We start from the raw sequence: 72089 nt of genomic DNA, 5'->3' as shown, positions 1-72089 counted from the left end.
TATAGACCAGGCCCAATACATCTCATCCATTTGTTGCTTAAGTTTAAGCATCTCTTCTTTCATTCTACCGACGTCCATCTCCTCTATCTCAATACATGTGTCGACATCCGGGATAGACATGCTTTCGGGTATCGGTCCTTTTGATCTGGTGTGATAATGATAATATGCCAGTATACTCTTAGAAAAACTAACTGCTTGAATTCTGGAAATGAATAAACTTGTTAGTTTTGAGAGTTTAATACATATATAATTACACGTTGAGATACAATGTTCCTAGATAAATAACCCTTTTCTATTATGCATTTGCTCGGTTGCTTGTGTCATCCCAGCTTTTCTTGACCTTTTTTTTATTGTCATTCACTCTTTATTTTATTCCTTTTTTATGATTGTGGTCGAATCTTATAGAGATTGCCTACGTATCAAGTCCCCGCATGAATCAGACCGTGCGTAGTTCGGGCGTAAAGCAGTTGTCAACACTTTTATTTATTTTTGAAATAATACAAAGATGGAACAAACATTACATTTGGAAAACATTATAAAAATGGTTTAAAACTCGACACAAATCCAAATCAAACAAAAGACATAACTCTCAATAGTTGTGGACATGCTCCACTCCCCACTTTTGTTTTCAATCATTGGATCATCTGCTCATGGTGGGGCTTGACCCGACTGACCTCCCAGCGTACGATATATTCTTTCTAACTCCATTGCCAGATGACGGGCAAAAATAGGTGCATGCTCTATAAACCTTTCATAATCCATCCCTTGGCAGTTTACATAACTTTGAGAGGTGTAAACTGCTAAATCATGGATTTGGACCCTGAAATCTTGGAGACGTTGGTCTTGGTTTTGCAGCTGCTGTTGGCGAGTGGTGGCTATATCTCTGATACGGTCTTCACGATCTAAAGCTGACTCTAATTGAGCTCAGAGTCTGGCCTGATCGAGTCATGCCTGTGCTCTTTCTCTATCGATGTCTACGTGCTGATGTTCTCTATTGTATCTTCTCGCTTCTTCCAATTGTGCATGGAGTTGAGTTTCTGAATGCATCCAACGGTCTTTCTCTTTCTTGAATTGTTCCCTATCTTCTTCGGATTGCCTTATTTGACGTTCCTTATTAGATCTGGCCTCCTCGTTTAATTGTTGGATTTTTTCTTTAGCTTTGCACAACGCCTTTTCGGTTTTTGCCAAAATGGAATCATAATCTTGCATTTTTTCCAAAAGGCTGGCGATGATTTTTTGATCTTTCCAACTTCTCATTGGTGTTTCAGAAGCTTTCTTCATTTTTTGAAATTGAGCGTGAAGATTTTTATTTTCACAAGCCAGACTCTTCTTTTCACCTTCTGCTTCTTGTGCTTGTAAGTCTTTCTCCAAATTGAGGTTCCTCAGATTTTCCTTTAAGACATGGATAGTCGCTTTGTATCCCTTTTCCTTTTCTCCCCAAATCAATCGCTCTTGGATTTTATCGTTAAAGGTTTGAACATGGGGTCTTTTTATTGGCCTTCTTAGATCGGGTTCTGGTGCATCATCCACGCGGGATCGTTTCTCAAACCATCTTGCATATCCTGGATTTATCTCGCCTTTTGTTGTGTCTGGAACTTGAGTATCATCTTTCAAGTATTGACATCCATTCCACATCTGATGAATTAAAGCCTCGGGAAGAGTGGCTTCGGGATGTAACTCGATTACTTGCATACTCAAATCCTCATCATCAGGCAGCACTTGGTATCTCCCTAGTTGTCTTAGAACTCGCTGTGGTGCATATGGCTGGACGCTTCTCGATCCCAATAGCAGCAAATAACTATTCAAGGTTGACATGTGTATCACTTCCCTTACCGGGAGCCATCCCAAAGTCCACTCAATTTGATTTGCCGATAAAGATCTTAGATGAGATACCCAGGCTTCCACCCCTTCTGGAGACTTATAATCTTTTATTCTTTCTTCATAACTCTCGATGTAATATCATTGCTTGGACCATACTGCATGAACTTGGGGTGATGTTGGAGATGTTCAATCATCCACATTTGTAATAAAATTTTGCACCCTTCGAAGACATTTGCCCCTGATTTACATAAGGTCAACGCCCGATAAATGTCTGAGAGAATGATCGGGGCAAGGGTGTGATTTTCCTTAGTAGTGAGGACATGTACGACTTTCGCTGTGCAAATATCAATTGTTCGTTCTTTGTTTGGGAAGACCATGATTCCCAGAAAAGCCACCATGAAAGTGAAGCGACGGTGAATCTGCCAGGTGTCTTTGTTCTGTTTGTTAGTAAGGCCCTTCTCATGGATTTCAAATCCGTCCGGCTTTCCGAACCTTGAATATAGGAAGTTGAAAGAACAACACCCGTTGACAACATTGCTTTTTCTGATTTGATTACTGATGTTCAGAAGACCAAAGAATCGATGTACTGAGGGAGCCTCTGGGAATATCAGATTTTGATTTCTTAGATCTCCGTCAAAACCAGCATATCCAGCTATCTCTTCTAATGTAGGAGTAAGCTCGAAATCGGAGAAACGAAAGACATTGTGAACAGGGTCCCAAAAAGTTACTAACGCCGCAATCAAATCATCACGTGGTTTAACTTTCATAATATCTGTAAGAGTTCCCAAATGCTTAACGACCCATTTCTGACCATCTTCTCCTAACTCATGCCACCACACCTGAAGCCGAAATAGAAACTCATCTACATCTGCGAATGGTGGGTTTTGGGTGGTGCTCATTTTGTATCTGCGATTAATTTTAACCAAATCAAGACTCATTTTGAAAACAGACACTCATAAAAAAAATCATTTTTTTTATTTAACACTTTTTCTTTTTCAAAATTTGAAACTATTTTGGGAATTTTCTAAAACGACCCATTTTATTTCTCAACTCTCACAATGATTTTTTTTTCAATTACGCTGGTCAACAAGCAAATCCGAGGCAAATGAATGCACAGGTAGCAAGTAGGATGCATCAGGATGGTCTTTTCATTTTGGGTTCACCTGTCCTAGACAGACCCAACCCTTGTGTTGAGTCTCCAAGGTCAAATGTATATGATGCAAATAGACTTTCCTACTAGGGATCCGGTACGAGGCTGAGTTGTTCTAAGTGAAAAACCTGAGGCAGATTGTTCTAGACCTGGCTTACCCAAATGGATAGTTTGAGCCGAAGTGGGGGCAACGGACCGGGAGCACGAAAGTCTACCCGGCCTAGTTACTTGTCCCAACTTCGTCTTATTTGGTATGACTTTTAACAGAAAGATGGGCCACGCGCACGTGTGTACCATAAATTCAGAAGACTCAGAAAGAAGGAGGGTTTCGTAGCAGTTTTATATACACAATTCAGATAATATTAAAGCGGTAAAAGCATCATTTAGCACATTAGGCGTATATCATGTAATAATCAGATAATAAATAAAGCCAACTATAACAGTTATTTTAAGCTCGAATTCTTAAACCATGAACCAGAGATTCTGGGTTCCTCCCCAACAGAGTCGCCAGAGCTGTCACACCTCCTTCTTCCGCCCCCGCGAGGGTGCAAGGAGTTTTCTCCAATTAAAGGACAGTCGAAACGGGATTTGTTTATTTATTTCAGAGTCGCCACCTGGGAATTTTATGGCGTCCCAAGTCACTAGTTTTAATCCCGAATCGAGGAGAATATGACCCTGTTTGTCATTCTGCGAACCAGAAATCCGAGTAAGGAATTCTATTAATTCGGGAGAAGGTGTTAGGCATTCTCGAATTCCGTGGTTCTAGCACGGTCGCTTAACCATTTTTATACTTGGCTTGATTATCTCGACTTACTAAATAAATTTTTTTTTCTTATTGCATGATTTTGTTACCGCTTTTGTTTAGATTATTTATAATTATAGATCTTTCTTGAAACGAATCACGCGTACGTATATTCGTATTATATATTTTTTATAAATGTAAAGAATCGTGTCACGCATACGTGTACACAATAAGATTGATAATATTTTTATATTTTTTATTATAAAAATTTGATGTTCGAAATTGTGCTTAAAATAAAATTAAGAACATTCGTCACTCTTGTATGATTAAATAGTGAACTGCACATCTCGGGTTATACGAAATTAATTTAATATTCTCCGACGAATCTCCTTTTATTAAAAATTTGGCTCAAAGTTGCGCGAACGCATAATCCGAACTGCCTTTAGAAAATGTAATTAGGTCATGCGAACGTATCCCTAATTTCACAAAATATTCTTGATGGTAATATAAAATTTCTACAAATGTTTATTATATCCCTCTATTTTTAAATATGAAATTCATGGGAAATCACTGATTTGGACGCCTCCAAATTTCTTGAAAAGAATTCAAAATTTATTAGGTTGTGACCGCAAGTTATATTTTACACGTATGAATTATATACCTCAAAACTACTCAAATTTAAAGAATTAATGATATGAAAAAAAACAAACAACGTATAACTAAAACTACCATTTTTATCGTGAATACAATATTTGTATACCCAAGAAGCGAATTGCGTGCAAACCTAGGAAAAGAATTAATTTGATAAACAAACTAACAGTTTTCGAAGAATTTTCATTGTTATATTTAGAGCGAACTCTATTTTTGTATATCTTTGACTTAAATGTTGCATTTTAGTATTTATAAATCCGACCTTTTACACAACTAGTTTTTAGTCCAAAGGTCAAATTATTTGGTTAATTTGCTTACAATGATTGAATTTGGGATAGATAAAATTAAACCCGTTTTCTTTATCTCGTCTTATACAAGCTATTTACTAATACTAAATCTACATTTAAATTTTTGACATTATTTTATATACTATTTTTAAGAAATGAATTGATCGCATACCTAAAGTAAATGGGCCATTTGTTATTAAAAAAAACTAATCTACAAATCGATTTAATAAAATGACATTATATGTAATGTAGTTGTACATCTGAACCATTCGTAATATTCCAACATCGTAAACGTAACGGATTATATCAATTCACCTTTCACCTATGGTTATACACATAACCGTTATTACGCCATATACGAACAAAATGCAACTAACATCATCTAGCTTTAAACAAAAATCGGATATTTGACAAGATAGGCTAGTAATGTAGTTTCTTGATATTTCCATACTATTCTATACTTAGCCAACAATATCACAAGATTTAATTAATGGCCAGCTTTCTGCCATGTTCCCTATCTCGACAATTCAAACAATAAATGTCATCACTAAACTTCAAAATAAATAAGTTTATCGTAGAATTTACTACTTCAAAAGGTCAATTGGCTAATAGTTTATCATGTCAAGTATAATACTATATTAACCAACTAAAACAAAACTGAAACTTAAACTAATAGATTTAAGTGAGTAGAAGACATAATTGTAATTTCAAACTTCATTTACTTGCAATGTTGAAGCTTTTCATGATATGAGTCTACAGATATGTACCTGGAAATGAGGGTAAAAGAGGTAAAGTTCAGCAGTAGTAGCAGCAACAAAACCAGCAGAATATACCAATGATTCAACAGATTTGAGCAACAAACAGCAAGACCTGTGAAGACCAGACGCACAGTAGCAGGAATCTTAGGAAATTTCAGACTTAAGCCAAACAATATCAACAAACAAACCCGGACAGATTCAAGGAAAACTATGTTTCTGATTTTCTTTCTTTCTTCTCTATCTGTTTCAGATTTTGTGTGTGTGTGTGTGCTCTCTTTTTCTATTTTTTTTCTGTTTCTTTTCTCTGTCTATCTTTTCTTGTTTTCTCTACTGATTTTTCAGTTCTCTCTCTCTCTATCTGTTCTTTTTCATATCTCTTCCCTTCCCTCTTTTTTTTTTCTGTTCTTTCAGCTCTCTATCTGTTCTCTATATGTTCTGCCCTCTCTACTAATTTCAGCTCTTTTTAGATCCTTATTATATGTATATCTCTCTCTCTATCTCTCTCTGTGTATATCTCTCCCTTAAAATCAGTCCCAACACCCCCTCTTTATACAAGTTTCCCTCTTCTAATGCTGCCCGGACCCCCTTTGTTATCTAAGGAACATTTTTCCCTTAAAATCTGCCACTAAAACTGCTTTTTCCAGTTAATCATCACTTTCCTTTAATTTCAGCCCCTCCACTTCATTTGGTTTCCCATTATTGCATTAATTAATACCCTATTTAACAAAGCACTAACACTAAAGTATTATCCCAACTGTTTCATTCCCAAATTGCCCCTGAAAAACCCTTAAACTGCAGCTATAACCAATTCTCTTAAGTTCTGGACTGAATTTTAACTAAAATGCAACCTTCTAACCCAATAATATCAATTAACACTTGTAAAACTGAATTTAAACCAGTGCCATATCCACATCAGGCCCTAGTATTCAATAAGAAACATTATGATTCAAACCATTAATCCTATCAGATAACTCTGACCTTACATTGGATCAAGCAACATTACAATATAGATGAAGAATTCAGGGAACAGACTGACTAAAGCAAAATAAAGGAACAATTTCAATACACTGAACGAAACCAAACTGAATTTAAACCAAAACATCACATTAACACCACACAGAACTTGACAAAATAGTGAAGCTAAAGTTGAACCAACAATCACATTAATACTGCACATCAAACTTCAATGACAGTGCGTACTCACATCCTAAACCATATCGAACAGTCATTGAAACCAAGATAAATGGCTGAAGTGAGATAGTACACGGGGAACTAGCTTGAAATAAAAAGCTAACTACACAGGGAACGCCTTAAACTTCAATAAATTCAAAATGAAAGAGGTGTGACATTGAATTTGCATATGTAAAACTAACACATAATGTAGAGCAACCTTGATATATAAAAAAATGATCATTTTGAACAAAATAAAAGACAATAACAAAGGAAAGCAATAATCGAAACAACACTGAATACGCAAACTTAAATAGACAAAAAATAATAAAACAAAACTCACCGGATGAACGAAAACTCAAAACCTGGTGTCCTTAACTTGTATTAAAACTCCCATTTTGGCTTTTAAGATCGAAATGAACCTTAATAGAATGTTCTCGGCTGAGAAATTTCGACTAAGGTCGATTACGACCTTAATTTCTTCTAATTTTTCCTTAACCCCCGAATTAGGGTTTCTTAGTCGATTTTTCTGATCGAAAGTCCAACCCCTTTGGTACTGATTCGAGGCAAACTGTTAGGATATTGGGAATGGGGTGGTTCGGGTGGTCAAATGGTGTTAGTTTGGAACTGATTGGAATGGCGCCGCCACCAGGGAATCTCATGGCGGCGCTAGGGTTCTTGGCTTTGATTATATATTCGAGGGGTTCCAGGTCGATTCGAAGGAAACCCATGAGGCTCTAGTGGTGAGAGAGGTCCATAGGTTAAAAGGTGTGAGTTTGGTGGTCGTCAGATGAACTAGGGTTTCGGATTGCATCTTCGATCGAAGATTCGAAGACGTTGGCTGATATTTGGAGGATAAGGTTCAGGGATTTAGGATCGGGAAGTTGAAGTGAGTTTAAGTTATGAAAATGGAGAGGTATGGCCACCGTTCGCCGCCGTGAGGGCGGTGGCTTGAGGTCTGGTCTCTGAAAACTCGGGGAAGAATAGAGGAGAGGGGGGGTCTGGCCTGGGGGTGTGGGGTGAAACTTTTAGGCTTATATACTGGGGTAACCAATGGATCCTGGCCGTTAGATCAAATGAGATTTACGGCTGGGATCACTTACTTAAGTGAAACGACATCGTTTCATTTTCTTTAAGACCGGAACGGTCTATGACGGGAACGGGTCGGGTAAAAGGTAATGTTTTTGGTCCGTTGATCAATTCGAAATCAACGGCCCTTATCAAAGTTTCCCAAAACAACATCGTTTGGGGGATCTTTGAGACGGACCGGACCTGGGGTCTTTTGGATTGGGCTGTGAGGGGGTTAATTTGGTTTGGGCCTGGATTTCGGTCCAGGTCTGATTTAGGACTCATTTCCTATTTTTCTTTTTTAAAAAAATAATAAAATAAAGTAAAATTAAACACATATTATTTAACACCCATAATAATTAATGCTCAAATTAAAAAAATTAAATAAAATTAACACAATGGCAAGAAACACATATGCATATTTTTTGTGATTTTTTCTTCTTTTAAAACCAACTATGGTTTATTTAATTCCTAAATATATTATTTTTTATTTTATTTTATCCTTTTATAAAAACCTAGGATTAATTAATTATAAAAATGCAACATTAATTCCTAAATGCACATGTACCTATATTACTATTTTTCTATATTTTCCCTATTAAAAATAAAATAATCATGCACAAATAAAATGCCATGAAAAATTCAAAATTGCATACAAAGAAAAATTATTTGTGATTTCTTTTGGAGTAATTCTTGTGAGGCAAAAATCACGTGCTCACAGTTATCGTTTAGGCATCGTAACTATTATGTATCAACCACAACCTATTTTACGAGAAAACGGACAACACATACCGTATTTATATGAATTCTCACAATTCAAAAAAATCCCCAAAAAGCCCAAACAACATCAACAATAATCATATTGAGCCTCCCAAAATAGTCCACCAACCAACAACACTACTACCAAACCATTCAATATATATTTCACCAGTTCTAGCTTCAACGACTTAGCCGCAACTTGGATAATCTTAAATACATGTATAGTAAGAGGTTACTTACCTCTAAATAGAAAGAATAACTGCAATTTGACCTTAATTTTCCATGAAATATCCCTCCAATGCTGGCACAAGAACAAGGAAGCGAAACTAGCAATCAATTAGAGGTTTCGAAATCACCTAGGGTTGATACTAACAACTTGATGGAGTATTTACAGAACATAAAACACTTAAAACAACCTCTCACACGAGCTGGAACAACACAAAAATCAGCAACAACTAGAAGAACAAGAAACTTACTAGCGCCACGGGATTCCTGACATTTGATTTGGGTTGTTTGCCCTTTGTTTGGGTCATGGATCATGAGAGAACCTTGAGAGACTGTTTTTAGGGTTCTAAGGTCTGAATATACTGAAAAACAATGACTTAAAACGGGGTTGAGGTATCATATATATATATCCATATGTCTTAAACCGCCTATGTGGGCCCCATAGAGAGCTGCTTGGCGCTGTCTCACGAAAACGTGAATATTTCTCTACTTTGAGATCATATGGAGGAATAGTTTAATAAATTGGAAACTAGACTCACAGACCTTCAATTTGGTGGGTACATCACCCTGTAATTCCTAGCAAATTGAGAGAAAAGCTTAGTAACATTTGACCAAAAGTTTAAGTAAAATTATGAACGTAAGTTGCGACAACTTTTGTCGACTTTTTGTTTCATAACTCATTTGACTTCAACACTTATGATATAGATATCAAATGATTCAAATACCTTAAAACATGATCTTTTCAGTATATTAAGTACCTCTAGGTTTACCCGAAAATATAGGTTACAACATCCTTGATTCGTTTAACTTCTAATATTTGTTAAATCCCTTATACACCCTTGTATCATTTAATACCAATAGGATTAACTTCTTATCATCTCAAAGATAATTGCTTCTCGGATTTACGTTGACTAACTTAAGGTATGAACTAACGTACGTGAATATGGGTTGTAACAGATAGTCACTATTCTAGATAAGTTATCTGAAGATACAAATCATTGGCCCTGAGAGATTGCTGAAAGAAGAAGATCAACTGGTGTTCACCAAGTTGATACTAACACATTTGTGCAGGTACAACTTGATGTGGAAGAGGACACCCTACTCATGAGTGTCAAGCTATCATGGAGGAAGTGAATGATGTGGGTAATTATAATTTCAATATAATAGGTCAGAAGCACCCCAATTTTTTATGGAATTTACCTGGGGGTACTGCAAATTCATGGCAACAAAGCAACCCCAGAGTTTAGGGATAGGGATCTCAAAAAATCCAAATTCAACAGAGACCACAATTTTAGCCTCAACAACTAATTCAGTCTGGGTTAGAAGATATGATAAAATCATTCATTGTCAAGACATATGAGAGATTAGATGCTCATGGTGCATCTTTCAAAGAACTTGGGACAGTTCTACGTAATTTGAAGAGACAAGTGGGACAAATTGTAAATATATTATCTGAGAGAATCTCAGGTACTCTACCAGCTGATACTGAAAAGAATCCCAAAGAAATAGTAAATGTTGTGACCTTGAGAAGCAGACAATTATTGAAATATCCCACTCCAAGTCAAAAACAAGTTTCGCCTGAAAAGGAAAGTGGGAATGAGCTGAAAATTGAAGATGATAAAAAGATTGAGAAGAAGAAAGGCAAGAAGGGAGCTAAGATAAATAAGTAGGAGGAAGCTCCAAGAAGGGAGGAATCTGATGATGTGACCAAGAACATGCATGCTCTACCTTTTCCCCAAAAGCTCTATAGAGAAAAACTAGACAAGTAGTTCGAGAGATTTTTAGGCATGTTGAGACAGGTCAATGTAAATTTGACATTCACTGAAATTCTCTCACAAATGCCAGCTTATGAAAAGTTCATGAAGGAGATCCTCACAAAGAAGAAAAATATAGAAGAGACCTCAGTGGTCAAACTCACAGAGCATTGCAGTGCAATATTGCAAAATAAACTCCCCAAAAAGTGTGGAGATCCAGGGAGTTTTACTATACCTTGCTCTTTAGGCATTCTTAATTTTGATAAATCTTTATGTGATTTTAGTGCCTCAGTTAATCTAATGCCATTGTCTATTTACAGGAAATTGGAGAAGGAGATTGGAGAGATAAGGCCGGTGCCTATATCTTTGCAGCTGGCAAATCAAACAACTATAACACCCGAGGGGATAGTAGAAGATGTGTTGGTGCGAGTGGATAAGTTTGTTTTTTCTTGTAGATTTCATAGAGGTGAATATGTAGGAGAACAAGGAGGCCCCCCTCATCCTAGGAAGACTATTTTTTAGCAATAGGTAGAGCTATATTAGACATACATTATAGAAAACTCATGCTTAGAGTGGGTGAGGAGACGGTGACTTTTGAGATGAAGGTAGCAACTGTAGTGCAAAAAGGAGAAGCCAGCTGCAAGTGTTGAGTGGAAGGTGAAGGGCGTAAAAGAGAAGGATGCTATTATTGAGAGAGATAAGTATACCCCAAGAACGTTGAGAAGAAGTTGTCTACATGGATGTGTGCACTAGTGCGGGCGCCTGCAATGGAGCCCGACATTGATTCAGACCCTGACTAGAGATTCAGGAAAGTTTCCTCTACCTTATGATTTTTAATTGTGTGTCATGGGGACATGCCACAACTTAAAGTGTGGGGGAGGTGTATATTTGTATGGTGTATGTAGATTAGTCTTAGTTTTTGCTTTAAGTAGCTTGATTATTTTTACTTTTGTTAATTTGAGTAGTAGAAAAAAAAAACATAAAAGTTTTAAAACTTTAGATTTTTCCCGATGATGGATACCATTCTACAGGATTCTTGAGGGATTAAAGTCGAAGGAAAAAAGACAAAAAAAGATCTTCTTTTGTAGGTAGTGTATCAATTCCTCCTTGGTTTTTCTTTGTGCCGCGGTTCTTTTCCAAGGGTTTTATTTTAACCGGGTGTAGTTAGTTTTTATTTTTGATAGGAGTAGGCAACCTTGTTCTATGATTTGAATGGGAAGAAATATCTCTTGACTTTGTTATGCCTTGAGAATAGTAAGTGCTTTGGTTGTGATGCTTAGACTTAGTTTTTGACTCTTGGATAAGTGCCTTAATTTGTATGATTTTAACTTTGCTTAATTGCTTTAACTAGAGTGTCTTGAAGAGGCCAATCCTGAGTGAGTCATGTGCCATGAGTGCGTGAGATTTTTGGTTATTTTGTGCATTGCATTTGATTTTTAGAACTTACCCCTTGTGTTTGCAAAGCGAAATAGTAGTTTTGTTCAGTCTTGGAAGTGATATAGACATTTTTTTGTTGAGCCAGATATATATTTTACCCACCTAATTATTATGTATCTTAGTTAACCCATTTTTTGAGCATGTAATTCTGTTCCTTTGGCAATCACATTATAAGCCTTACCCATTTATTTGAATTGACCATCTATTTGAACATTGTACATCTCTTGAGAGCTTGAATTTATTATGAACTGTGTAAAAGTTGAAGTGTGAGGTGGTTGGTTTGGCTTTTGAGTGGAACTATTGAAATAAGGATAAAGGTACATTGTCTTAAAAAAGTAAGAGCCGCTTGAATTGAAAAAGAAAAAAAATAATAGTTATATTGATGTGAAAAATATTCTTTGATAGTGGTGACTCTTGTTGTACTTGTGCTTAAAGAAGAAGGGAGTTAATTGTATATTGATGTGGAGGTGGAGTTATGGTTTGCCACAAGTGTGGGATTTTGAATGTTAAAGTGTATCTATTAAAGTTCTTAGCGAGGTGTAGTTACTCTTATATATAAATGTATCCTACATGTCCTGCAGCCTACGTTACAACCAATTAACGTCCTGCTTGATCCATGACTGAATGAGCTCAATTAGTAGAGTAGTACACAACGGGCAAGCCTATGGTGCATCTTTTGTGGCACATGAATGTCGTTTTTGAGAGTGAGTGAATTCTTTCTATCTTGAGTTCCTAATTGTTCTTGAATTTTATTGTTTGTGGAACTACTTTCTTTTATTGTGTGAGTGCACTTGATTCTTGAAGGAAAGATAATTCTTAATCTCTATGTTAGAGTAAGTGAGTAATTTGTGAATAATGCATGGTGCTTGTGAGTCAATTCTTGAGGTGAAGATGCTACACTATTGTGTTTAGTCTATTTTAAATATTCTTAGTGTGATAAGTTAGGAGAGTTGCTTAGTAAGGTTGTGTCTATATAAAGTGTGGTTTGATTGCTCGAGGACTAGCAATTGTTTTAGTGAGTGGTGTTGATGGTAGGCTATAATCACATGTTTTAGTCTATTATTACATTTTAATTTACTGCACTTTAGTTGAGTTTGAGCTTTAATCGTTAGTGTTTTGCACTAATTGTATGTTTTATGCCTTGTAGGAGTGATTCCGAGCTATGTAGATGTTATGGAACGAATTCAAGTAAATTGGAGCTTTGAATTATGAGTAAAAGCCCAAGTAATTAAGTCGGATCGCGTTTGGGGATCAACAGATGATAGTTAAGAATGAACGAAGAATCGAGCAGGCATACTGCGTAGTATCCAGTAAAATGCACACATATTTTTGCTCAGAACTCCTTTTGGGCTCCACAATATGTTGTTGGAAATAAAATTCAAAGGTCTACAACTTTAATATTTTACGTTTATTCAACTTCCCAACACAACAAGGTGAAAAGTGTGCGGCAAGTGCACGGCCACGCATATGGCGGCAGAATAGTGTGAAAAGTGTGCGGCCGCGCACGTCCTATCCTGGAAAAGTGTCCTTTTTATGTAAGAGAAGGTGTATGTGTTTGGGGCCGATCCTACTTGGTATATATACATGGAAAAACGGTATTTTCAGGACTTTTGACATATCTATGACCAAATGAGGCTAAGGAGATGTTGGAAAAGCAAGAGCACAAGGAATCCATCATTCAATCCCAACTCAAGACAAGGGTTTGGATTGTTTTATGTTTTTTATTAACTTTAAACTTAATTGTGATGAATTTCTCCATATCCATGGAGTAACTCTTCTTTAGGGATTGATGGATTTGGTGTTTGAGAATTGTTTGCGGATATTAACTCTAGTGTTTGTGTATTGAATTGGTTTGGGTATTGCATACATATTCACATGTTTATGTAATCAAAAGAGACATAACTTGTGATGTTTTGCATTATCTAGTTTGTTGAATTCATTGATTCTTATTAGTAATCGGAAGAGGCTGGTTGAATTAATGCTTAGACCTAGTTAGGAGGATAATCGAATGAGGTTCTCCTAAAGATTAAACCTCTACGAATACTTGCATATCTTCACTGAGCTTAACTTTGTTTATATTCTGAGATTGAGACTTAATCGAGAGATGAGTTTCTACTGAACGTTCGAACTAATAATAGAGTGAATTCGAGAGACTCACTTGAACCATAGAGTGAAGTAACTAGAGTTAATTCCCCTATCCAATCAACCCTTATTTCCTCCAATTGATATCTTCTTGCTTACACTTGTTGAAATTGTCATTAGCCAATAGTTAGACTATTAGTTAATTTTAGTTTTAGTTCACACAACTCCAAATTGTTGATCAACTTTAATAGCAATCTAGCTACAAACTACGATAATATTATTTAACTCCAATCCCTGTTGTAAGGCCCCGTGAAAACTTGTACTCAAAACCGGGTAACTCGTGGTGCCAAGTCCCGAATATATATTAGGAATGTGTAAAATTAAGCGAGCCGCAGTTCAGACCCTTTTGGTACTGATCTATGTTATAAAAAGTCAAGAAATACTGTTTTCTAGGAAATGCAATTCTGCGGTCTAGAATGCGGTCGCATAATAGATATGCGAACCGCATAATCGCCGCAAAGTGAGTCAGTGTGTTGGTTGAATTGGAGGTTAAATATGCGATCGCATAACAGATATGCGGACCGCATAGTCGTCACATATTTCCCTTGGAATTTTTTGAGGGGCAGTTCTGCGGTGCACTATGCGACCACATAATGGGTATGCAGACCGTATTTCTTCCACATACCCAGGCAGTGAGTTCAGATTTTGGGAGCACTTTTGCGGTCCATTTTTCGGACCGCATTTCCACTCTATGATCGCAAAGTGCGATCGCATACCTAACTCGGGCTCCTATTTTTCTAAATTTTAAACCTGACCCGTTCTTCAATAAAACACCCCAACCCCTTATTTTAACATATTTTCTGAACAAAACTAGAGAGAGGGAAGAGAGAATTCTTGAGAGATAAAGTCCTACCTTCATCAATTTGATTCTTCAAAGTCACTCGGGCCGGGGAATTTCAAGTAATTGTCTTCATCTCCGTTCTTGCAGGTAAAATCCCCAACCCTTTTTCATTGTTTTCAGATTTAAACAAAAAGGGGGATTCTCATGCGTTAATTCTTGAAAATGGAAACAACTGTGGTAATATCATACATGACTTGTCGCGGGCAATTATCGTTGTGACTTAAGTTGTATACGGGCTGTTGCATATGATGGAAATGGTATTGACATTTATGAAAATTCTTTGTAAATTGTTGTTGTTGTCGTGTGAAATGTGATTGTCCGGTGGGATCGGGTTGCGCGCCGCAACATGAAGTTATAAGGTGTGGGTTGTGGTGATAAGGGTGGCCGAGGTAATAAGGGTGGAAAAGTGATCGAAATCACAATTGAAATGAAAATATGTGAAAGTTGTGAAATCATTGATGTGATGAAATAATGTTGAAAGGGGAAAAGGAGAGATTGTGGAACTTGTTTGACTTTGGTTGTTCCTTTAATGTGCATTTGATTGTTGATTCTATTACTGTTTGTTATCTGTGTGTTCCTTGATTTTACTTGAGGCAAAGTTTGTTCATACATACCAGTACAATTCAAATGTACTGACATCCCTTTTACCGGGGGCGCTACATTCATGTTATGATTGGAGGTGGTTCTATAGCAGGTACTCCAGCCCACCAACAGTAGCACTCCGCCACTTCCCATCAGCTGAATTGTTGAGCCCCTTTCCTCTCGGGGCCCTGCGTGGCTCATGCCGCTTATCCTTCCGAAAATTTTATTTTGGTATTTGCGTAAGGTATAGCCGGAGTCTTGTTACCGGCAAGTATTGTAACACTCTTCTGTATCTCTAGAGGCTCCGTAGACGGGAAATGTGGGTTATGTACTTATTTATTTTGGGCAGCATAACTTGTAAACCACGCTAAGTAACTATGTATGTTATGTAAATCTCGTAAGAATGTGTTTAAATTTATAAATGGCTATTTCACTTGGTTAATGGGTAATGGAAACACAGGGTATCATGTGGAATAGGAAAGGCACCCAAGTCCGCTTAGCTGGGGGCTACCCGGTCAAGCGCCGGTCGCGCCCCTTGGTTTTTGGGGCATGACAAACTTGGTATCAGAGCCTAAGGTTTTAAAGTGTCCTAGGATGTCTCGGAGCCGTGTCTAGTAGGGTCCTCCTTATCGGTGTGTTGTCGACCACATCTATAAGTTGGAGGCTACATGGGCATTTAGGAAATTACCTTCTTCTTTATTACTTTATATCGTGCAGTGAAGTGAAAAGTGGAAGTATATACATCTAACTCATGCTCTGTTCCAAATTTTCATTAATGGCACCTAAGAAGAGAGCTAGACTCGGCCTCGGGGCCAATTCCACCCCAAGTGTGGCTGTGAATCATGTACCTGATTCCTTGGGTGAGAGTGACTCCCCGGTCTTGAATTTGCCTGGCCCATCTATTCCAGATCCAAGTATTCCTGTTCCAGCTGCGGCAGAGGGTGCTACCATCCCTCCCGCTGATATTTCTGATCATGATGCAATTCCAGCTTCCGGTCCCGGGGTTTCTGATGGGGACCTAGAGGAGCCATCCATATGTTGACCCAGTTAGTGGCCGCTCAGGCCCAGAGATCTCATGATGCCCCTGCAACCCCCAGTGGACAGGGAGATTCCGCTAGCTCCAGAGTCAACCAGTTTCTGCGGTTGGCCCCTCCAAATTTCACGGGCACAGACCCAGAGGCTGATCCGCAGGATTTCCTTGATGAAATGTATAAGACCCTTCGAGTGATGAAGGCTACAAAGACGGAAGGGGTTGAGTTGTCTTCATACAGGTTGAGGGGAGCAGCGTATTCGTGGTTCGAGATGTGGGAGGATTCCCGTGGGGAGGGAAGACCTCCGTCTAGATGGGATGAGTTTGTAGATGCATTCGTGGACCACTTCTTGCCTGCCGAGACAATGGCGGCCCATTCCACAGAATTTGAGGTCCTCAAGCAGGGCAGTATGAGTGTTTGGGAGTACCACAAAGAGTTTGTGAGGTTGCCCAAGTATGCTCCTCAGTTAGTGTCGACCATGGATTCTCGAGTTTGGCGATTCGTTCAGGGTCTTAGTCCTTTGGTGGTGAATGAGGCTGCTACAGCGGCCTTACACTCAGATATAAATTATGGGAAGATTGTGGGGTTCGCTCAGGCCACAGAGGCTTGGAAGTTGAAAATACATGTAGAAAGGGAGAGTAGCAGCAGGGCCTGATCAATGGGTCACTAAGGGAGACCAGTTTCGGGGAGAGGGCCATCAGGGCCATCCCAGTCATATGCCCAGTCCTCATCAAGCGCACCACCATCTATGCACAGTTATCAGCAGAGCAATCACTTGAGATCCGGTTCAGACAGTAGGAGACCCCATCAATCCGGTCGTCTAGGAGGGAGATCACAGCGGCAAGGGAGGGCTTCATGCCCTAAGTGTGGGAGGTTCCATTCTGATACTTGTTATTTGGATATTCCGGTGTGTTATAGATGCGGGGTGAGAGGTCATATCCAGCGGGACTGTCGTGCACCCAGTCAGGGTATGGGTAGGGTATTTGCTCAGTCATTCGGTTCTTCAGCTGCCACATCATCTGTGCATCCTCCAGCCCCAGCAGGGCGCAATGTAAGGGGTGGAGCTCGTGGTAGAGGTGTACCCAGCCAGTTTTATGCCTTGAGTGGTCGCAAGAGTGTAGAGGCCTCCCCAGATGTTGTTACAGGTATCTTGTCTATTCAGGACATTGATTGTTATGCTCTGATTGATCCGGGGTCCTCTTTGTCTTATGTCACCCCATTCATTGCTTCAAGGTTTGGGGTAGAACCCGAACAGCTTCATGAACTCCGGTTGGTGATTCTATTGCAGCCACGTGAGTTTATAGGAATTGTGTTGTCATGGTATGTGGTCGTGCTACCACGGCTGATCTTATTGAGCTTGAAATGGTGGATTTTGATGTGATTAGGGGAATGGACTGGCATTATTCGTGCTTTGCTAAACTTGACTACCGAACGAGAGTCATGAGGCTTGAGTTCCCTAATGAGCTGGTTATTGAGTGGAAGGGAAATGGTGTGGTACCGAAAGGTAGGTTTATTTCCTACCTCAAGGCTTCGAAGATGATTAGGAAGGGGTGTATCTACCATTTGGTTCGGGTGGTGGACACCACTTCAGAAGTGTTTGTCCCCGAGTCCGTGCCAGTCATGAATGAGTTTCTTAAAGTGTTTCCGGACGAGCTTCCAGGGATCCTGCCAGATAGGGAGATTATTTCGGGATTGATGTATTGCCAGATACGCGGACGATATCTATTCCACTATACAGAATGGCGCCAGCGGAGTTAAGGGAGTTAAAGGAACAACTGAAGGATTTATTAGAAAAGGGGTTCATACGGCCAAGTGTGTCACCGTGGGGTGCCCCGGTTCTTTTTGTCAGAAAGAAGGATGGGTTGCTCCAGATGTGTATTGATTATCGGCAGCTTAACAAGGTCACCATCAAGAATAAATATCCTTTGCCTCAGATAGATGATTTGTTCGACCAATTGCAAGGTGCGAGGTTCTTTTCAAAAATTGATCTACGGTCCGGGTATCACCAATTGAAGATCAGAGAACAGGATATTCCTAAGACCGCTTTCAGAACTCGCTATGGTCACTTTGAATTCTTTGTAATGTGTTTTGGGCTAACCAACGCCCCGACAGCTTTCATGGATCTTATGAATTGGGTCTTCAAGCCATTTCTAGACTCCTTTGTGATTGTTTTCATTGATGACATCCTTGTTTATTCGCGGAGCCGGGAGGATCATGTCGATCACCTCAGGGCAGTTCTGCAGACCCTTTATCAGCACCAGTTGTATGCTAAATTTTCAAAGTGTGAATTTTTGTTGGAGTCCGTTACCTTTCTAGGCCATGTTGTTTCCAGTGAAGAGATTCAAGTGGATCCCCAGAAGATTGCAGTAGTAAAAGATTGGCCTAGACCCACGACCCCGACGGAGATCCGTAGCTTCTTGGGTTTAGCGGGGTATTATCGGAGGTTTGTGGAGGGATTCTCTACCCTCGCCTCCCGTTTGACTAAGTTGACACAGAAAGCAGTTAAGTTCCAATGGTCCGACGCTTGTGAGAAAAGTTTTCAGGAATTGAAGTCGAGATTGACCTCGACGCCGATATTGACCTTGCCGGAAGGCACAGAAGGATTTGTGGTTTATTGCAATTCCTCTGGGGTCGGTTTGGGGTGTGTGTTGATGCAACATGGGAATGTTATAGCATATGCTTCAAGACAATCAAGAATCACGAGAAGAATTATCTGACGCATGATTTGGAGCTTGCGGCAATTGTATTTGCCTTGAAAATATGGCGGCATTATCTTTATGGGGTCTATGTGGATGTGTTCTCGAACAACAAGAGTCTCCAATATTTGTTCAAGCAGAAGGAGTTGAATTTAAGGCAGTGGAGGTGGTTAGAATTGATCAAGGATTATGATATGGATATTTTATACCATCTAGGGAAGGCGAATGTGGTGGCCGACGCTCTCAGTCGGAAGTCCATGGGTAGTTTGGCTCATTTGGGAGCGGATCAGAGGCCTTTGGCTCGGGAGGTTTATCAATTGGCCAGTATGGGGGTTCATATTTTGACCTCAGACGAGGGGAAGGTTATGGTGCATAATGGAGCAGAATCGTCACTGGTAGCAGAAGTCAAGGAAAAACAGCTCATTGATCCAGCATTAACACAGATGAAGGAGGCAATTTTTAATAACAAGACTTCGACATTTTCACTCGGTGGTGAGGATGGTGTATTACGATATCAAGGTAGGCTATGTGATCCAGATGTGGATAATCTTCGGGGGAGGGTAATGGCGGAGGCTCATAATTCCAGGTATTCTGTGCACCCAGGTTCTACGAAAATGTACCGTGATCTCAAGGAAATTTATTGGTGGAACGGTATGAAGAGGGGTGTGGCGGAGTTTGTATCTAAATGTCCGAATTGTCAGCAAGTAAAATTTAAGCACCAGTGGCCCGGTGGGTTAACTTAGCTTATGGAAATACCAATGTGGAAATGGGAGATGATCAACATGGATTTCGTGGTAGGGTTACCTCGTACTCAATGCAAGTTCGACTTAATTTGGGTAATAGTGGATCAACTCACCAAATCAGCTCACTTCTTGCCAGTCAAGTCCACGAATACTGCGGAACAATATGCTCAATTGTATATCAAGGAAATAGTAAAGCTTCATGGCACTCCACTTTATATTATCTTAGATCGAGGGTCCCAGTTCACAGCTAATGTTTGGAAGAAATTTTAGCAAGGTTTGGGTACTCAGGTGAATTTCAACATGACTTTCCATCCGCAGACTGATGGTCAAGCGGAGCGGACTATTTAGACGCTTGAAGATATGTTACAGGTTTGTGTCTTGGATTTCAAAGGTAATTGGGATGATCAATTGCCACTTATAGAATTTGCTTACAATAATAGCTTTCATGTTAGCATTCAGATGGCCCCATTTGAGGCATTGTATGGGAGGAGATGTAGGTCTCCGATTGGATGGTTCGAAGTGGGTGAAGCAGAATTGTTAGGACCAGATCTCGTGCACCAGGCTATGGAAAAAGTTAAAATCATTCAGGAAAGGCTGAAAGCTACTCAGAGTCGCCAGAAATCTTAATGCAGACATTCATCGAAGAAAATTGGAATTCCAAGTAGATGATTGGGTGTTCTTGAGGGTATATCCTATGAAGGGAGTCATGCTATTTGGGAAGAAAGGGAAGTTGAGTCCCAGATATGTCGGGCCGTATCGGGTCACTCAAAGGATAGGACAGGTGGCCTATAGACTGGAATTGCCCCCTGAAATGTCATTAGTGCACCCGGTGTTCCATGTGCCTATGTTAAAGAAAGTGGTTGGAGACCAATCCACCATCGTGCCAATCGAGGTCAGTGAAGAGTTGTCATATGAAGAAATTTCGATCGCTATTCTTGATAGGCAAGTCCGCAAATTGAGAAACAAGGAAGTTGCTTCAGTTAAAGTGCTATGGCAAAGTCAACAAGTCGAGGAAGCCATGTGGGAAGCGGAAAGTGAAATGAAAGAAAAATATCCTTATCTGTTTGAACAGGTCTAGTAGTGATCGTGTGAACTCTTGTCTCTAAGTAAACTGATGTTGTGTCCAATCTGGTGCAAAGACACCCCATATTTTCCCCTAAATGCTTTACTATTGTAACCCCTCAAGTTGTGCAAGAATTGTATGTATTATGATTAATTGAGTCATGCGCAAGCCCCTTTTTGGTAAATGAATGTTTTGTAAGAACTCATGTGATAAGTGAATGATTAAAGGTAGTGTAGATTGGTAATGATTAATTGGAATACGTATAGTGTATTGGAGTGGTTGAACTGTATGGAACTCATTTAAGTGGCCAAATTATGTGCAGGTGTTGAGGTAATGAATTGTATATCAGTTGTAGGGATAATAGGGATAGCGTAATGGTGTTTGGAAATAATGTTTTGGGGGCTCTCTGATAGGTAGATAAGTCTAATTACAAATGGAACTCTGGCAAAAAAAATTTCAAAAAATTGGGAGTTTGCATGTCATGTTTTCAAAACCAACTGATTTCCAAAATCCTTATTCGAGGACGAATGATTTTAAATGGGGGAGGATGTAAGGCCCCGTGAAATCTTGTACTCAAAACCGGGTAGCTCATGGTGCCAAGTCCTGAATATATGTTAGGAATGTGTAAAATTAAGCGAGCCGCGGTTCGGACCCTTTTGATACTGATCTATGTTATAAAAAGTCAAGAAATACTGTTTTCCAGGAAATGCAATTCTGCGGTCTAGAGTGTGGTCACATAATAGATATGTAGACCGCATAATCGCCGCAAAGTGAGTCAGTGTGTTGGTCGAATTGGAGGTTAAATATGCGGTCCAATATGCGATTGCATAACGGATATGTGGATCGCATAGTCGTTGCATATTTCCCTTGGGATTTTGTGAGGGGCAGTTTTGCGGTGCACTATGCGACCACATAATGTGTATGCAGACCGCATTTCTGCCACATACCCAGGCAGTGTGTTCAGATTTTTGGAGCACTTTTGCGGTCCATTCTGCGGACCGCATTTCCACTCTGTGATCGCAAAGTGCGATCGCATACCTAACTCGGGCTCCTATTTTTCTAAATTTTAAACTCGACCCCTTCTTCAATAAAACACCCCAACCCCTTATTTTAACATATTTTCTGAACAAAACTAGAGAGAGGGAAGAGAGAATTCTTGAGAAATAAAGTCCTACCTTCATCAATTTGATTCTTCAAAGTCACTCGGACCAGGGAATTTCAAGTAATTGTCTTCATCTCCGTTCTTGCAGGTAAAATCCCCCAAGCCTTTTTCATTATTTTCAAATTTAATCAAAAAAGGGGGATTCTCATGCGTTAATTCTTGAAAATGGAAGTTGAGATACACATGCATGTCCTTTAAAACCTAGAATCTAGTAAGAGGAATTGGGTAGAACTAAAGATTTGCAAAAGAGGGGTTGATAACCTAAGTAAGTTCGGGCTGAGTTTGTGAACTTCAATTCTAAGTTATGTGTGTTAACTTGTGAACTAGATTGACGGTACTAGGTTGTTGGTGAAATGGAAATAGAAGAAAAAGAAAAAGAGAAAAAGGGGGAATTCGACTCCAGGTATATAAGGCTAACTTTAACCTTTGTAAAGTCACCTTGTTTGGTGTACGAGTAATTGGTATGTGTTACTTATGTGGACTATTTGTGAATTCTTGCGATTAATATGCCTTGAATGTTGTTGGTTAAGTCTCCCAATATAATGGTGTAAGTAAATGGCAACAAGCCAAGTGGGTGTGTGAATGTGTTTATGTGGTAAGAGCTGTGTAACAAATGATGGAAAGAAAACGTAATTGATGCAATTGAAACAACTGTGGTAATATCATACGTGACTTGTCGCGGGCAATTATCGTTGTGACTTAAGTTGTATATGGGCTATTGCATATGATGGAAATGGTATTGACGTTTATGAAAATTCTTTGTGAATTGTTGTTGTTGTCGTGTGAAATGTGATTGTCCGGTGGGATCGGGTTGCATGCCACAACACGAAGTTATAAGGTGTGGGTTGTGGTAATAAGGGTGGCCGAGGTAATAAGGGTGGAAAAGTGATCGAAATCACTATTGAAATGAAAATATGTGAAAGTTGTGAAATCATTGATGTGATGAAATAATGTTGAAAGGGGAAAATGAGAGATTGTGGAACTTGTTTGGCTTTGGTTGTTTCTTTCATGTGCATTTGATTGTTGATTCTATTAATATTTGTTATCTGTGTCTTCCTTGATTTTACTTGGGGTAAAGTTTGTTCATACATACCAGTACAATTCAAATGTACTGACGTCCTTTTTGTCGGGGGCGCTACATTCGTGTTATGATTGTAGGTGGTTCTACAACAGGTACTCCAGCCCACCGACAGTAGCACTCCTCAACTTCCCGTCAGCTGAATTGGTGAGCCCCTTTCCTCTCGGGGCCCTGCATGGCTCATGCCGCTTATCCTCCCGAAAATTTTATTTTGGTATTTGCGCAAGGTATAGCCAGAGCCTTGTTACCGACAAGTATTGTAACACTCTTCTATATCTCTAAAGGCTCCGTAGACAGGAAATGTGGGTTATATACTTATGTATTTTAGGAAGCATAACTTGTAAACCACGCTAAGTAACTATGTATGTTATGTAAATCTCGTAAGAATATGTTTAAATTTATAAATGGCTATTTCACTTGGTTAATGGGTAATGGAAACACAGAGTATCACGTGGAATAGGAAAGGCACCCAGGTCCGCTTGGCTGGGGCTACCCGGTCGAGCGCCGGTCGCGCCCCTCGGTTTTTGGGGTGTGACACCTATGGATACAATAGAATAATTTACTATATTCTACTAGCGAGCATATCTAAGTATGTGTTTTGAGCTCGTCAGTAGCCTTTAAGTTATAGAGATTCGCCGCTTGATCTTGAATGTTTCACCCATGTCTTTCATCAAATCGCTGTTGAGAGTGGCTGCACTATCAGTAATGATTGACTCTGGTACCCCAAATCTACAAACAATGTTATCCCGAACAAAATCTACTACAACCTTCTTAGTTACAGCTTTTTATGATGCGGCATCAACCCATTTTGTGAAGTAGTCTATGGCCACCAGAATGAACCTATGTCTATTTGAAGTAGTGGGTGCGATTGGTCCGATGACATCCATACCCGAAGCGGAGAAGGGACAGGGCAAACTTGTTGCATTAAGTTCGTTGGGTGGTACCCGTATTATGTCAGCATGTATCTGGCATCGATGACACTTTTATCATACTTGATGCATTCCGTTTCCATTGTCATCCAAAAATACCCTACTCTTAATATCTTCTTGGACAAAATGAAACCATTCATGTAGGGTCTGCAGGTTCCAGCATGTATTTCCTTGAGCAATTTGGATGCCTCCTTGGCATCGACACACCGTAGTAATCCCAGGTTAGGAATCCTTTTATACAGAATTTCTCCACTTCGAAAGAACTAGTTAGCTAATCTATGAAGCGTATGCTTCTGAGTGTGGGTAGCGCTCTCTGGGTATTCTCCCTTTTCCGAGAACTTCTTGATGTTCTAGAACCACGGATTTCCGTCAATCTCTTCTTCAACATGAGCACAATAAGCTAGCTGCTATGAATTCCTATTGGGATAGAATCGCTGAAATTCTTATCTGGGTGTTGTTTTATGGAAGACAAAGTGGCTAATGCATCTGCAAACACATTCTGAATCTTGGAACATTTTTGAATTCTATCGTTGTGAACCTCTTGATCAGCTCTTGTACATAGGGCAAATATGGAAATATTTTGGTGTTCTTCGTAGCCCATTCCCCTAGAACCTGGTGCACCAAAAGATCTGAATCTCCAATTACTAGTAGCTTCTGAATGTTCATGTCAATGGGTAATTTGAGTCCCAGGATGTAAGCCTCATATTCTGCCATATTATTGGTGCATGGAAACCTAAGTTTTGCGGATACAGGATAGTGTTAACCGGTTTCTAATACTAAGACAGCTATGATGCCTACTCCTTTGAATTTTGCTGCTCCATCAAAGAACATCCTCCAACCATCGTATGCCTCGGTAATATCTTCTCTTACAAATGATACCTCCTCATCGGGAAAATATGTTTTAAATGGTTCGTATTGTCCATCTACATGATTTTCTGCCAAGTGATCTGCCAATTCTTGCCCTTTAATTGCATTTTGAGTTACATAGACGATGTCAAACTCACTCAGTAGTATTTTCCACTTCAATAACTTACCCATAGGCATGGGTTCTTGAAAGATGTATTTTAGCGTATCCATCATCGATATAAGATATGTAGTGTATGCACAAAAATAATGTCTGAAATTCTGAGCTATCCATGTCAAAGCACAATAGGTGCATTCTAACAAAGAGTACCGGGCTTCATAAGGCGTAAACTTCTTGCTCAGATAATATATCACCTAATCCTTTCTTCTAGTTTTATCATGTTGTCCCAGAACGCAACCTAAAGCCCCATCTAACACGGACAAATAAAACAGAAGAGGTATTCCTAGTTCTGGTGGGACCAACACAGGCAGTTTAGATAAATACTCATTAATTTTATCGAATCCCTTCTGGCATTCTTCAGTCCAGCTTGTGGCAACTTCTTTCCTCAGCATTCTGAAGACTGGCTCACATATCATGTTTGATTGTGCTATAAAGCGGCTGATGTAATTGAGGCACCCTAAAAAACTCATCACATCTTTTTATTATTTGGATGCGGAAAGTCCTGGATAACTTTGACTTTTGATGGGTCTAACTCAATACCTTGGCGACTGATGATGAATCCTAACAACTTTTCAGCAAGGACTTCGAAGGCACATTTTGCAGGATTGTACTACAAATTATATTTTCGAAGTCGATCGAAGAATATCTTCAGGTCTGCTATGTGATCAAAACTTCTTTTATATTTGATGATAATGTTATCCACGTATACCTCTATTTCCTTGTGTATCATGTCGTGGAAGATGGTTGTCATGGCTCTCATGTAGGTGGCTCCAGCATTCTTCAAAGCAAACGACATCATTTTGTAACAGTATATTCCTCATGGTGTGATAAAGGTTGTCTTTTCGTCATCCTCTTCATCCATCCAGATCTGATGGTATCCTGCAAAACAATCCACAAAGGATCGAAGTTCATGCTTGGCGCAATTCTCAATTAGTATGTGTATGTTGGGCAGCAGGAAATCATCCTTAGGACTTGCTCTGTTCAGATCTCAATAATCAACACATACTCTAACTTTCCCATCTTTCTTTGGAACTGGCACAATGTTGGCCAACCAAGTTGGGCATTTGACTACTTGGAGAACCTTGACTTTGATTTGCTTGGTGACCTCCTCTTTTATCTTCAAACTCATATCTGGCTTGAACTTTCTGAGCTTCTGCTTACTGGTGGACACATAGGATTGGTGGGTAGTTTGTGAGCTTCTTTCCATGTGTATTCATATCCTAGTCAAAAGGTCGTGCCATGGTACAACGGTTGTACGGGTTTGGTGATCCCCTAAAGCTTTTTGCCGATACCCTTGCCGGGTTCATACCCCATCCACAACAGTATGTTTTCTATCTTGTTACTCCACCATCGGTCCTTTTCAATTGTGTTGAATCATTCAATGTGATGGTATGTTTCTCCACCCAACTTTTTTCTATTTTTTATGACCAAAACGGTCAGGTTGGTGTAGATGGGGTTGCATCCATCTCCATGAATGATCACCTCCTGATGATTCCACTCAAACTTCACAGCCTGGTGCAGAGTTGAAGCCACTGCCCCGGCTCCATGTATCCATGGTTGTCCAAATAATAGATTGTAAGTAGTATATATATCTAGCACTTAGAACCCGACATCAAACTAGGTCGTACCCATCTGTAGATTGAGGTTGATTTCTCCGATGGTGGTTCTCTGAGATCCATCGAACGCCTTCACATTCATGCTTCCCATTCGTATCTCATGTTGGCCTTTACCTAATCTCGTTATAGTGGTCAATGGACATATGTTGAGACTTGAACCTCCATCTATCAATACCCTGGTAATGAACTTATTTTCAAATTGCACAGTGATGCGCAATGCCTTGTTGTGACTCAGTCCTTCTAGTGGTAATTCATCTTCGTGAAAAGAGATTTTGTGGCTCTCTAATACCTGTCCAACCGAGTTAGCCATATTTCCACTAGTGATGCCGGTGGGTACAAAAGCTTCACTTAATACCTTCATCAAAGCATTCCTGTGCGCGTCTGAGTTTTGCAACAGTGATAAGATAGATATATGAGCAGGAGTTTTGTTCAAGTGGTCAACAATAGAGTACTCCTTTGCTTGTATCTTCCTCCAAAGATCGTCAGTGCCATTCTCAACAATATGCAGCTTAGGTGCAGCTTCCTCGCTTGTTCATCCTAGATCCTCATGTGTGTAAACTCGGCTAGTTCTATTCATACCTTGCGCGGCACCTGTTTCCTCCATTTTTTCTTTTCACTTTCTTCTTACCTCCGTAACATAATCCCACAGGACGGCATCAGACTTAATAGATGGTGTGGGAGCTACCATCACAGTGAATGGTGTAGTTACCTCAACTTCAAATGGCACCTGTGTTTGTGCCACAACTGGCGTGAGGGTGACCGAAGATGTTTTAGGAGCGTCTCCCTCTTGAATGAGTCCAATGGACCCTTCTTGATCCCATTCTTCATCAGTTTCTATCACATTCACTCACTTACCTCTGTGATATGGGAGAGGGTTGTTACGAATATTTGGTGCAGCTTCCTTTGCCTGTATGACCTTAGTGTTGATTAGCGTCTGAATCTTGTCTTTCAACGTACGACACTCCTCAATAGTAGTACCTTCATGTCTGAATGATAAGCACATATTTTGTTGGGTTTGATCCATTGGGAAGGATTTTCCACAACAACAGTAGGAATATGAGTGACATAACTAGCAGCCTTCAGTCTCTCATACAGTTGGTCTATGGGTTCAACAATTGGGGTGTATTGTCTAGGAGGTCTGCGGTCAAAATTTGGACTTGACTACGGGTAGTTTTTGGCAGGCGGGTGGAGGTGAATTGTAATATCCAGGTTGAGTATTATATGTATAGTAGGTGGCAGCAGAGTGTTGGTATCTTGGGGGTGATGGTTGATATCTGGGTGGATGTGCTTGGTATGTGAGGGGTGACTTATGGCCCTGGGCTACCATAACGGTACCCACTTATTTCTTCTTTGAAATGCCTCCTGCTTACAATGTATTATTCATGGCCTGTAGTGCCTCAAAACTGGTCACCATCCCATTCTTAATTCCATCTTCTATTCTTTCTTCTATGTTGATGATGTCGGAGAACTCGTGATTTTCAATGACCATTAACCTTTCATAATACTGTGGATCTTGAGCTCTAACAAAGAACTTGTTCATTTGTTCTTCTCCAAGTGCTGGCCTTATCTTTGCGGTTTTTGATCTCCAACGAGTAGCATACTCACAGAAGGTTTCTGTCGGCTTCTTCTTGAGGTTTTGAATGTACAAAATCTCTGGTGTATTTTCTGTGTTGAACCCGAGTCTATCCATGAAATCTGATGCCATACTCACCTAACTAACCCACTTCTTTGGGTTTTGACTGATATACCAAGACAAGGCATCGCCTGTAAGGCTTCTCATGAATAGTTTCATGCGGATTTGTTCATTCTTCCCTACTCTTTCAAGCTTGTCACAATATTTTCTCAGATGCACCTTCGGATCACCAGTACCATCAAACATTTAAAACTTGGGTGGTTTGTAACCCTCCGGCAGTTCCACATCTATCAAAATACATAGGTCCTCATAGTTTAGACGTTCAACGCCTTTACCACCTTCAACACTCTAGAGTCTACCAATGAGCTTATTGAGTTCCTCTGCCATGTTTTTAATGAGCAAGTCCTTCTCAGTCAATTCAGGTATTTATAGGGTTTGATGAGGGGTATGAGGTAAGGTTTCCACATATATCGGATTGCTTTGATGGGTTCCTAGAACTTGGGTATACGGGTGGTTGTTGGTTGATTTTTTGGAATTGGAAGTAGGTTGTGGTGCATTTTGGGGAGTGTGATAATGGTTTGCGGGTATGGAGTTGGATGATGGTGGTGTTGTTAAGGGGTTGATACTGGTGTCGGGTTAAGGTTCTGGAGAGGTGCAGGATACTAGTATGGTACAGTCGGATTTGGTGGTAGGTTCTGGTTTTGTGTGTTTTGTGGTGGTGTTTGGTTTTGGGTAGTTGAGTTTTTCTGGTTGAGGTCGGGAACATTGAGAGTAATGGAGAGGTTTGCCAAATTCCGGACTGGCTCCAGCTCGCCCTGTAGTTTCAGGATTTTCTGCTCCAAGCGTAAAACCAACTCATTCTGTCCCGGAGTACTTCGGACTTCTAAAGTTTCAATGTTTTCCCCCATAGTAGCGTTGTCTTTCCTGATACCAGTTAAATCATCCATTTTCCTTTTTCCTTTTCCTTTGCCTTTGGGATCTCTTGGTGGAGGAGGACCTCTGGATCTGGTGTGGTATTTTGATGATGCTAGTATGCGCGAACCAACATTTGGTAATGGGAATAATCAAAAAGAATAGAAAAGGCAAAAGCTAATCAAGTTAGTAAGGTGAAATAAAAGAGTGTTTGCAATATTTAAACATGTTTCACAAAGTCATTCAATAATTCGTGTCCTAATTTGTGGACCTCATTGTGCCTGAGGTAGGCCTAGGCGACACATAGACTTGGAGAAAATTGATGTTAGCATTTGCTTTATTTCACTAATGCGAAAAATGAGTCAAACCTTTACTAAATTGACAATAATAATAAATTTACTAATAGCATTTATCCTTATTACAATCGAAGTCTAAAGCTAAGCTAGAAAGAAGTAAAGAACACCATTTCCTAGTCTACTTGGTCCCTGAAGGACCCTCTCCATACTTGGCTCTCTTGCCCCAATCAATCAGGTTCCCCAGATTGCGCATATCCAATAGTAAGTAAGCTTTTGTCATATGTCTGCCTTTACCGTCATCCATGCCTTAGCAATCTGAGAGTCTCTTTCTCATCTTCCCCTCTAGCTCCATCAATCCTTGTACCAAGTATTCCAATCTTTCTGTTGACTTTGTGGCAATCTCCTTCTATTCCTTTATCGCCTCCATATTCACTTTGTGTTGTTCTATATGTTTAGCTTCAAACTCGAATACCTTTTGTGTAGCCTTCAATACTTAACCTGTGCCTCAGCTACTTCATCTATGATCCTATCCTTCAGATTGACTCCTGACTTTATGTCTCCTTCTACATCGTCTTCCAGCCATGATAGATAGTAGTACATATGACCGGCGTGATACCTGTCTGGCTCAATGGTTTCTCTTTCCACAATTCTCTTTTGGTTCCACATATGTTGCACTCCGAATTTAAATGGAATGACATCTCCTTTGAAATCTACCTTATACTGAACCATGTTGGAAACCCGAGGTATGACCTATTTTCTTCCCGCTTGCCCCATTACCCTTATGATATCATAAGGATATATGCCTCACAACCCGATCAATACCAAATGAGTAGCCCCCCTTGACCTGATGATAAACTCACTAATAGGAATCATTCAAACATTCAATGTACCTACTCATCTGTCGGATTGCTAAAGAAATGCGCCCAACTTATAGCATTTCCAGACTGTGCAAACCTGTCTAGGATAAATGTCGTTTTATTTGGGTGATGATTGGCTATGTAGTCATTCAATGGCCTCCGCAGAAGATCTTGACCATACTCTCCCCTCTGAAAGTGTTCCAGCAGCCAAACTTGCAGTAACAAATTACAGCGCTCAAAGTGTCCAAATCCCTACTTACACCGATATAGAGCACGATACATCTCATCTAAGATAATAGGGATGATGGTATAAGTTTTTCCCTCGATTCCCTCCATCAAGGTTCTGGCGACCATGGCCAAGCGAGTATGGATCCTCCCCCCTTTCATTGGAAATATCAACAACCCCAAGAAGCAGGCCACGAACACATAAACCCGGGCGGTACACCCATCCCATGGAAGTAAGGGTGAGTTCATTATGGTGAAGACGATATGACTTGTTATGCCCATAATGCTCGTAAAGAAATTCAAAATGGATGTATGATTTCTTTAGACAGAGTAGCTCATCATTCTTCTTAAAACCCATCATTTTCAAATAATCATGGGGAGTGCGATTCTCTGATACCAGTAATCCCGGACTATCCCATGGAAACTTGGCAAAGACTCCGACTTCTTCTAGGAGAGGAGTCATTTCTATATTGCCAAATCAGAAAATAGCTCTTTTCTCATCCCAGAACATGGTAGCGGCCTCAATCGATTCCCTACTTGGTCGAATGTTTAGCAAGGATGGCAAGTCACCAACTACTCTTCTCACATGATTTTTGTCGCAAGGTGGAAGGTGTTTCCACTAATCAAGTAGCAAAGGTGGGATGTTTTGGACCATGCCAAACCTGGGGATTTCATGCTTCGTTTTCTATAAACAAACAACGGTTAGCCTTCCCCCCTCCAGATTTGACTACTTATGCAATAATGATTAACATGTTGGCACATTTTCTCCAAATAATGCACGTAATATGACAGTGTCCATTGGGATTGTGGAAATCCCGTCAGACTTTGGACAAGGCTTATCTTAGCGGGTTGTTACGTTAATAATTCTCCAACTCGTACTAGGTTCAGCATAATGCATGTACATTTCAAGTTGGAGTAGGGTTTCTAGAATGGTTTAGACTGGTACTCCCAAGTGGACAACTTGAGAGGGAAAGGCACAGAACTGTCGATTGCACCGCTGATCGACTAGTCTACCGCAAATAAACCATTCCGATTTAAAAGGGGTAATTTTTAGAAAAGCTCAGACACTCATGTTGATAATTTTTGATAATTAGCACGAGTGGATTATGATGTGGAGCAAGCTTTCAGTAGAAATAATAACACATTTCCAAGATTTGCATGTAAGAAGCATTAAATAAAATATCAAAAGTGAACATGAAAAGAAAAGAAAAGAAAAACAAAAGAAAAAAGTCAGTTTGGCTCATGAAAATGTGCGAGAACGTAATGAAGCAGGTAAGGAAATTGGTATAATATAGCGGTCAAGATGAAAAGAAATAGAGAGCAGTCATACATGTCATAGCAAACAAAGGAGAATAGGAAAGGATATGCATGTCATAGCAAATTTAAACAAATAAAGGTGAATATGGGAAGGGATGTGCATGTCATATCAAATTTAAACAAATAAAGGTTAATAAGGGATGTGCATCTAACAAAGAAAGTAATCCACATAAGTCAAGTTTGTTATGTTAAGAGCCTAAGTGTAAATCCCCAGCAGAGTCGCCATGCTGTCGCGCCCCTTTTTCTCTCAAAAGCGGGTTTCGACGTGTGGCAACTCTTTTAAATGGATATTAAAAGAAAAGAGCCACCACCTAATGATTTTTAAGGTGCGTTAGGGCACCTATTTGCAAATAACTCTATTTGACTCGTCAGCTCTACCAAAGATTGGGTAAGGGCTCAGATTACATCAAAAAGAAGGTGTTAGGCACTCTTTGAGGTCCACAACTATGGTTCTCGATCAAATTTTATACTATGCGGACTATATGATTAAACTAGGTGAGCGTATATAGAAAGATATGAAAGTTGAAAGTCCAATTATAACATAAACCAGTAAGGAAAATATCATTAAACTATATGAATAATTTATACAAGTTTTAAGAATTATAAGGATTACAACTGTGTCGGTCTATGTTTAATGGCTAAATCCTTTAGCAAGCATAAAGGTAAAGGGGGTGGGTCCTAAGTTTTTTAGCCTAAAGGATCAACCTGTGCAACATACATAATACTTCACAACTTCCTTTAGCTAAGAGTTGCTCATATTATTCAGCGGGCATAGACTATCATCTTCTGCTACCCGATTACTATGTTGAAGTTGTTTACTTAAAAGCGTTCTAATTCAATTCTAAGTCATGCCCTATGCGTGCGCTACCCATCCCATGCCTAGGGTCTAGGAGGCTTGCCTACTATTTGGTAGTTCTAGACTCAACTCAGTTGTTCAAAATGATAAAACTAGGTGACAATCAAAACAGATAGGACTGCACATAATTGCAATAAAAGGGCTCAAGTAACCTCCACACATAAGCAGTAAAACACACAGACAGATTTCTGACATTAAGACGTGTTAGAATCATTAAGTCCTATAGGCATGATTTCTATGTGACTCTAGATTCCAGTATTATGTAGGTAGTGCTATAATTTCTTGTCTAACGTATAGGCAAATTAGAGTGTTGCCAGCCCTATAGGCATGATATATAATCGTTTGTGTAATTAGGTAGTGAAAACAATTATAGTTCTGAATTACTAATGCTGATTTTTATAGACATGCGTCTTAGGCAGGTGACGGTGTAATGAAAACAACAGGAATAGTCAATTAGTAGATTGGAATCCTATATTCATGATATCTAGATGGGCAATACACTAAAAGTAATAGAAGCAATCGACAAATTGATTGTTTGAAGTCCTATAGGCATGGTATCTAGGTCAACAAACCATACGTAATACATCCTATAAGCATGTTGTCTAAATGAAACAGTACAAAAATAGCATGAAATAGTTGATTAATTAGTTAAGATTCTGTTGTCATGGTATCTAGGGAAGTAAAAGTATTGCATTGTTGCACCCGATAAACATGTTATCTAAGAGTGTTGAATAGTAGACATGGAAACAAGTATAGCATATTTGACAAATGAAGTGAAGTGTGTGTGTGATTCCTATAGGCATGCTTTTAACACATGAAACTAAATAGCATATAAGGCATGTTGAATAATATAGCAAATAGACCACGTAGACCCTATAGGAACGTTTTCTACCCTTTTATGCAAGCATTAGAATGTACCCGTTTCCCCCAATTTCACTAACACCCCAACTATTTGTTTACAAATTATTACAGGCCTAAGAATGAAATAATACATATTTGAAAAATGACAAAATACAGGCAGAAACAAGCCCACTAAAGCAATTATAGGCCCAAAACAAAAGTAACCTAGGGATATTTCAAAAATTTAAGAAGTCTTACTCTCCATACAAATAGCAAGCCCAAACCACAGGCGTACAAGACAACTAGAGTGCGCCTGAATCCAATGCCCAGGTCCAACAACACACTTTTTACCCAAATGCATGCTAAATCTACATATGCATGTGGCACAATACTCATAGAACAACTTAAACACTTAGTTCTTATAACTACAACCATCAACCGTTCTAGCCAAGACATATTAATAGGATCATGCTAAATAGAAAGGCACACAAGACACATATGAGGCAAGTTTATATTGTAATTCCAGATACAGAGTTTGATAGTGATAAGATTGACCATCATAGGATAGTAAACCATTTCAAAGAGTTTCAAAGTAAAAGCAGGAAACAGAAACAACCCAAAGACCTTTAAATGATAGCTTAACAGAATCATGAACAAGAAGCAGGTAGATTGCAGTGTCTATATGTTACATTTCGTGTTTTCGTACGTTAAAGTTTCATTTTCAGTTAACCGATGTGGACTCGGGGATGAGACCATCTTGAGGTTAACGCATTTATGCTATTTATAACAAGCGATAAGTAAGTACCATGAAGGATAAAGGGTACACGAATTAAAGAAAATGAGTTTCATTGAAGGTGGCCGATTTGGGAAAAAATATGGGTCGAGTGATAATACCCGATAATTATGGACTAGTACCATGCAAGGTACCATATGACCACGGAAGTACGATGTACAAAGTATATTAAAAATAAATAAAATTTTAAGCAATTTGAGATCATTCTTAATTATCGGGTAATTGGTTAACTACCGGGTAACAAGACATTAACTAGTTAATTAATAAAATATGTGGATAAGATTAACCACTTCTTCCCTTCCAATAACGTGGCACAAGGCCACCAATCAAGAAAATGACTTAGTCATTTATGAGTAGGTGTCTACCTAAGGTTAATGGAAATATCAACAAAGTAAGACTCATTATCTTGTCACCATTTTCATTTGGAAGAAGTTAGAACGTCTATTAGTCCAAACAAGAATCACATATCATTTCCATTCTTCCTATTTTGAAGATGTCAAGAACAGGAGTTAATTCAACCCAATTCTTGTAATTCTAAATTCAATCTAACGTGCAACAACATAATTCCAAAGAGAATTTGTTAGAATCGTAGCAACGTAAATTTTTGCGGTTCTAAAGAAGTACGTGCGATCTTCTCCAAGAGTATTATACGGGGTTTTCCCTATTCCAGGTATGTTAAGGCTATCTCTTCTTTCTTTTTGGCATGATCCAAATTATACAAAAAAATGAGCAAACGCAAAGTTTTCATAAATGACTTTATTCATGGAAATACTATGGGTCTCTATGTTCTTGATTCCCCATGTGACATATTATTATATCTTCTGTTCATGGGTCTCAAAATAATATGCAGTTGAAAAAGTTTATACGAAAGGAATTTTGAGATTATTACATATTTTTCATGCATTTCATTCATTTATATATGTACATGGCATTATATACACGTATTTATATATATATATATATATATATATATATATATATATATATATATATATATATATATATATATATATATATATATATATATGGGATATGGGAAAAAGGTTACGGCGTTATATACGCACCACCACCTGAGCAGTTGGTATATGTTGATGATGTTGCCCACAGTGGCTGAGATGATATGATGGGATGCCCCCTGTGGCTTGATGATGTTATGTACATCTATACCCATGCATGACACGACATTTATATACACGTGCATAACATTATAAATGTATCGAAATTTACAAAGTTATTCAGATTTACAGATGGATTTCTTTATTCCATGTTTCATTTATGCCTTTTACATACAGATTTTCATACCTTACATACTCAGTATATTATTCGTACTAATGCCTTATTTCACGGGGCATGTATTTCATACCTATAAGTACAGTTAGTCAAGCTGACGGTCCCCTTTCTTAGGATCCTTGATCAGCGAGAGTTGGCATGCTCTACTTGATCCAGAGATGCTTTTAATTTTGATATGATATGTTTGTATATATATATATATGGGTATGGCGTGGCTCAATCCTGTCTTTGTGCAGTTATATTTCTATTAGAGATCTGGAGATAGTATGTCTAGTTGGATAGTATGTGGCCTTGCCGGCTTCCAGTTTTGAGCTGTATAATTGTCTAGAGCAGCCTTGTCTGCTTGCCCTACGTATGTTGCACGTATATGTATGTATGCCTTTTTGGGCAGATTTCCTTCATGTATATTATTCTCGTAATTCAGTATATGTTATTCAGCTTTATATCTTAGACACATGATTAGGGATGTTTGACAAGTAGGACTTGGGCACCCGCCGTGACCCATCGATTTGGGTCGTGACAAAATTGGTATCATAGCAGATGTGTCCTAGGATTGTCTAGAGACTGTGTCTAGTAGAGTCTTGCTTATGGGTGTTTTGTGCACCATACTTATAGACAGGAGGCTACAGGACATATAGGATGTTATCCTCTCTTTTTATCTCAGATCGTGTGATACAAGGATTCATGTTCCTAACGATATGTTATATTTTAGTGATGCCTCCAAAGAGTACGACTGCCTAGAAGGGAAATCCATGGCTGGTGAGACTACTAGTCGAGCGCCACGAGTTACCAGGGCTCGGGGAGAGTCTCATGGTGTGGTTCCATCTCAAACTTCACATATCCCTCCCTTTCCAGAAGAGCTCCGGAGAGCACTAGCCCCAGCGCCCGCCCCTGTACATTCAGCACCTCAACTAGATAAACCAGGTCACGAGATGAGAGATGTTATTTAGTTATTAACACGATTAGTAGCCGCACAGACTCGACATAAGGAAATATGTATTGGTCATGCAAATAGGTCCGTCAGTGCGAGGGTTCATAACTTCATTAATTTAGACCCTCCCGTATTCACTAGGGTAGATTCAAACGAGGACCCTCAGATATTTATTGATAGAGTGCAATGGACGTTATTGGTAATGAAGGCCATTGTGACTGAGTCAGTTGAGCTACCTTCAGACTCCGAGATGTTGCAGTTAATTAGTACGAGTCTTAGGAATTGTCCAGAGGTGAGGATGCCGCTCCAGCAGTATGGCCGGAGTTTACAGAGGCTTTCTTTGTCATTATCTTCCACCCGAGCTTAGACGGGCCAGAGTTGATAGGTTCTTGACCCTTTGACAGGGTAACATGAGTGTTTGGGAGTACAACCTTCAGTTTGATTTGTTGGCTAGGAATGCTCCCACTATTGTATCTAAGATGGATGATCGGGTTCACCGGTTCGTGATGGGATTAGAGCCTCACTTGCTTAACGATTGTATGACGGTCTCACTTCAGCCAGACATGAATATTTCTCGTATTCAGTCATACACTTAGGGGTACAGGAGCATAAACAGAAACAGAGGGCCGATCGTGAGCATGATAGGGCCCAGAATAAGAGAACGAGGTCTTCGGGTAATTCTAGTGAGTTTCAAAGTGGTTAGAGGCAGTAGTACCCGAGGTATCCAGCCCATCCATCGGCTAGCATGCCCTCTCAATTTGGTGGTAAGAGATTTGATCGTTCCACGTATTCAAGGTCTGGTCAGAATTTCAGGGCCTCAGGTTCTAAGTATAGGGGTGAGTGAAGTTAGATGAGGCATCCCTTGCCATGATGTGCTCAATATGGTAAGTAGCAAACCGGGCAGTGCCGTATGGGATTGGGTGTTTGTTATACTTGTGGTTATCCGGGCCATGTTATGAGGGATTATCCGATGAGAGGTGATGCAAGCATAGCTCAGCCAGCGGGATCTGTAGTTGGTTCGTTATCATCAGTACACCCCCATGGGAAAGGTCTACAAGCACCAATGAGTCATGGTAGAGGCATAGGTGGAGCATCTAGCTCGAGCAGTCCTCAGAACCACATTTATGTGTTGGCAGGATGACAAGACCAGGAGTCATCGCCTGATGTTGTTATAGGTATATTATCAGTCTCCTCATATGATGTATATGCACTGATTGACCCAGGTTCCATCTTATCATACGTTACCCCATTGGTTGCTAGTAAGTTTGAACTAAAACCTGATATGGTTAAACCTTTTGAGGTGTCTACACATGTTGGGGACTCAGTGATAGCTAAGCAAGTATATAGGGGTTCTATAATAGTAGTTCATGGTCGATATACCATACCATACTTAATCGAGTTAGATATAGTAGAATTTGATGTTATAATAGGTATGGATTGGTTGGCTTCTTGTCATGCCAACATTGATTGTAGATCAAAGATAGTCCGATTTCAATTTCCAGGGGAGCCTGTTTTGGAGTGGAAAGGTAATACGGCATCGCCAAGAGGAAGATTTATTTTTTATCTCAAGGCAATGAAGATGATCAGAAAGGGTTGTATTTATCACTTAGTTCTGGTTAAATATGTGGAAGTGGAGTCACCAACCATTCAGTCCATCCGTGTGGTAAATCAGTTTCCCGATGTTTTTCCCGATGAGCTTCCAAGTCTTCCGCCAAAGCGAGAAATTAAGTTTGCTATTGACCTACTACCAGATACTCATCCAATATATATTCCTCCCTATAGAATGACCCTTGTAGAGCTGAAAGAGTTGAAAGAACAACTAAAGGACATTCTTGAAAAAGGCTTTATCAGACCTAGCACATCACCATGGGGAGCACATGTGTTATTTGTGAGGAAAAAAGATGGTTCCTTACAGATGTGTATTGATTATAGACAGTTGAATAAGGTGATGATCAAGAATAAGTACCCGCTCCCGAGGATTGATGATTTATTTGATCAGTTTCAAGGTGCCAAGTGTTTTTTTAAAATAGACTCGAGGTCTGGGTACCATTGGTTAAGAGTTAAGGAGGAAGATATTCCGAAGACAGCATTTAGAACCAGATACAGGCACTTCGAGTTTCGTGTTATGTCGTTCGGTTTGACCAATGCCCCAGCAGTATTCATGGACTTGATGAACTGTGTGTTCAAGCCCTTTTTAGATCTATTCATAATTTTATTTATTGATAATATATTGGTGTATTCTCGTTCAGTGGCTAAGCATGCTGATCATTTGCGTACTGTGCTCACAGTTCTACAAGAAGAGAGGTTGTATGCAAAATTTTCTAAATATGAATTCTGGTTGAACTCTGTACCTTTCCTTGGGCATGTCATTTCGGGTGAAGGCATCCAGGTTGATACACAAAAGATTGAGGGAGTAAAAACTTGGCCTAGACCCATAACACCGACGGAGGTTTATAGCTTTCTTGGTTTGGCAGGTTATTATTGGAGATTTGTAGAGGGATTTTAGTTCCTTTTAGCACCTTTGAAAAAGTTAACTCAGAAGGGAGCAAAGTTTCAATGGACTGATGCTTGCGAACAGAGTTTCCAGGCATTAAAGGACAGATTAATGTCAGCACTGGTTCTAATGCTTCTAGAAGGGACCGATGGTTATGTTATCTATTGTGATGCTTCTGGTGTAGGGTTGGGTTGTGTGTTGATGCAACATGGTAAGGTTGTGGCTTATGCTTCTAGACAACTAAGAAAGCACGGGAAAAACTACCTGGCCCACAATTTAGAGTTAGTCGCAGTGATTCATGCACTAAAGATGTGGAGGCACTACTTGTATGGAATTCATGTTGATATCTATATGGATCATAAGAGCCTCCATTACATATTCAAGCAAAAGGAATTGAATCTACGTCAAAGGAGATGGTTGGAGCTACTTAAAGACTATGACGTTGATATTGTATACCATCCGGGGAAGGCAAACATAGTAGCTGATGCCCTAAGCCGTAGATCTATGGGTAGCCTATCATATCTACAGCTAGAAAAGAGGGGAATAGCCTATGAGGTTCATCAGCTAGTTAGTCTTGGAGTTTGGTTACTAGACTCAGGTAATATTTGAATTACTATTCAGGATACGGCAACGTCCTCTTTAGTAACTGAAGTAAAGGAATGCCAGTACGAGGATCCTGTGGTTGTTCATTATAGGGATACCACCCCTCAAAAGGAGAAGACACTGTTTGAAATTACAAAAGATGGGGTCCTCAAATATCGAGGGCGATTATGTGTACCTAATGTTGCAGGGCTGCGTCGGCAGGTTATGGGAGAAACTCATTATTCTCGTTATCCTATCCATCCCGAAGCGGCAAAGATGTATCATGATTTCAGGGAAGTATATTGGTGGGACAAAATGAAAAAAGGATATTAGCGGAGTTTTTTGCTCAGTGTCCTAACAGTCAGCAAGTCAAGATAGAGCATCAGAAACCCGATGGAATATTGCAGGATATGGAGATTCCAACTTGGAAATGGGAAATAATCAATATGGATTTCATCGTAGGATTACCTCATACCCGGTGTAAGTTCGATTCGATATGGATGATTGTTGATAGGCTTATAAAGTCAACCTATTTTCTGCCCGTTAGGACTATATATTCCGCAGAGGATTATGCAAGGCTTTATATTAAGGAGATAGTACGACTGCATGGTGTCCCTATATCTATTATCTCGGATAGAGGAGCTCAATTTATAGCTAACTTCTGGAGGTCCTTCCAAAAAGGATTGGGGACTCAAGTAAGTCTTATTACAACCTGTTATACCCAGACAGATGGACAGGCTGAGCGTACTATTCAGACACTAGAGGATATGTTACGAGCTTTTGTAATAGACTTCAAAGGTAGCTAGGATGATCATCTGCCGTTTATTGAGTTTTCATATAATAATAGCTACCATTTCGGTATTCATATGGCTCCATATGAAGCTCTTTACGGACGGAAGTGTAGGTCGCCTATAGGGTGGTTTGATGTTAGAGAATCTGGGTTACATGGGCCAGACCTGATTCAGCAAGCCATAGAAAAAGTAAAGTTGATCCGGGATTGACTATTGACAGCTTAGAGTCGTTAGAAATCATATTCTGTTGTGTGGTGACGAGATTTAGAGTTCAAGGTTGATGACTAGGTATTCTTAAAGGTGTCACCTATGAAGGGTGTGATGAGGTTTGGCAAGAAAGGCAAACTTAGCCCATGATATATTGGGCCTTATAAGATCATTCAGAGAGTGGTCCAAGTAGCTTATGAGTTAGAATGTCCCTCGGAGTTGGAGTCTGTCCATTCGGTTTTTCACGTATCTATGTTACGGAAGTGCATTAGCGATCCTACTCGAGTGGTGCCCACGGATGATGTATAGATTACAAAGGAGTTGTCTTATGAGGAAATTTGGGTTGCCATCCTAGACCGACAATTCCGTAAGCTACAAAATAAGGAGGTAGCCTCCGTGAAAGTACTTTGGAGGAATAGCAATGTGGAAGAAATGACTTGGGAGGCCGAGGAAGACATGAAGTCTAGATATACCTACTTATTTCCTCTTCCAGATAAGGGTCCGACTGAGACATCATAACCTTAAGGTACGTGTATGGATTCTGGTGTCAATTATTGTCGTTGGTCATGTGAGGCCATTGTCATTGTTGATGATTGTGATCCTATGTGGCATTGAATTATTAAGTTTCTACAGGACGAGTTGGTAGTAGTATCATTACAAAGTCGACTTTGATAAGGTTATATAGTTCCCAAAGAGTTAAACATTCGAGGACGAATGTTTCTAGGGAGAGGATGTTACATTTTGCGTTTTTGTACGTTAAAGTTTCATTTTCAGTTAACCGACGTGGACTCGGGGATGAGACTATCTTGAGGTTAACATATTTATGCTACCTATAACAAATGATAAGTAAGTGCCATTAAGGATAAAGGGCACACAATTTAAAGAAAATGAGTTTCGTTGAAGGTGGTCGATTTGGGATAAAATACGAGTTCGAGCGATAATACCCGATAATTATGGACTAGTACCATGCAAGGTACCATATGACCACGGACGTACGATGTATAAAGTATATTAAAAACAAACAGAATTTTAAGTAATTTGAGATAATTCTTAATTATACGGGTAATTAGTTAATTACTGGGTAACGAAAATTACCTAGTTAATTAATAAAATAAGTGGATAAGATTAACCCTTTCTTCCCTTCCAAAAACGTGGCACAAGGCCACCCATCAAGAAAATGACTCGTAGTCATTTATGAGTAGGTTTCTACCTAAGGTTGATGGAAATATCAACAAAGTGAGACTCATTATCTTGTCTCCATTTTTATTTGGAAGAGGTCAGAACATCATATTAGCCCAAACAAGAATCACATATCATTTTCATTCTTCCTACTTTGAATATGCCAAGAACAAGAGTTAATTCAACCCAGTTCTTGCAATTCTAAATTAAATCCAACATGCAACTACACAATTTCAAAGAGAATTTTTTAGAATCGTAGCAACGTAAAGTTTGCGATTCTAAAGAAGTACATGCAATCTTCTCCAAGATTATTATACGGGGTTTTCCCTATTCCAGGTATGTTAAGGTCATCCCTTCTTTCTTTTTGGTATGATCCAAATTATACAAAAGAAACGAGCAAATGCACAGTTTTCATAAATAACTTTATTCATAGAAATACTAGGGGTCTCTATGTTCTTTATTCCCTATGTGACATATTATTATATCTTCTGTTCATGGGTCTCAGAATAATACGCAGTTAAAAAAGTTTATCCTAAAGGAATATTTAAATTATTACATATTTTTCATGAATTTCATTCATTTATACATGTGCATTGACCCATGACCATATGCGTTATATACACGTATTTATATGTATTTATATACATGTATATGGGATATGAAAAAAAGGTTATGGTGTTATATACGCACCACCACCTGATCAATTGGTATATATTGATGATGTTGCCCACAGTGGCCGAGACGATATGATGGGATGCCCTCAGAGGCCTGATGATGTTATGTACACCTATACCCATGCATGAAATGACATTTATATACACGTGCATAACATTATAAATGTTTCAGAATTTACAAAGTTATTCAGATTTACAGATGGATTTCTTTATTCCATGTTTCATTTATGCCTTTTACGTACAGATTTTCATGCCTTACATACTCAGTACATTATTCCTACTGACGCCCTTTTTCACGGGGCTTGCGCTTCATGCCCGTAGGTGCAGGTACGAAGGTTAACGGTCCCCCTTCTTAGGATCCTTGATCAGCGAGAGTTGGCGTGCTCCACTTGATCCGGAGTTGCTTTTAATTTAGTACGATATGTTTGTATATATATATATATATATGGGTATGACGTGTGGCTCAGTCTTATATTTGTACAGTTATATTTCTATTAGAGGTTTGTAAATAGTATTTCTAGTTGGATAGTATGTGGCTTTGCCGTCTTCTAGTTTTGAGATGTATAGTTGTCTATAGCAGCCTTGTCGGCTCGCCCTACCTATGTTGCACGTATATGTATGTATGCCTTTTTGGGAAGATTTCCTTCATGTATATTATTCTCGTAATTCAACAGATGTTATTCAGCTTTATATCTTAGACGCATGATTAGGGGTGTTTGACAGGTAGGACTCAGGCACCCGTCGCGGCCCATCGGTTTGGGTCGTAACACTATAGGAAGATTTTAACATGAGAACCTTATGAGAATGTGGTTGCAAACAGCATAACAACATTCTAGTGGGCATAAATTAGCAAACATATGACTTAGTTGATCACGAAACTTAACCTGATGGACGTTAATTGTAGCACAAAGATTTTAAAGAACTCACATGTCAATTACAGTTTAATAGGACAAGCAGACATTAGGATTCATGTCAGTCAACCCCACATGACCTAAAATCTACACATTGGTGTTTATCCTAGAAGCAAATTCTAAGAGTGCAGGATTGACAGGTCAAGGAACACAATTATTAGAGTTACAAATCGCAAAAGACAATGCTATAACATGGGAGAGTCAAGGATTAGTCTACATGGAACAACAGCTTACACATGAAAGATTAAAGAAAACTATGGGCAAGCAGTTTCTACAAAGAGTCCCATAAACCAAGGCATGAATATGAACTCATAACAGGCAAAAGACATGATATCAAAGATAACATAAGCATGCCCAATCAAATAGAACTTAAGAAGGCCAGAAACCATTTGAATCAGTTACATAGAATGAAGGTATACTACACATGTTGAAACCTATCAAGTTTGATAGTAGAGAAATGGAACTACAAAACATCATTGAGACAATAGAATTACATAAAGCATACAACAATACAATTCTGGGAGTTCACAAATAACAAAGAAGCTTAAGGCGCGCTTGTGTAAAAGTTCAAACATTGTTGGCACAAAGAATACACATAGATGAACAAGTACAAGAGTAATAATTAAGGCTGTAAGGGTCTAGAATGCTAACCAGTTGCCAAGATAAACGAGCAAAAGAGTGCGTAACTCAAAATCTCAATAGTGACGGCAAAAGAAAGACAATAGTGAGAACCCCAAATCCTAGTGCGTCAGAGTTCATAGGAGCTTCAGTGAGCTCCGAGCAGTGCTTGCACTAGCGAGGTTAATAGAGAAGATTCTAGTGACCTTAGATTTCCGCCGGCCACAATCAAGAGAGATCAGAAATAATATAAAAGGTGAAAGTGAGAGAATAACAGTAGTTGTTAATTGATTAGAGTCCATCCTAAAGGGGAATTGGGGAGGGAGACAAGCAAATTGCAAAAGTCGGTTGATACATATGAAGCTGTGATAGAGTCAACTAATGAAACCAACAACAATCCACCAGAACCACCGAAGGAGTCGACTACTCATACAGCTCGCCCAAATAAATGGAGAAGTGAACCTAAATATCCTCAAAATTCATCATAGGAGATCCAAATGAAGGAATGAAAACTGGGGAGCTCTCAAGAAGAAAGCAAACATAACAATGATCTCACAGATTGAGCCAAAGAAAATAGAGGAAGCTCTTAAAGACTCAAGCTGGATGCAAGCAATGCAGGAAGAGTTAGATCAATTCGACAAAAATCAAGTATGAAAATTGATACCCAAACCTGAAAACGTTCCTGTGATAGGAACAAAGTGGGTCTTCAAAAATAAGCTTAATGAGGATGGAAAAGTTGTAAAAAAACAAATCCAGATTAGTTTTTCAAGGATATTCACAACAAGAAGGAGTCGACTATGACGAAACCTTTGCCTTAGTAGCTCGACTGGAATCTATACAAATTCTTTTGGCATATGCATCCTTTAAAGGATTCAAGTCATTTTAGATGGATCATAAAAGTGCCTTTTTAAATGGTTTCATTGAAGAGGAAGTATATGTGAAGCAACCAACTGAATTTGTAGACTCAAAGTTTCCATATCATGTGTATAAGCTAAATAAAGCACTGTACAGGTTGAAGCAAGCTCCACGAGTATGGTACGAAAGATTAAGCTTTTTTCTCATTGATCATAGGTTTACAAGAGGTACAGTAGATACTACTCAATTTATTAAAATATCATCAGAAGGTAATATCATTATTCAAATTTATGTTGATGATATTATATTTGGTAGTACTAATCCTCTTATGTGCAAGGAATTTTCAAATATTATGCAAAGTGAGTTCGAAATGAGCATGATAGGAGGACTGACGTTCTTTCTTGGACTCCACAATCAACAATTTAAAGAATGAACATTCATATGTCACACTAAATAAACAAAGGAACTGATCCAAAAATTTGGTATGAGCAGTGCCAAAGCTATTGAAACACCAATGAGTCCCTCAACAAGTCTCGACAAAGATGAACAGGGAAAATCTGTTGATGAAACTAAGTATCGTGGAATGATTTGTTATCTTCTTTATCTAACTGCTAGTCGACCAGATATTATGTTTAGCATTTGTAAATGTGCCAGGTTTCAGTCAGCTCCTAAGGAGTCTCACATGACTGCAATGAAAAGAATTATTCGATATCTCATTGGAACTGTCTCTCATGGATTATGGTATCCTCCTTCTAATACTTTTAAATTAGAAGATTTTTCAGATGTTGATCTTACAGGTGATAAAGAAGACAGAAAAAGTACAAGTGTGGCATGTCAATTGCTTGTCAAAGCTTTGATATGTTGGAATAGTAAAAAATATTGATCAGTTGCACTATCCATGACCGAAGCTGAATACATTGCTATTGGACAATATTGTGCACAACTACCGTGGATGTCTCATCAACTTGGTGATTATGAACTATTTTTTAAGCCTATTCAAATCTTTTGTGATAATTCTAGTGCTATATGTCTTTCAAAGAATCATGTGCATCAATCTAGAGCAAAGCATATAGATATCAAACATCATTTTATTAGAGATCATGTTCTTAAAAGAAACATAGAAATATCCTTTGTTGGAACAACTGATCAATTAGCAGATATTTTTACTAAGCCTTTATTAGAGGATAGGTTTTGTGGTTTGAGAAAATTACTTGGCGTTAATTGCATTAATAATAATTTTTAGGACCTATGTGTAGTCAAGTTAATTTTGTAGGTCTAATATTTGTTTCTTACTTTTTCATTAATTACGCCTCCGTTTTTCCTCTCTTTTCCTCTTCTTTCACATCTGTTGCGACATTCAAAGATGGAAAGCCAATCATCATGTCTGTTCAACTAACATTGTCGCGCCCCCTTTTTCTCGCGAAATCTGGTTTATGACATTTGAGAGGACAACTCGTTCCCTTTTTGGAAATTGGGTTTGAATTGAAGAGTCGCCACCTAATGATTAAAGTGCATTAGAATACTGGGAAGGAATTGATCTAGAAAACCAGAGATTGGGTAAGGGCTAGAAATTATCCCGAGGGGAAGGTGTTAGGCACCCCTCAGAATCCACTAATCTGGTTCCCGGCCATACTACAATTGTGACTTTAAGTACAAGTAACAAGTAAGCAAATAAAGGTTTCAAATATGAGGTATTGTCACATTATGGCTGCAAATAAATTAAAGTTTGAAGAAACAAAGAAAGCTGAAATTTTGAGGAAATAGTTTGAAAATTCTGAAAAAGTAATAAAATACACAAGTAAAGGGAAGGGAGTCCTAGGTTTACAAATAATATGGATCACATCAATGCAATACCTGGTAATCACTCCTCAGAAGAGGGGTTACACGTGGTATTAGCGCACCGGTCATCATATCCATATCTACCCTTTCCTACCACGTTAAGGTATTAAAATGTGGAATAGTTTCGTTACTTATTGCATGCTCTTACCCGTCCAATCCTATCAGTCCTGGAGGCATTTGGGACTACTAGTCCTAAAGGAAGGGAGATTGGGCTTTTATGGTTTAAAGGACAAAATCTAGGGCGACAAACAAAACACATAGAGCAGATATGGGAAAACACATAACATTTAAAGGCTCAAACAGGCCTCCTCAACTTAAAGATAGATTGTTTAGCATGTCTTGCATGTACTGGTTATGGTCTGAATTAAACTTAAAAAAAACTTTAAAGCAGGCTGATTTATCACATATTTTCAGATAAGATGTCCGAATTAGGCCTGCCCGCTGGTTGTAATTATCAAAAATTTGTGCAGTTATAACCTTTACCCTAAAGCTTGCCTAGGTGAAACCTATAGGCATGATATCTATGCATAACAGAAATATACTGATTTTAAAGAAAAGGACATATTAATTGCAGGAACATAAGTTCTGCAAATATTAAGCAACGTTACTACTATTTGTTTTATACTTATAAGCGAGATAGACGATTCAGATTCAGTTGATTACTCCTATAGGCATGCTTTCTAAGTGTTATTGATTTTAAAAACGTTTATAGTTGAAAGAAAAATGCAGGAGTCCTATAGGCATGGTATCTAAAATGTTGTTTGTTATTAAAACCTGTGAACACGTTTGCCTAGTGATAGATGCATATGCAGAATTCAAGAAGTCCTATAGACATGTTATCTATATGATATGCAGCGTTATGAAATGTAGAACCTATAGACATGTTTTCTAGATAATACAGAAATGCAGAAATTTATAAACATGATTTCTATATGAAAATGCAGAACATATAAACAGGATTTCTATATGAAAATGCAAAACCTATAAACATGATTTCTATATGAAAATACAAAACCTATAAACATGATTTCTACATGAAAACGCAAAATTGAAAGCACGACATGATTGCAGAAGTATAATAAATACCTATTAACATGACATCTACCCCTTTTGCATGCATGATTTACCCTCCCCTTTTCACTTAAACCCCATAAGTTATTACAAATTATTACAGCCCAGAATGAATAAAAAAAGCAAATTACATCAGAAATTAAAGTACAACAAAGAGGAGCCTAATTCAGACTCCAGGTCTGAAATATGAAATGAACCAACTCCAAATATCAAATATCCAAAGCCTTTATCTTACTTGGGATGTGTCAGAGCTCCCTAAGAGTCTCAAATGGACTCCAAGCAGTGCTCACACCCAAGTATATTGCAGAATATGAGTCATAGTGCAGTGTGGAAGGGCCAACCCTCAAATGTCCAAGTTCAGAAGGAACTCAAGGTCCCAAAGAAAGGCTCATAGGATGGGGGCAGAACTTAGAATCTAAGAGAGAGTGTAAGTGCAGAGAGGGGATTTTGGGGAAAGCCAAGACAAGCTAGTGGTCATACCTAGCAATTGGAGTGCCGACACACCCCAACCAGCCTGTTAGCCACATTGTTTGGGAGTTAGGATCCCCTAAGGGATCAAGTCCAGTCATGAGCAACAACTTGTATGTTGCCATATTCTGAACTTCAACTCAAACACATAGAAGGGGATAGGGGTGCAGGGATCCACAGTAGAAACATATGCTAATTAACATTAAACATAGGCAGTAAAGAAGATAGGGGTGTAGAAGCTGTAAAATAAACACATTGGGATGAGGCTGAAAATCAAACTAGAACATACCAGTTTCAGGGAAACAAGAAAAGAAAGCAGTAGTCTTGTGAAGCCAAAGTGCAAGCAAATTGTCAGAACACTATGATTACAGAACTATGATACTTGAGTAGTATAAAAGTGTTAAATTGAGAGTATGTTAAAGTACAGAAGGGTCGTGCCCTTTTATAGTGTAGAAAGCAAGCAGAAATAGGTAAGAAAATAGTTTGAAAATCAATTACACAAGGTTTCCCTCTAATTAAGGGATTCTGATTTCAAACGGGAAAAACTAATTAAGGAAATGGATTCATCAAACCTTTTTCAAACCAGCATAAAAGGGGTAAATCACAAGGTCCGAGATTTGGTATGAATGAACCAAGTCAGAAGGATGGGAAAGATTTTAACTTAAGGAAAATCAGCAAACAATCAATTAGACCTATTAAAAAGGAATTCTGAATCAATCATAAGTTTGAAAACCTTTTTGAAGAAAGATTCATCACATATAAAAGCATACAGACACGTTAAACATGAAAGAAACTTGTCATGCCTTTGTAAAATCAGTAGAAAGAAAAGGTTCAACATTGTATGAAAACAAAGATATCCAAACTCATTCTGAGGTTTAAAACCAGTTTGAAAGAGCTAAGGGGTCTTTGAAATAAAGTCCTAGTTCAAACAAACCAGAAAACATAAAGGAGAAGCAAGCAAGTTAAGTCGAGACATGTGTAGAGGTTTCAGAAGAGAATTGAAGCTTCTAACATGCTTCTTTCAAAACTCATGAGAGAACATGATATCAAAGTAACATGCAAACAGTAGCAGGATTCAGAGGATAGAATGAAAAATACTGATAAGAAATAGTAGAGGAAACATGCTTAACAGGCTCTTTTAGCAGAACTCAAACAAAGTTCAGTCGAAGAAAAGTAGTAAGCACACTTAAGAACGTAGTAGAAAAATACTATAGAGAGATTCACAGAACATAATGGAAATACTGGTAGGAATAGTAGAAGAAACATGCTTAAGGAGTTTTCTAAAAGGAACTTAAACAGGGCTCAGTAGAAGGCAAACAAAGAACTTTAAAAACTTAGTAGGAAAATACAGTAGAAGAACACAAAAACAACAGAAAATTATAGCAGAAAAGCACATATAGAAGAACACAGTAGGATAGTCCTACAAGAGCATGGTAAAAGGAAGAATACAAGAACACAATAGGAGCAAGTACACGTAAAGGAAAAGGAAAGTCAGAAACCACTTAAACATTTTAGAAAACCCTAGATCAGAAAAGAAAGACCTTAAAAAATAATTTTTGAAAGAAGAAATTGGGGAAATGGTTTGAAAACTCAAGTAGAGCATAGATATATAACAGATCTAAGAAAAATCGGAGAAAACCTCGAAAGGTTACAGTTTCAGAAGAACCATAGAATGAGAAAGGCTTTGAAAAGGTCTCCGATCTGAGTCGGAGAAGTCAGAAACAGTCTCATAAGACCAGGATACGCCGGAGCAAAGCCGGAGATGGCCGTGAAACCTCGAGCCGGCAAAGATCTGAGTGGGAACCTTCGAGGTCAGACCCCGAATCTTCAAGTACCACGTGTACAAAAGCAAAGGGAGGTAAGTTTAAGACTCACATGGCAGGAGAAGCCATGGATTCCGGTGAGTTTAAAGTGGAAGATGGTGAGAGGGGGCTAGGGTTAGGGAAGGTTCGAGAGTGTTTGAGAGAGTTTGAGAGTTCAGAGGCGGCATTTGGTGAGAAATGAAGTAGGGTTGGGGGGTGTTTGTGAATTTAAAAGGAAAGGGGAAATCGCGGTCGTTGATCAAAATGATCAATGGCCTAAATCAAAAAGGAAGGCCGAGCGGGTTAAATTAGTTGGGTCAAGGGAGGGTTAAATTGAAATTGGGCCGGTAAATTGGGGATTTAAAATTGGGTTAATTGGGGGTTGATTTGGGCTATAATTGAAATGAAATAGAGCTAGTGTTTAAATAGCCGCTTTTCCCCTTTTATTTTATAAAAAATAAGTAAAATGACTTTTGAAACAAATTAAACGTACTAAATTAATTAATAATATATAAATATTAAATTAAAAATATTGGAATCAATTTTTGTAATTATAAACGCAATGAAATCTTAAAGTAGGCTAAAATTGCAATTATATGCAATTTAGTTTTAAAATGCTGAATAAATTTATGAAAAATGTGCAAAAAATTATATTAGCTATATTTTGGTATAAGTGTGAGAATAAAATAAATTATTCACCAAAATAATAATTTTGGGAATAATTATTAGTTTTTGTACTACTAAAATGGGCAATAAATTGATTTAAAAAATCTTTTAAAAATTAAGAAAAAATACCAAAACACTTGGACATAATTATATATGCATATATATGCTATTTTGAAAGTATTTTGCATATATAAAATGCATAGGGAAGAATTGGGTATCAACAGCTGCCCCTCTTTACCCGGGAAAGATGAAAGAGTTGTCGGGTAAAGATGTGATGGCCAATTTGACCGAACGAAATGGTTTGAAGAGGTTGACCGTGCTCTGGTTCCTGATATGCCCACATATCCCTAGTCTTACAGGAATCAGGCCATATGTAGTTCAGGATTCGTCGGCGGAATATGCCAATGGAGGTTTTGAAGAACGGACGAGATGTTCGGGTTGGGATGGATGGTTAAAGTCTAGTAGAGCTGTGGGAACTGGAGCGGGGTTGCTCCGGCTGAGACGGCTGTTGCTTGTCGGTTTACCTGCAAGTAAGCAATATAAGTGTATATTGTGCGAAAATTTAAACATTATGCAAGTTCCCGTTGGACCATGAATGCTGTCTTTAGACGGTTAGGGTGACGTCCTTGGACCATGATGTCCTGGGCCATGAAGCGTATAATAAAGGATTCGCGGGCCATGAAATGATGCACTCGGGCTATAAGGATGATGCCTCCGAAACATGATGCCTTTGAATAATGATATGCAAAAGATTAAAAGGGATCCTCGGCCCATGGCATGGTGTTCTCAGGCTATGTAAATAGTGCCTCTGAACGATGATACCCTCGGATAATTTGGTGATCTTTCAGCCCATGAGATGCAGTAGGGTGGCGATCTTTCAGCCATGCAAATGTAAATAAGGTGGCGATCTTTCAGCCATGCAAGAAGTAAATGAGGGTGGCGATCTTTCAACCATGCAAGAAGTAAATGAATGTGGCGATCTTTCGGCCATACAAGGAGTAAATGAAGGTGGCGATCTTTTAGCCATGCGAGATGGAGGTAAAGCTTAACCTCGAAAGGCAGAATAGTAGCCTTATGCAATGCAGGAAATGTAGATGGAGACAGAGCTTAGTCTCAGAAGGCAGAATGGTAGCCTTATGCAATGCAGAGAATGCAGATAGAGGTAGAGCTTAACCTCGGAATGCATAATGGTAGCCTTATGAAATGTAGAGGATGCAGATGGAGACAGAGCTTAGTCTCGGAAGGCAGAATGGTAGCCTTATACAACACAGAGAATGCAGATGGAGGTAGAGCTTAACCTCGGAAGGCAGAATGGTAGCCTTATGCAACACAGAGAATGCAGATGGAGGTAGTGCTTAACCTCAGAAGGCAGAATGGTAGCCTTATGCAATGCAGAGAATGCATATGGAGGTAGAGCTTAACCTCGGAAGGCAGAATTGTAGCCTTATGCAATGCAGAGAATGCAGATGGAGGTAGAGCTCAACCTCGAAAGGCAGAATGGTAGCCTTATACAATGCACAGAATGCAGATGGAGATAGAGAATGCAGATGGAGATAGAGCTTAGTCTCGGAAGGCAGAATGGTAGCCTTATGCAATGTAGAGAATGCAGATGGAGGAGTGCTTAACCTCGGAAGGCAGAATGGTACCCTTATGCAATGCAGAGAATGCAGATGGAGACAGAGTTTAGTCTCGGAAGGTAGAATGGTAGCCTTATGCAATGTAGAGAATGCAGATGGAGGTAGAGCTTAACCTCGGAAGGCAGAATGGTAGCCTTATGCATGACATAAAAAGGCAAATAATAATAGAATTTTCTTAGCTGATAGCGAATTGCGATATTACTGCTAGGGACACTACGCGCGGATAGTAGCTGTGAGCAAGTGCAACGGTTCTGAGAGTAGTATTTCCGAATAATGTGAGTCTTGTGAGTGTATAGTATATTTGATGATTTTGCAACTCAAGTGCCTACATCCAAAGAAAATCGTGAGTTTTGTAAAGGGGGAGGTTAGTTCGTATTCCCGCTGGCTCGGCTTGACCTGCTCGGCTCTGTTCCAGTGATATTGTGCATATCATTGGGCTAGCGTTGCAAAATAAAGCAACTTTGGTAACAGAAATGCATGATTTAGTAAAAATATAACATAAATACATAATCGAGAATAGTTTTCGTTAGATGAATCTATGATTGCGACGTGGTTCAAGACATTGCAACTTCTCTTGCTCCGGAATTTTGAGGGTCCTCCTCAAAATTCTGCCCTAGTTTACTGGGCTGCTGCTTCTGACAGCTGCTTGCGGCAAATAGCTGAATCACTTCGGAATTTTGAGGTTCCTCCTCAAAATTCTGCCCAGTTTCCATTTGCGGGTGAAATGAAAATTTTATTGAATTGTGACCGAACCCATAGGGCTGCCTACATATCCTCTCTTAAATGGGAATCAGGTCAGGTGTAGTTCAAATTACATCATAAAGAAAGCATACAATCAAATATAGTATCTCTTTATTGCGTCTGAGTTGATCGGCTTCGGTCAAACTTCTCCGTCCATTTCTGTAAGTATGAGGGCTCCTCTTGTTAGAACCCGGTGGACCATGTACAGACCCTGCCAGTTGGGAGAGAATTTTCCTTTGGCTTCATCTTGATGTGGAAAGATTTTCTTTAACACCAGCTGCCTCGGTGAGAACTGTCTCGGCTTGACTCTTTTGTTGAAGGCTCTGGACATCCTGTTCTGGTAAAGTTGACCATGGCAAACTGCATCCATTCTCTTTCCATCTATAAGAGCTAGCTGATCGTAACGATTCTTTACCCATTATGCATTGTCTAGCTTTGCTTTTTGTATGATTCTTAATGAGGGAATTTCTACCTCGGCGGGAATGACTACCTCTGTACCATAAACCAGCATATAGGGGGTTGCCCCGGTTGATGTGCGGATTGTGGTGCGATACCCCAATAAAGCAAGTGATAACTTCTAGTGCCACTACTTATGCTTCTCTATCATTTTCCTTAGTATCTTCTTAATATTCTTATTGGCGGCCTCTACAGCTCCGTTCATCTGAGGTCTGTAGGCTATAGAATTCTTATGTTTGATCCTGAAGGTTTCACACATGGATTTCATCAAGCCACTGTTAAGATTGGGACCATTATCAGTAATGATTGATTCTGGAATTCCGAATCGACAAACGATACCGTTGCGGACAAATTCTGCTACGACTTTCTTAGTCACTGCCTTGTATGATGCTGCTTCAACCCATTTGGTGAAATAATCAATTGCCACTAGGATGAACCTATGCCCATTTGATGCGGCAGGTTCGATTGGCCCGATAACATCCATTTCCCAAGCGGCGAACGACCATGATAAGCTTGTTGCATTAAGATCGCTTGGATGCACCTTTACCATATCTACATGTATCTGACAGCGGTGGCACTTCCGGACATACTGGATGCAGTCCGTTTCCATAGTCATCCAAAAATAACCAGCTCGGAGTATATTCTTGGCTAAGACAAAGCCATTCATATGTGGCCCGCAGGTCCCAGCATGGATTTCTTCTAGTAATTTAGATGCTTCCTTTGCGTCGACACACCTTAGTAATCCCAAATCAGGAGCCCTCCTATACAGGATTCCTCCGCTATGGAAGAAATTGTTGGATAATCTTCGAAGTGTATGCTTTTGAATAGGGTTTGCAAACTCTGGGTATTCTCCTTTCGCCAAGTATTCCTTGATATCATGAAACCAAGGTTTTCCATCCACTTCCTCCTCGACGTGAGCACAGTAAGCTGGATGATCGTAGATCTTTACAGGGAATAGGGTCAATAAAATTCTTATCTGGATGATAGGGTAGCCAATGCATCGGCAAACTCATTTTGGACTCTGGGAACATGCTGGAACTCTGTCTTTGTGAACCTCTTTCTCAACTCCTGTACGTGATGCAGATAAGGGAGTATCTTGGGGTTCTTGGTTATCCATTCTTCTCGGACCTAATGTATAAGCAAGTCTGAATCCCCGATCACTAGCAACTCTTGAATGTTCATGTCGATGGCCATATTGAGTCCCAAGATACAGGCCTCGTACTCAGCAATGTTGTTGGTGCAAGGGAATCTGAGTTTGGCAGACACTAGATAATGCTGACCGATTTCTAACACTAGGACTGCCCATATGCCAGCTCCTTTGAAATTTACTGCTCCATCAAAAATATTCTCTAACCATCATAGGATTCTGGAATGTCTTCTCCTATGAATGATATCTTTTCATCTGGAAAATACATCTTTAAGGATTCGTATTCTCTGTCCACGGGATTCTCGGCAAGATGATCTGCCAAAGACTGTCCCTTGATTGCTTTCTAAGTTACGTAGACGATGTCGAATTTGCTTAGCAGGACTTGCCACTTGGCTAGCTTGCCAGTGGGTATGGGCTTCTGAAAGATGTACTTCAATGGATTCATCCTTGATATGAGATACGTGGTATAGGCACAGAAATAATACCTCAACTTCTGAGCTACCCAAGTCAGAGCACAATAGATGCGTTCTAACAAAGAATACTGGGCCTCGTAAGGGGTGAACTTCTTGCTAAGATAGTAGATGGTGTGCTCCTTCCTCCCCGTTTCATCATATTGCCCAAGAACACAACCAAACGCTCCATCTAGCACTGCAAGGTAGAGTAATAGAGGTTTACCCGGCTCGGGCGAGACCAAAACTGGTGGTGTTGACAGGTACTTCTTGATTCTATCGAAGGCCCTCTGACAGTCATCAGTCCATTTGGTAGCGGTGTCCTTCTTCAAAATCTTAAAGATTGGCTCACAGATGATAGTAGATTGAGCTATGAACCGGCTGATGTAGTTGAGTCTCCCCAAAAAATTCATTACTTATTTATTGTTCTTTGGCGGTGGCAATTCTTGAATAGCTTTGACCTTTTATGGATCCAGTTCTATTCCTCGGCAACTCACAATGAACCCAAGTAGTTTCCGACAGGAACCCCAAATGCACATTTTGCGGGATTCAGCTTCTAGTTGTACCTTCTCAGTCTATTGAAGAACCTCCTCAAATCTTCCATGTGATCAGTAGCTTTCTTGGATTTGATGATGACATCATCTGCATACATTCCGATCTCTTTATGTATCATATCATGAAAAATGGTAGTCATGGCCCTCATGTAGGTGGCCCCAACATTTTTTAACCCGAACGACATCATCTTGTAACAGTATATTCCCCATGGCGTAATGAAAGCCGTTTTCTCAACGTCTTCTTCATCCATCCAGATCTGATGATACCCAGCAAAATAATCCATGAATGACTGCAACTCATGTTTAGCTCAATTATCAATCAGGATGTGTATGTTTGGCAAGGGGAAGTCGTCTTTTGGACTAGCCCGGTTGAGATCCCAGTAGTCGACACAGACTCTGACCTTCCCATCCTTCTTCAGCACTGGCACGATGTTGGCTAACCATGTCGGATATTCTACTACCCTGAGAACCTTAGCTTTGACTTGCTTAGTGACTTCTTCCTTGATTTTCAAACTCCTGTCAGGCTTGAACTTTCTGAGCTTCTGCTTTACTGGTGGACATGTCGGATCAGTTGGTAGTTTGTGAGCCATAAAAGATGTACTTAGACCAGTCATGTCATCATATGACCAAGCGAATATGTCTTCATATTCCCTTAGAAAGTTCGTGTATTACTTCTTTTCTGACGGTGATAAAAGAACGCTGACCCGAGATTCTTTGATATTTTCTGCATCTCCCAGGTTAACAATCTCGGTCTCGTCTAGGTTGGAATTAGGTCTATTCTCAAAATTCTCGACTTCTTTAACAATCTCTTCCGGTATGTCATCTTCCTCTGAATCTGTATCCATTTGTTGTGTTGTCTCGTTGCATGTCACAACCATTGGTTCATCAAGATAGGTAATGATAATGCTGTATAAGTAAAGTAATGAGAGAAAATAATAAGAGTAAGATTTGTAAGGAAACCGAAATGCTTTGATAAATTTCATAACTGTTTTGAATATTGGAAGATCTTATTGGGAAAATTCAAAAATGCGAAAGGAAAATCAACTAGTAAAAGTAAAAGATAGTTGCTTTGTTTAGTCTTGCTACCCCGAGACTTTCCAGGCTCTGGTGGTTCTGATGGTCCAATTGTTAAGGCATGCTCCTCGGCTTATGGCTTGTATAGAAGGGCCTTCCCCCCTCCTCTTTGAAAATGACACAGCAATCCATGTCATCATATTCCACGAATAAATCCCTCATTACTTCCAGTGCTTCCTCTTCTTCCGACCCATATATAACATCGGCTCGCTGGAAAGTCTGTTCTAAATGGGGTATCGGCTGCTCCAGTGGGTAGTAAGGGTCGCGCCATGGTGGCGACCAGTTGTTGAATTCATTCCAAGTATACTCGTATTCCAGACCGAAAGTGGTGCCATGTTTCTTCAGTTTGATCGACTTGGCGATTCCTTGGAGGTTCTTGCCAAGTCCCTTGCCAGGCTCATATCCTCTCCAGTTCAATATGCTTTCAATTTTGTTGTCCCACCATTTCTCTTTGTCAACGGCGTTGACTCGCTCGATGTGGTGATAGGTTTCCCCACCTATCTTTCTCCTTCCTCCAATCGCTGGGATGGTTTGGCGACTGTATATGGGATTGCTACCGTCGCCGTGAACGATCACCTCTTGGTGGTTCCATACAAATTTCACCGCCTGATGCAGTGTTGTCGCTACGGCCCCAGCGGGATGAATCCACAACCGTCCCAATAGCAAGTTGTAAGATGCCGACACATCTATTACCTGAAATTCAACATCAAACCAAGTAGGCCCCATCTGCAAACACAAGCTAATTTCCCCAATAGTGGACCTTTGGGAACTGTCGAAAGCTTTGACGTTGATGGCCCCGTCCTTGATCTCATGCAGACTCTTTCCCAATGTTCTGAGTGTTACCAACGGACAAATATTAAGGTTGGACCCACTGTCAATCAAGATTCTGGTGATGAAATAATCCTCGCACTGCACAGTGATGTGCAGCGCCTTGTTGTGACTCAACTCTTCTGGTGGCAACTCATCTTCATAAAAAGTGTTCTTGTGACTCTCCAATACCTTCCCTACCATGTTTGCCATTTCTCCTCCAGTGATGTTTCTCGGTACATATGCCTCACTCAGTACCTTCAACAAGGCGTTCTTGTGTGCATCGAAGCTTTGCAGCAAAGCTAGGATAGAGATCTGTGTCGGTGTTTTGTTCAACTGATCGATGTCTGAGCACTCCTTTGCTTGTATTTTTCTCAAGAGATGATCGGGCCCAACTTCAGTTATGGTTGGACATCCAGAGGCCTGCTTGCTTGATTCAGCCAAATGTTCCGGGGTGTATACTCTACCAGTTTTTTTCATACCATGTGTCGCGACTGCTTCTCCAGATTTGGCTTTTCCTTTCCTTCTTGCCTCGGCTGTGTAGTCCCAAGGTATGGCATTTGTATGGAATGGCATTATAGCCGACATTGCTACTAGAATGGGCACCTTTACTCCAAATGGAGCCTGTATTTTGGAAGGCAAGACCGCAACTTCAAATTGTTCAGGTACATTTGTTGGGGACCCAAACTCGACCTCGATCGGTGTTGGCATCTTTGCAGAGGATGGCGTTTCAAACTCAAGTGGTATGGACAGGTTCACCTTAGCGTCCCCAGAAGGCGGAATCTGTACTACAATTGGATTAAGGGTGACTGTTGGTTTCTTTGGATCGTTGCCTATTGTGATCAAACCTATTGACCCATTGGGGTCCATGTCATCCTCTATTTCAATCATGTGAACACCTCCTCCCGTGTGGTCTGGTAGAGGGTTATTGCGGACATTCGGAGTGGGCTCCTTTGCCACAATAATCTTGTTATCAATTAGTGCCTGGATTTTATCTTTTAGAGAGAGGCATTCATCAATGGTATGCCCTTTCATGCCGAAATGGTATTCACAGGATTTATTAGGATTGACCCATTAGGAAAGGTTTTCAGGAGTTATAGCGGGGATGAGGGTGACATAACCAGCAGCTTTGAGCCTTTCATACAGCTGGTCAATTGGTTCGACAATGGCGGTATATTATTTGGGAGGTCTGTGGTCAAAATTTGGTCAGGGTCTAGGAAAGTTTTGGCAAGTGGGAGGTGATTGATAGTGAGAGGCTTGAGTATTGTAGGCTTGGTAAACATGTGCGAGTTGGGAATATCTGGGTGAAGTAGGTTGATATGTGGGAGGTTGAGGTGATTGGTAAGTAGGTGGTGGAGTTTGGTAAGAGGGCGAGCGTGCTTGGTAATTTGGGGTAGGTTGATATGAGAGTGGAGGCATCAGGTAGGTTTGGTATTTAATAGGGGACTTGGTTCTCTATGCAACCATCACGGTGCTCACGTCCCTTTTCTTAGTCGTGCCACCAGACTACAGATCCTTTTTGGTAGCTTGCAAAGCCTCAAAGTTTGTGACCATACCACTTTTGATGCCTTCCTGGATCCGCTCACCTAGTTTGATGATGTCGGAAACTTTCTGGCTTTCAATCAGCATCAACCTTTTATAGTACTAAGGGTCTTGAGGTCGAACAAAAAACCTGTTCATTTGTTATTCCTCTAGAGCAGGCAGGACTTTGGCAGCTTCTGACCTCCAGCGAGTGGCATACTCGCAGAATGTTTCCGTGGGTTTCTTCTTTAGGTTCTTAATGTAGAAGACATCTGGCGCATTTTTTGTGTTGAACCTAAACCTGTACATGAAATCAGATGCCATGCTTACCCAGTTCGACCACTTCTTCGGATCTTGGCTAATGTACCAAGATTGAGCATCTCCCTTCGGACTCCTCATGAAGAGTTTCATGCGGATCCTTTTGTCCTTTCCTACTCCGACCAGCTTGTTGCAGTATGTTCTCAAATGAACTCTCGGATCTCCTGTACCATCAAACATCTCGAACTTCAGAGGTTTGTACCCCTCGGGCAGTTCAATATCGGGTTGTATGCAGAGATCTTCATAGTTTAGCCCCTCAATTCCTTTGATTCCTTCGACGCCCTAAATTTGGCTAGTCAACTTCTTAAGCTCTTCAGCCAGACTCATGATGAGAGAGACTTTATCATCAGACTCGGGTGTGCTTGAAATGGGTTGGGTGGAGTGCGGCATGGTTTCCACGTAGATGAGGGTGTTGTGAGTGTGGAAATTGTCATTTGTGAAGTTCACCAGTTTTGGGATGAGTAGTGGAGTATTGTTGGAAGCATGACAGGTTTTGCAGTGGTGGTGAGGAGTGGGATGGTTTTGTAGTTTTGGTATGTTTTGTGGAGGTGTAGGGTTCTGAGCGTTAAGAAAATTGACATCTGGGGTGGTGAGGGAAAATGATAAGCTCGCCAAGTTTCGGACTTGATCAAGTTCTTCTTGGAATTTCAGCAGCTTTTGTTCAAGCTGGGATGCACTTTCCTTAGGAACCAGAGTACCGTGAGTGACCTCTACCCGTTCAGTTGAGTTTTCCTTTCTGGTGTTGTTCAAATCTTCCATCTTTCCTTTGTTCCTATTTTTGACGGGGCTAGGAGGAGGAGTGGGTGGAGGGCCCTTGGATCTTGTGGAATATGATGATGCTAGAGAGTGCACGAACTAACCTTTGGGAGGGGAATAAATATAAAATAAAAACAAAAAGGCAACAAGTCAGTGAGGATTATGAAAAGAAACGTTGCGATATTTAAACACATTATGCAAAAATGTAAGTCGTGCCCTAATTTAGGAGCCTCGTTTGGCCCGAGGTAGGCCTAGAGACAAGTTGATTTGGAGAACTTATAATGCTAAATTCCTAATTTTATTGATAAAAATAAGACGAATCCAAAAACGACACTAAATAACAGAAGATAAAAATGTCACTAATGGCCATTGGCCTTATTACATTCATAAAAGGAAAAGGTAAATTCCTATCTATTTGGTCCCAGAAGGACCTTCCCCAGACTCGACATCTTTGGCTCCATCGAACAGCTTCACCAGCTCGCGAAGTCCCAGCAACATGTAGGCTCTAGCCAGGTGTCCACCCTCGTTTCCTTCAGCATTCTGGCACTCCTCGGTCCTCTTGAGGAACTTCCTTTCCAGCTCCACTAAACCTCGTTCCAGGTATCTTAATAGCTTGTTGGCACTGACAACCATGTCTTTCCACTCTTCAATCAGTTTTTGGTGGGCTTCTTGAATCTCACTGTACTCGCTTTCACATTCCCGAATCCTCTTGTGTAGTTGGTTGTACTTGACCTATGCTTCAGCCCTTTCATCGATGATTCTTTGACCTCGAACAAACCCAGGTTGGCCCAGACCATTGTGATTGTTCTCCAGCCATCCTGAATAGTATGGGGTGCAGCTAGCATGGTATCTGTCTGGCTCAATAGTATCTCTCCCCATGATGATCTTGCAATGCCACATATGCTGAGCTTGGCACTTATAAGGATTGTCATCAGCTTGGAAGTCGGCCCGGAAATGACTCATCTTGTCGACCCTTTGTATAACTTGTTTCTTACCAGCCTGTTTCATAACCCGAAGAGGGACATAACGGTAGGTTCCTCTCAAACCAATCAGTATCAGAAATGGTGTGTCCTTGGATAGGGCGATGAACTCTTCAGTAGGGAACCACTCGAACATCCATTGTACTTGATCCTCGGTCAGATTTTCAAACAGCTCCACCCATCCCTTGGCATCTTCTGGCTGAGCAAACATGTTGGGCATGTAGTTCATTCTCCTTGGTTGATGGAAGGCTATATGATCATCCCAGTCTCTACGCTGAATGTCTTGCTAATATTCACCCCTTTGGAGATGCTCCATGAGCCAGAGTTGGAGTAGCAAGTTGCAGCCCTCGAAGTGTGGGGCTCCTTGTTGACACTTTTCCAAGGCTCGGTATATCTCTGCGATGATCATGGGCACTATGCTAAATGGTTGTCCACCAATTCCCTCTATCAAAGTTTTGGTGACCATGGCTAGCCTGCTGTGGATCCTTGCTTTCTTCATTAGAAACACTATCATCCCTAAGAAGCAGAACATGAAGACAAAGACCCTTCGGTGAATATGCCCCAACGATGTAAGGGCGAACTCATCCGGATATGTACGGTAGGATTTGCTGTGACCGTACCTCTCGTACTAATAATCAAAGGGAATGTAGGACTCCTTCAAACATGTCAAGTCTGGATTCTTTTTTAGGCCCATCATTTTGAGAAAACCTCTACCCTTGCGATTTTCCGGCATTAACAAACCCGGGGTATCCCATGGTATACCAGTCAATCCTCTTATTTCCTCTAGCAAGGGTGTCATCTCAATCTCTCCGAAGCGAAACACATATCTATCACAATCCCAGAACAAAGTAGCAGGTTCTATGATTTTGTTGTTGGGTTGGACCTCCAAGAGGGAAGGTAGATTTCCTAGGTATTTCCGGACAAGAGTCTGATCACTGGAATGAAGATCCCCCCACCAGCTTAGCAACCTTGGGTGGATATTTGTGACCATGCCAAATCTGGGGACTTCGTGCCTTATGTTTCTGCAAGACAAAAGGGTTAGGCCCTTACCACCACCAGACTCGACTATTAAATACAAATAATTGGCATAAAAGCATTTAGTTCTCCAAATGAATGCACAAAATGTGATAATGTCCATTTAGGTTTTTGGGAAATCCAGTGGATTTTTGATAAGGCTATCTTAAAGAGTCATTGTGCGGAAAACATAACTTACTCGGCTAGGTTTGACCATGATGCATGCACAATTAAACAGAGTAAGGTTTCTATGAGGGTTTTAGATAGTACCCTTGAGCAGACAACTCAAGAGGGAAAGGTACGGAACCGTCGACTACACCATTGATCGACTGGTTTTACCGCAAATACGTCTTTGCCAAATTTAAAGGGTGATAATATCGGAAGAGCGCAACCACTCATTATAAGCGTTGCTATGGTATTTGTTTGGCATGAGTGGAATATGATGTTGAAAGCATGCTTATGCAATAATTAAAATAAGTTGTCACGTATTTGCACGTTCATAAAGTGATAATTACAATAATTTAAAATAGTAATAAAGGAGTGCAGTAAAGGAAAGCAGTAAAAGAAACAAGGGAAAGAAATAAGAGACAAGTTAGTTTTTGAAGTAGAAGAGGGAATTAAATGCTTAAAGGTATTAAACAAATAAAGCGCAGAAGAAAGGTAAAGCCACAGTAATAGTTTGAAATGGTAAAAGCCTAAACGTATTTCCCCAGCAAAGTCGTCATGCTGTCGCGCCCCCTTTTTCTCGTGAAATCGGGTTTATCACATTTGGGAGGACAACTCGTTCACTTTTGGAAAATTGGGTTTGAATTGAAGAGTCGCCACCTAATGATTAAAGAGCATTAGGACACTGGGAAGGAATTGATCTAGAAAACCAGAGATTGGGTAAGGGCTAGAAATTATCCCGAGGGGAAGGTGTTAGGCACCCCTAAGGATCCACCAGTGCGGTTACTGGCCATGCTACAATTGTGACTTTAAGTACAAGTAACAAGTAATAAAATAAAGGTTTCAAATATGAGGGATTGTCACATTATGGCTTTAAATAAATTAAAGTTTGAAGAAACAAAGAAAGCTGAAATTTTGAGGAAATAGTTTGAAAAATATGAAAAAGTAATAAAATACACAAGTAAAGGGAAGGGAGTCCTAGGTTTACAAATAATATGAATCATATCAATGCAATACCCGGTAATCACTCCTCAGAAGAGGGGTTACACGTGGTATTAGCGCACCGGTCATCATATCCATATCTACCCTTTCCTACCCCGTTAAGGTATTAAAACGCGAAATAGTTTCGTTACTTATTGCATGCTCTTACCCATCCCAATCCTATCAGTCCCGGAGGCATTTGGGACTACTAGTCCTAAAGGGAAGGGAGATTGGGCTTTTATGGTTTAAAGGACAAAATCTAGGGCGACAAATAAAACACATAGAGCAGATATGGGAAAACACATAACATTCAAAGGCTCAAACATGCCTCCTCAACTTAAAGACAGATTGTTTAGCATGTCTTGCATGTACTGGTTATGGTCTGAATTAAACTTAAATAAACATTAAAGCAGGATGATTTATCCCATATTTTTAGATAAGAAGTCCGAATTAGGCTTGCCCGCTGGTTGTAATTATCAAAGACTAGTGCGGTTATAACCTTTACCCTAAATCTTGCCTAGGTGAAACCTATAGGCATGATATCTATGCATAACAAAAATATACTGATTTTAAAGAAAATGACTTATTAATTGCAGGAACATAAGTTCTGCAAATATTAAGCAACGTTACTACTGTTTTTTAGACTTATAAGCGAGATAGACGATTCAGATTCGGTTGATTACTCCTATTTGCATGCTTTCTAAGCATTATTGATTTAAAAAATGTTTATAGTCGAAATAAAAATACAGGAGTCCTATAGGCATGGTATCTAAAATGCTGTTTGTTATTAAAACTTGTGAATATGTTTGCCTAGTGATATGAAAATGTAGAACCTATAGACATGTTTTCTAGATATTACAGAAATGCAGAAATTTATAAACATGATTTCTATATGAAAATGCAGAACCTATAAACAGGATTTCTATATGAAAATGCAAAACCTATAAACAGGATTTCTATATGAAAATGCAAAACCTATAAACAGGATTTCTACATGAAAACGCAGAATTGAAAGTAGGACATGATTGCAGAAGTATAATAAATACCTATGAACATGATATCTACCCCTTTGAATGCATGATTTACCCTCCCCTTTTCACTAAAACCTCATAAGTTATTACAAATTATTACAACCCATAATGAATAAGAAAAGCAAATTACATCAGAAATTAAAGTACAACCAATGGGAGCCTTATTCAGACACCAGGTGTGAAATATGAAATGAACCAACTCCAAAGATCAAATAGACAAAGCCTTTCTCTTACTTGGGATGTGTCAGAGCTCCTTAAGAGTCTCAAATGGACTCCGGGCAGTGCTCACACCCAAGTATATTGCAGAATATGAGTCATAGTGCAGTGTGGAAGGGCCAGCCCTCAAATGTCCAAGTTCAGAGGGAACTCAAGGTCCCAAAGCAAGGCTCACAAGAGGGGGAAGAACTTAGAAGCTAAGAAAGAGTGCGAGTGCAGAGAGGGGATTTTGGGGAAATCCAAGACAAGCTAGTGGTCATACCTAGCAATTGGAGTGTCGGCACACCCCAACCAACCTGTTAGCCACATTGTTTGGGAGTTAGGATCCCCTAAGGGATCAAGTCCAGTCATAAGCAACAACTTGGATGTTTCCATATTTTGAACTTCAACTCAAACTCATAGAAGGGGACAGGGGTGCAGGGATCCACAATAGAAATATATGCTAATTAACATTAAACATAGGCAGTAAAGCAAACAGGGGTGTAGAAGCTGTAAAATAAACACGTTGGGATGAGGTTTAAAATCAAACTAGAACATACCAGTTTTAGGGAAACAAGAAAAGAAAGCAGTAGTCTTGTGAAGCCAAAGTGCAAGCAAATAGTCAGAATGCTATGATTAGAGAACTATGATACTTGAGTTGTATAAAAGTGTTAAATTGAGAGTGTGTTAAAGTACAGAAGGGTCGTGCTCTTTTTATAGTGTAGAAAGCAAGCAGAAATAGGTAAGAAAATAGTTTGAAAATCAATTACACAAGGTTTCCCTCTAATTAAGGGATTCTGATTTCAAACGGGCAAAACTAATTAAAGAAATGGATTCATCAAACCTTTTAAACCAGCATAAAAGGGGTAAATACATAAAGGTATATTTAAGGATAGGGTCTTGAAGTTTGAAAACCTTTTTGATGAAAGATTCATCACATTTAAAAGTATACAGACACGTTAAACATGAAAGAAACTTGTCATGCCTTTGTAAAATCAGTAGAAAGAAAAGGTTCAACATTGTATGAAAACAAAGATATCCAAACTCATTTAAAGGTTTAAAACCAGTCAGAAAGAGCTAAGGGGTCTTTGAAATAAAGCCCTAATTCGAACAAACCAGAAAACATAAAGGAGAGGGCAAGCAAGTTAAGTCGAGACATCTGTAGAGGTTTCAGAAGAGAATTGAAGCTTCTAAAATGTTTCTTTCATAACTCATGAGAGAACATGATAGCAAAGTAACATGCAAACAATAGCAGGATTCAGAGGAAAGAATGGAAAATACTGATAAGAATAGCAGAGGAAACACGCTTAAGAGGCTCTTTTAGCAGAACTCAACAAAGTTCAGTAGAAGAAAAGTAGTAAGCATACTTAAGAACGCGGTAGAAAAATACAGTAAAAAAATTCACAGAACATAATTGAAATACTGGTAGGAATAGTAGAAGAAACATGCTTAAGGATTTTTCTAAAAGGAACTAAAACAGGGCTCAGTAGAAGGCAAACAAAAGAACTTTAAGAACTTAGTAGGAAAATACATTAGAAGAACACAAAAACATCAGAAAACTTTAGCAGAAAAGCACATATAGAAGAACACAATAAGATAGTCATACAAGAGCATGGTAAAAGGAAGAGTACAAGAAAACAGTAGGAGAAAGTACACGTAAAGGAAAAGGAAAGTCAGAAATCACTTAAACATTTTAGAAAACCCTAGAACGAAAAAGAAAGACCATAAAAAAAATTTGAAAGAAGAAATTGGGGAAATGGTTTGAAAACTCAAGTAGAGCATAGATATATAATAGATCTAAGAAAAATCGGAGAAAACCTCGAAGGATTTGGGTTTTAGAAGAACCCTAGAATGAGAAAGGCTTTGAAAAGGTCTTCGATCTGAGTCACAGAAGTCAGAAATAGGCTCAGAAGACCAGGATACGCCGGAGCAAAGCCGGAGATGGCCGTGAAACCTCGAGCTGGCAAAGATTTGAGTGAGAACCTTCGAGGTCAGACCCCGAATCTTCTAGTACCAAGTGTACAAGAGCAAAGGGAGGTGAGTTTAAGACTCCCACGGCCTAAGAAGCCATGGATTCCGGTGAGTTTAAGGTGGAAGACGGTGAGAGAGGGCTAGGGTTAGGGAAAGTTCGAGAGTGTTTGAGATATTTTGAGAGTTCAGAGGCGGCGGTTGTTGGGAAATGAAGTAGGGTTGGAGGGTGTTTGTGAATTAAAAAGGAAAGGGGAAATCGTGGTCGTTGATCAAAATGATCAACCGCCTGGATCACAAGGAAAGGTCGGGCGGGTTAAATTAGTTGGGTCAGGGGTGGGTTAAATTGAAATTCGGCCGGTCAATTGGGGAATTGAAATTGGGTTAATTGGGGGGTTGATTTGGGCTATAATTGAAATGAAATAGGGCTAGTGCTTAAATAGTCGCTTTTCCCCTTTTATTTTATAAAAATAAGTAAAATGATTTATGAAATACATTAAAGGTACTAAATTAATTAATAATATATAGATATTAAACTAAAAACATTGGAATCAATTTTTGTAATTATAAACGCAATTAAATCTTAAAGTAGGCTAAAATTGCAATTATATGCAATCTAGTTTTAAAATGCTAAATAAATTTATGAAAAATGTGCAAAAAATTAGCTTAGCTATATTTTGGTATAAATATGAGAATAAAATAAATTATAAACCAAAATGATTATTTTGGCAATAATTATTAGTTTTTGTACGACTAAAATAGGCAATAAATTAATTTAAAAAATCTTTTAAAAATTAGGAAAAAATACCAAAACACTTGGGCATACTTATATATGTATATATATATATATATATATATATATATATATATATATATATATATATATGCTATTTTGAAAGTAGTTTGCATATATAAAATGCATAGGGAAAAATTGGGTATCAACTCTATATATTTTCCTTTTCTGTACTCAACCGTCAGATGTTTCAAAATTCCTCTTTTTAATGCGGAGATCTCTTTTCAATCACTTTCATCTCTATCATCTAGAATACCCTTCTCCGAAGCTCTGCTCAAACCAAAATCCTTCCATGACTAAACACTCCAAAAACTCATCTGCCTCCACCAGAAAAAGTACCCGCTCCAAAGAAAAACCCCCTTCTATGCCCCAAGAACAAGTAGACCTATGGTTCGACCATTCTGAGGGTTTCACTTCTTCACAAGGTTATTTGTCTGATCATTCTCGAATCTTAGGAGAAAAAGCTTTAGGAAAATGACCTATGGAAGATCCCCATGTTTCCTCCACTCCAAAAAAATCCAAGATAGATTTTTCTAGCTCTCTATAATCTGACTTGAATTTATGGGATTCTCTAAACAAGGATCTTTTCATCGTTTTGAAAGATAAGCCCATTGCTCATGGAAGGGTAGTCAACCTTTATGACATGCAAGCCCTAAATTGTAAGGTAAAAAATCTTTTCGTTCATCAAGGGTGGTCAAAGTTCCTCTCTATTCCTCTGCCTAAAGTCTATGAACCCCTAGTAAAGATGTTTTATGCTAATCTTCGCTCTAGTAAACTTGATAAGTTGGAATCCTTAGTGTTAGGTAAGCGCATTGTTCTTGATTGTGCCATGTTTGATTTACTCTTTCAGTGTTAATATTCTTGTTTCCCCATGCTTTCAAAAATACCTGGCTCGATGATTTTGAAATCTCCTTTGAACAAGGTAAACGGTGTATTGTTGAGTGTTCTTCTGCATCCCTCCCCAACCAGTTAGTCCTCAGTGATGTCAGTTTCAAAATTCGAGTCCTGGCTCATATCGTAGCAACTACTCTGCTTCCTCGCACTGGTTCCTTCTCCACCTTCTCTCAAAGAGACACCTTCTTAGTGTATTGTCTTGTGACCAAACTCAAAATCAAGTTATCCTCCCGGGTCATTAACTTTATGATTGAAAGTGCAGAAGATCCCAGTAGTCTACCCTATGGTATGGCCATCACTCACATCCTGGAAGCTCACCAAATTTCTCTGCCTGCTTATCCCTTTATCACTATTTCAAAATCTTACAATTCCAGAGCCTTTGCAAGTATGGGGTATGTGAGTGTGAAAGGCTAAAGGGTTAAGAAGCAGGAAGTCAAAGTCAAGCATATTCCAATAGATCCTAAACCCAAACCTTCTGCCTCTCATCCTAGCCCTAGTGATCCTGACCTTGCTGAGAAGCTTCATGCCATTGACAATAAACTCTCTGAAATTAAAGATCTCCTCACAACCACTTAGTCAACTGTTGGTGACATTCATGCCATCTCCAAAGAAACAGGGTCTGATGTGTCCAAGATAAGAGTTGCTGTTCTCAGATCAAGGGAGAATGATGTCAAGACATTCAAGGAGATTCATGACAGGTTTGATGGAATGAGCATCTCAGCCAATGCCATCTTTGACCAACTGAAGGAGCCCATCTGCAATACTCTCACTTACTTTCTGCATCGCTAATGTGGTTGTTTAAGACAAATTTTTGTTGTGATGATTTGGACTGTTAAATCAGTCATTGGGCATTTTTTTTTTGGTTTTTGCTTCTTGTTTTGTTCTGATTGCTTTTTGGACTATAAATCTGCTACATATAATGCTATAAACCTTGTTTTAGTTCGTGTTTTACTCTACGTATTCCCTCTTTGCTGATGCCAAAAAGGGGGAGAAGGATATATGTATGTATCTATACAGGTACACAAAGTTTAGTCGACAGAAAGGTAAGTGCACGTTAGCATCTTGGCTGACGAAAAGTCATAGATCCTCTACAGTAGGAGTCGACTACAAAAACATCAACAACCATAACCATGGACTAGTCAACTACATACATTGAGGGGGAGTAAAACACAGGGAAGTTAACTGTTGTTTATACATATATATTATTTTGTCATTATCAAAAAGGGGGAGATTGTTAGATCTGATTTTAATGATGCAAATAATATATCTGTTCTATGTGCAGGAACTCATGGACAACATTGAAAGATTGAAGGAATCAATAAGAGAAGAACAAGGAATCAATGGGTAGCTACGAAATGGAAGCAATCAATCAGGGAATTTAAGGAAAGCAATTTGAGATTAGCAAAGATGAAGAAATCAATGGACAACTACGAGATGAGAGGAATCAAGGAATGTATTCCTGGATTAGAGAAATCAATCAAAGTCAAGACGGAATCAATCAAGTCTAAACTTAAGGAATCAAACAAATCGAGCGTATCCAAATCCGGAAGGTGCAAGATCTTGGGAAGCATATATGGAAAATCAATCAAGGATCTCATAATCATAGCCATTGTTGTATGAACTTATTCTTGGAAAGAATCAATTTCTCTCCAAGGATCAAATCTCTTGGGTTGAAAAATCTCTCCAGTAACCAAGCCTCTCTCAAATACCCCCTCTTTATTCTACTACAAACAAACATTGTAGCTCTACTAAATCTATTGTGTAATAAGTTAGAGAAGAAAGAGAGAACAACACTAGTGAGGCATTGTATCAAAAGAAACGAGTGAAGTAGGAACCAAGCGATCGGTGTAGATCACACCATTCTCTGTATTCTCGAAGAAACTCATTCACCGAAAAGGAGGTCCCTTGCAACCCAAGAGGACTGGACTAGGATTCACATTGAATCCGAACCAGTATAAAAACTCTAGTGCCTTTAATTCCTGCATTTAATTTCTGCATCTTAACTTCTGTCTTTACCTGTATCAAGTTCTTATATCTAGTCGACTAATCGTAAAACTAGTTAACTGATAGCTATTAAGTTTAAAAATAAACAATTCACCCCCTCCCCCCTACTTTCCCGCGTACTTTCACATTGCTCCAAGAATTTGCATGGGAGCTCCCTGAAACTATTACTCCTAATTCAATGGATACGACTGAGAAAATAGGAATAACAGTGAGAAAAGTCCAACCTCTGAAAGGTGTACCAATAAAAAGAAGAACATCTTATTCACATAAATTAATGTAAGGTTGAGATTAAGGCAAACCAGAATAAACGCAAGGTATAGCATTTGCTATTAAGGGTTGGGTATACAGATTCAAAGCCTTCTTTGGGTCTGGTATAAGTTTACTTTGGGATATATGTCTTTACTTTGTGACATTAAACTGGTATAGATGCATCCAATATATCAATTTTGCATTTATTTCACTGGAAATATTGAGCCATGGAAGAGTTTGTGGCTTACTTCTTTCTCTTTTTGGAATAGGAACCTCTTCACTCTTAACATTAAATAAATCACCAAGCACAAAACATAGTGATCGTGCCCAAGTATGCATTCTAAAAGGTATAGAAGCTATTGCAAATATAATCTGATTTAAGAGTTTGGAGTCGAACCCCGTAAGGAATTAACCTAGTAATTACAACTAATCGTTTGCAAGAATACCAGAAAGCAACTTTCAAGCGTAATGAGTAATGAGTTTTTGGTTGTTTCAATAACTAAGAAGCAAGTATAAGAATGCAGAAAACTATCACTAAAAGAGCAAAGTGCAGTAAATAGTATTGAAGAAGGCTAGAATTATAATTTCTCCAATTGCCTGAATCCTTCACGCTATGTCTTCTATAATTTCACCTAATTATTCTCTACTGATCGTGAGTACGTTAGTTATCGTAATTCTCTTTCAAACAACGACGATAATTTACTAGACGTATTCTCCCGAACTACTCTAGCTGACACTATTTTACCACTCGCTATAAACACATCAAGATTTTGTTATTTCTAAATTCACCTTAAAACCCGATATATTGATCCATGATATACGTTAGGAGTGGCATTGTTCAACAACTACCTAAATATGCACTCTTTTTCAAGCAATAAATAATAAATAGACACAGCTAATTGATGGCCACTCAATTAACAAAAGTAAATACATAGTTGAACAAGTAGAGAAATTCAAAGGCTCAATTATATAAAGGTAACGAAAATTCATCCTCCGAAAGGTTCAATCAAGCTCTAGATAATAAGTTTAGCTACTCATGCTAGTATATGTAAAATAAACTAGAATTCATAACAAACAATGAGAAAAGGAAGAAAAGGGTAAAAAAAAACTCGTAGAAAAATTATCTGCATTGCTTCGTGTGTGTTCTTAGCCTCCAAAAGTATTGTGTAGCCCTCAAAAACCATTTGAGAATGTATTTATATGGTTTAGGGTTCGCTCGTGATCTCCTTTGCCAAACCAAATTCGGAACAGCTTTTTCATGCTTGCTTGTGCACTCTCTCACGTTGTGCACGAGCTCCCCAGCTTCTCTTTTTTTTCTTTTCTTTGCTTCGTGCACTCACCGTGCTTTCTTCCTTCACTTTACTTTTTTTTTTATACAAGAGTTCCTCCCTTAGCTCGTTAGCGTTTATGTTTTCACAAACTTGCACAAGCTATAAATTTCTTTCTTTTTTACTTCATTTCTCTTCGCGTACATCCAACTTACTCCTACGCATGAGAACATATGTAGTAAACATAATTT

Source organism: Nicotiana tabacum, chromosome 5 (assembly GCF_000715075.1).
Source record: "Nicotiana tabacum cultivar K326 chromosome 5, ASM71507v2, whole genome shotgun sequence".
In the NCBI taxonomy this organism is placed as follows: Eukaryota; Viridiplantae; Streptophyta; class Magnoliopsida; order Solanales; family Solanaceae; genus Nicotiana; species Nicotiana tabacum.
This window is presented reverse-complemented; position numbering follows the sequence as displayed.